Source organism: Ascaphus truei, chromosome 3, assembly GCF_040206685.1.
Source record: "Ascaphus truei isolate aAscTru1 chromosome 3, aAscTru1.hap1, whole genome shotgun sequence".
NCBI lineage: Eukaryota > Metazoa > Chordata > Amphibia > Anura > Ascaphidae > Ascaphus > Ascaphus truei.
The window spans coordinates 193186257-193258345 of NC_134485.1; the positions used below are offsets into that span (position 1 = coordinate 193186257).

The 72089-nt window shown below is 43.6% G+C and overlaps 1 protein-coding gene and 1 long non-coding RNA gene across 2 annotated transcripts; one reads left to right on the forward strand and one right to left on the reverse strand.

The window, feature by feature from the left end:
• Positions 1-1302: 1302 nt before the first annotated feature.
• LOC142489318 (uncharacterized) lies at positions 1303-29364 on the reverse strand. The gene is made up of 4 exons (XR_012799838.1): positions 29341-29364; positions 22486-22577; positions 2488-2727; positions 1303-1392 (listed from the first exon to the last, which is right to left on the reverse strand). It is a non-coding gene; the product is annotated as an uncharacterized LOC142489318 (long non-coding RNA).
• LOC142489317 (uncharacterized) lies at positions 13356-21604 on the forward strand. The gene is made up of 2 exons (XM_075589862.1): positions 13356-13454; positions 13807-21604. The coding sequence occupies exon 2, from the start codon at positions 16193-16195 to the stop codon at positions 17033-17035; it is 843 nt and encodes a 280-aa protein (XP_075445977.1). The 5' UTR covers positions 13356-13454; positions 13807-16192; the 3' UTR covers positions 17036-21604.
• Positions 29365-72089: the final 42725 nt, after the last annotated feature.

Consider the following 72089-nt stretch of genomic DNA (forward strand, 5'->3'; position numbering starts at 1 on the left):
ATCTCGTTGCCATTATTTTAGCTTTTGGGTCCGCGTATTTTGATTGAAATATCCAAAGAAAAGGTACCTCTATCTCCCCTTTTTGCAGAACCTGGAACAAATACTTCCAGCTTACATCAGCAAAGGCCTTTCTTCCGTTTATTGATATTATAATATTATTTTAGTTGTTTTTTTACATTAGATTTGGTCCGGTTTATAGCAGCTGTAACCTTTCTTACATTCTTCACTGGATGTCTCCCTTTTACAAAGCCTGATTGCTCTGGGTGAATCAAGTTTGGAAGAATGGATGATAGCCTATATACAAATATGTTTTAGAGGATCTTGGTATCATGATTTAATAATGATATAGGCCTATATGATTGTGAATTTAGTGGGTGTTTCCCTTCCTTGTGAAAAATCCTTATAATTCCACCTTTCCTGTTTCTAAGTATTCTTCTGTTTTTAATATATCCTTAAATGCTTCCTTAAGTGTGAGCCATATTTCCTCACGTAACATTGTATAGAATGCGACACCAAACCCATTAGGCCCTGGTACTTTGCCATTTTTATGTTTATCAATCGACTCTATTCTTTCCTCTATGGAAATTGGTTAGTTTTAATCTGTGTTGATCTTCCCTTGTTCATTTAGGCAGTTGTAATTTTTCCATGAATTCCTTCTTTATCTTCTTTTTTTCCCTCACTGTTTTCATATAATTTTGGATAATACAGCTGAACCCCGTTATAATACGGTGCTTGGGGTCCACATAATGCGACCGCATTATATCGGAGATCGGGGGGAGGAGGGGGTGGCCGTCGTGATTAGGACTTAGCTGGAGCAGGGTGCTTATCATACTGCCAGTGACCCCATCCCATGTCTTTCCTCCTTTATCTTTGTGTTAAACCAAATCTACACTGTTTATTCTGAGGCGCCCTTTGAATTTCAAGCCCTACCAGAACTCATTAGCCGCCTCCCTACGTCATCGATAGGCGTGACATTATGTTGTTAGTAGAGGTGCTCTGTGATATGCATTGGTTCAGTGCTTGTCATAGCCATGGTAACCGTCTCCATGACACCCTGGAATGCTTTCCCCCTGTGTACGTGTACCGGGTTGTTATTGCTGGACCTGAGCTTCTCCCCTAAAAATGTTCGCAGGTACAGACAGGGGACCTGAGTGTGATGGGAAGGAAGGGGACAGCGGTGTCATGCCAGGGAGGAGGGGTTCTCACACAGACACAGAGGGAACGTTCATCAGACAGAAAGTGTGCGTGTGTGTGTTTAAAAAAAAAAGCAAACATCTTTTCAAAGCTTTATTGGTAATGGACACACACGAAGACAGACACACACAGCTGACGTCATTCACACGGCGCTGCTTGAGGAGCTGGATCACGTCCCCAGCCTGCATGGTGGTGCCGCTGGAGGAAAGAAAGGTAGGAGATGATCGGGAACCACGCTCAGACTGCGTTATAAGCAGATCTGTGTTGTAGTGGATCGCTCTACAACGGGGTTGAGCTGTATTGCTATATCTTGCAAATGTCCTTTTAAAAAAAAATTTTTTTTCTCTTTTGTGGCCATAGATGGTTTTTGTTTAAAGCTCCTGCCACGGGAGACCAGGACTTTTAACAAATTCATATCTGGGATCATTCTCTAGACAGAACAAGATGGTGGAATAAAATGAGGTTTATTCGGGTAAAACCATGTACACACAATGAAATACAAAATACAGACGGAATATAAATTTACTGGGGTCTGGGGGTTGAAAACTAGACTTTCCTAGTTGTAAGGTGCGTGCTTGAGCAAAACGCTTACCCTATTCACTCCACGTCACTGGAATAAACCTGGAACAAGCAACATTATTCCTCAGAACTGGTCCTCGGCTAGGCTAGGGCTCCCTGGCACCTCAATGCCTCTGGGATACCCTACCGGTGCTTCACTGGACCAAGTTCCAAAGTTACCTGTAAGTCTGAAGACTGAGAGAGCTCTGATTCGGGTAGCCCCTTTCATGGACTTCTTTGTCCTATGTTTAACATGGACAGGGATTTTCTACCACTCAGAGCGTGGGAACTTTTACCACCAGCCAATCAGAGCGGGACTCATCTGGCTGGTGATGTCAGAGGAAGGGGCGTGCCAAGCCGCACTCATGGCCACCTGCTGGGCAAGCTCCACAGTGTCTCGGAAAACAAAGATGGCTTTTGGGCCTGTTCCTCTGCCCCTCACTGCTAAACCAAATGGCCCGACACTTCTGGACAATCCTGGTTCTCATTTGAGCTCAGATATCTATGCAGACATTCTGGCACTTATGTAAATGCTCAGGCTGCATAGATATTTATATGTAACGGTTCAACCCCTACCCAATTTCATATGGGCCCCTATGGTCTGAATCTGACCCCAGTTACATCTCAGTGTAGTGTGGTGCACCTGCTGGCTCACACGACTCCTGAGTCTCCCGCTCGGTGGTAGTGGGGATTTCCCCATGACAGGCGTATAAGGTAGTGCTGAGTTCTACTCACAGTTGGTACAGCGCCTCCATCCCTTCCAGATCCCACGATTGCAGGGAGGAGTTTCTGGAAGAGAACTCCTGGGTGCATCTTCTTCTTGATTAACTTCAGTCACAGGCAAGAAGGGTCTTTGAATTAAGGGCATCTTTATTTGCATCTTGCATGGCAGACTGCCCATCATAGCAGCCGGTACTTACAACAGGTAGAGCACCACACCAGCGAGGTAATGCGCCCACTTCCATACACAGGTCCCTAAGTGAGGTTGGGGGGGGACACGTGTTACATTACATAATATATACATATTGTTGATTCAAAAGTATGAGTTAATTATTATTTATTAACCCTACTGCTTTACACATCTATTTTGTGACTGACCCCTGTCGAACCTAATAGGTGTCATCCAGATAGGGGTTCCCCGAAATTTTACGAAATACTTCAAGGGTTCCTCTAAACAAAAAAGGTTTGGAATCACTGCTCTAGGGACTGATTCTTTCTTATTAGAGTCTGCATTTCTAGTTGCAGTGCTGCAGAGTTATTCTCCAGGTCACTCACTCTATTTTCAACCTCCCCTATTCTGATGCTCTAAGAGGTGAGTTCCCCTTTAAGATCCTCCATGGACCTTTGCAGCTTTTCAAAGCTTTTAGTCAGAGTTGGCATGATTTCTCTCCCCACAGCTCTCACCACCACACCATGCTCTCTCTGCTCCCTGTGTCACTCTCCTGTGGGTCACAGACATCCTTCAGATCCCGCTCCACGTGATCGGCCACCATCTTGGATTTCTCCTTTTTTTCTGCCTTCTCAGGACACTGATGCTGCTGCTGCTGCTTTGGTGGCATATTGGCTTTGTTTGGAGAGGTACCTTTCCATCCAGCTTACTTGGGCCCCTTTTCTCTCTCCTTGCCTGTCACTCCGCTGCTTTGGTATGCAGGTTGCTACCTTTCCGGTTGTTTGCTGATGGAGCTCCTGCAGAACTCAGAACTCTGCTGCCTCTTAGCCTGGCGACCCACCTGATCCCCCCTCGATTTTTTTTTTAGAAAGGTTTTTGGGCTTTCAGACAGTTTAGGAGCCTCTCCTGTCACCTTGCCTGCCCTTCCGATGCCTTTGTCTGCAGATCATTGCTGTGTTCGGCTGCTATCTGGCAGGGCCTCTACGTAGCTCAGTCTTCTGCGGCCGCTCTGCCAGGCACCATACCGGTAATCAATGAGTTATTTCTGGGAATAGCTTAAAAGCAATGTACTTAACCCTTTCATTACAAAAAGTTACGTGTCATACAAAGATATATTTTAGGGATCATATAAATGTCTGTAACACATCATAAACTGTAGTATGGTTTTAGTGATATGTTTGTGTGAACGAATATGTTATATAATGTAATAGTGACTGTGTAAAGTATGGATGTAAAATTATAATGATCCGCTGGACCTCGCTCTGTTCTTACAATATATATTCATACATACCTCAACAATATTAATTAATATTTAATTTGTATTGATGTACAATTAAAATAAATGACGGAAGGACACTATAAATAATGGGAAAAGTTAAGGTGTTAAAATTTCTCAATATTATAGTTAGATTTGCATTATGTTTTGGTAAGGTACATGAGTAATTAGTTCATAGTAATAATAATAATGCGCGTTAAAGTTTGACCACTGCGCATGTGCAGTGTATTGGAGAACGCGCCCCTGAGACATGAAAATCCCTGTTAATAGCGCTGATACTTTGACGAACGCACGTTATTTTTCCCAATTTCGGTAACGCATGTTATTAGCTCAAAAATGACTGCCTTCTGTGGATCTACCCGTAGGAAGCATGTGCTAAAATGGCACAGAGATTGTACATGATGAAATGTTTTCACTAAAAGTAGTATATTATCGAGTATATTATGTTCTTGAGGGTTTACATTTATTTTTTATTTTTTTAACGCTGCCTGAAAATGACAGTCTGGCACTATCACAGTTTGATGAATAACCCCCAATCAGTGTACTATTGCAAAGAAACTCCTGTTGAAGAGTGGCTCAGTGAATAAAAACAGTGACACTGAGTTTAAAGCAGGGGAGCCTGGTTCCATTGCTAGTGTCGGCTCCTTGTGACATTGTGACTTTATCTCCATGTGCCTCAGGTACCAAAAGTAGATTGTAAGCTCTACAGGGCAGAGAATCATTGTAATATGGAAAATAGCTGAAGCGCTCAAATGCAGGTATATCTCAAAATGATAATAAGCCAGACCACTGTACCAGGGTACTAACAATTGATATAGTACCTATTGTGTCATATAATGGGTACTATCCTCCTGAAGACAGGTGGTGTGTGGTGCAACCCACTCACCATTTGTCTCATCGGCAGGTTCCCCTGAAAAATATGCAAATACTCACATCCTGGTAGGGCAGGCAGGCAGGCTGTGCAGCTACTCAATGCAATACAGGGAAAAGGGAGACCAAAAAGCGCACCAGCACAAACGGAGCAGGAAGAAACCAGAACAAAAAAATGATTAAAAGGGCACTTTAATGTGGCAAAAGACCCATCCAATGCATTTCGAACGTCGCAGCGTTCTTTTTCAAGGATAAAACACAATGTGATAACATCCATTATATACCCTCTTACCTGTGGGCCATTTCGCGCCAAAAATCAGAACCTGATGACGTCATAACAGAGCGACTCAGTGCCGATCTAAGGGCAAAAGGAAGTACCAAAGGCAGTGTGGCCATTTTGGATGTGGGCAAACATAGGAACACAATAACAAAGCTTTATTGACCATTCCAGCAGAACAAAATACATTGCTGCTAACTGGACAAGCATATTTAAACGAAATAAAGCTATATTAAACTAAACTAATGCTTAATAAAGGGTACTATTATATCAAGGAAAAACATGAACAAGGTGGATTAAAAAACTAGCTGTGTTGCAACTAAGTTATATACAAAAAAAAGTTAAAAATAAAAACCTCTAGACATGATTAAAAAAATGTGCAAGAAAAGTAAATTTAAAGACATATTACACATACATACTGCATAACACAGATTGTGTACCTAAATCATAGGAACCAGGGAAATACAACCATTATAAAATATGAAGTATTATCCACAAGATACATCAAAGAACAATTTAAGCTTACATATTAGCATAATATTTGCATGATAAGGCATAGGTTCAAAGGTTATAATGACAAGAATATAATGTCCAATATAATGACAATTGTCTTATTTAATCTGTATTACCAACTAATTAATACGTCTATCACAAAAATGTTTACAAAAAATGTGTTAGTTGCCAGTCAATGTTCAAGCCCATAGGGAAGCGCGTTTGGAGAGTGAAGATCCAATACGCCTCCCTACGGTCCAGAAGGTTGATATGATCACCTCCTCTAGATTTAGAAATAACTGATTCAATCCCCAAAAAGGAAAAATTATTAATTCCTCCATGACCACATTCAGTGAAGTGTTTTGAGACTGGATGATTAGTGTCTCAAGAAGATCACCAGAGTCCCGTATAAATGAGGGCAATTTCCTAACAAATGGCTGAAGAAAACCATTAACATATCTTGACAGACCATCTCCCAAAGATCCAATACTAGAGACAATGGGACAACACTGGTTGACTCAGGTGTTATTATGGAAGTTCTGTCGAAGGACGAGGTTAAATTCATTATTCCATCTCATCCCATTATTCCTATCTTCCACCATCTCCCAAAGATCCACAAGACATTGGTCGACCCTCCAGGTCGTCCCATTGTCTCTAGTATTGGATGTTTGGGAGATGGTCTGTCAAGATATGTTAATGGATTTTTGGAAAGGGGATACCCCAAATCACATTTAGCAATTGCATTTGAAAATGCATTACATACAGAGAGAGCATCATTGTTGCCCACACATCCAATTGGAGATTCTCGCCTTGCTAACAATGTTAAGACAATTGGTATTAAACAGGACTCACATGGACTGACAGAATTAAAAAACAAATGTCCTCTTTTTATTTCACAATTTAGTAAACAAAGTGGAAAAGTAAACTCTATAATTTCAAAACATTGGAATGTCTTATCCATGGACCCTGTCCTTAAAAAATATGTGGATTCTGGTCCTACTTTTGTATATCGTAGAGCGAGAACAATTGGATCTCATGTTTCACCAAGTGAACTTAAATCTTCTGGTCTCAAAAAAACTTTTATCACTAGGGGTTCCTTCAAATGTGGCTCTTGTAGTGCATGTAAACACATGAAGCCTGCCAAAAGTTTTTTCCAGTTTGCCTTGCCACCGCCACATGGTGTGAATATATTACCAAATAAGGAATTTAAGATTAACAGTTTTATAAATTGTAAAAGTCAATTTGTGATTTATCTAATAACATGTGGTTGTGGCAAGAGGTATGTGGGGAGGACGACTAGAGCCCTTAAGGTCAGGATGTTAGAGCATTTAAGGCTCATAAAATTGAGAGACACTAATCATCCAGTCTCAAAACACTTCACTGAATGTGGTCAGGGAGGAATTAATAATTTTTCCTTTTTGGGGATTGAATCAGTTATTTCTAAATCTAGAGGAGGTGATCATATCAACCTTCTGGACCGTAGGGAGGCGTATTGGATCTTCACTCTCCAAACGCGCTTCCCTATGGGCTTGAACATTGACTGGCAACTAACACATTTTTTGTAAACATTTTTGTGATAGACGTATTAATTAGTTGGTAATACAGATTAAATAAGACAATTGTCATTATATTGGACATTATATTCTTGTCATTATAACCTTTGAACCTATGCCTTATCATGCAAATATTATGCTAATATGTAAGCTTAAATTGTTCTTTGATGTATCTTGTGGATAATACTTCATATTTTATAATGGTTGTATTTCCCTGGTTCCTATGATTTAGGTACACAATCTGTGTTATGCAGTATGTATGTGTAATATGTCTTTAAATTTACTTTTCTTGCACATTTTTTTAATCATGTCTAGAGGTTTTTATTTTTAACTTTTTTTTGTATATAACTTAGTTGCAACACAGCTAGTTTTTTAATCCACCTTGTTCATGTTTTTCCTTGATATAATAGTACCCTTTATTAAGCATTAGTTTAGTTTAATATAGCTTTATTTCGTTTAAATATGCTTGTCCAGTTAGCAGCAATGTATTTTGTTCTGCTGGAATGGTCAATAAAGCTTTGTTATTGTGTTCCTATGTTTGCCCACATCCAAAATGGCCACACTGCCTTTGGTACTTCCTTTTGCCCTTAGATCGGCACTGAGTCGCTCTGTTATGACGTCATCAGGTTCTGATTTTTGGCGCGAAATGGCCCACAGGTAAGAGGGTATATAATGGATGTTATCACATTGTGTTTTATCCTTGAAAAAGAACGCTGCGACGTTCGAAATGCATTGGATGGGTCTTTTGCCACATTAAAGTGCCCTTTTAATCATTTTTTTGTTCTGGTTTCTTCCTGCTCCGTTTGTGCTGGTGCGCTTTTTGGTCTCCCTTTTCCCTGCAGAGAATCATTGTGCCTGCCAAATTCTATGTACAGTGCCACGTACACTGTCAGCGCTATATAAGAAAAGCAAAATACATGTTCTATGTCAGAGGTGCGCAAACTGGGGGACGTGCCTCCCCCTCCCATTCTCTGTGGGGGGGGGGGGAGTGGCGCTTACAGATGCCCCGCACTCTTCCCCAGGGCATTTAAATTAATTGCCAGGGAGCGTTTGTTGCCTCTAAGTTCCCTTACCTTGTCTATGGCGGCTTCTGGCGATGCGGTGTCAAATGACGCCGCGGGGTCACATGATGTCACGTTGCAATGGCAAAACGACTTCGCATGATCTCGTGATGTCAGAAACGCCGGAGACAAGGTAAGAAAGTGGGGGGAGAGCATGCAGGGGGGTGCAGAGGGAAAAGTTAGCCCACCTCTGTTCTATGTTATGTCCAAGTCCAGCAGCAAAACTGGAGCACATACAGTATGCTGTGTTCATTACCAATTAGTCAAAGATGTAGTGTTGCACACAGACACAGATCTCCTATAAATAATCATTAAAGTTATCTGCACTACCCAGGGTGTGTGGTTATTGGACACTTCACTGTACCTTATTTAGCACTACATATTATTTATAGACAAGAAGATCATAAATACTGTACATGAGATTACAAGGTTATTTGACATTATTTATAGGTAGTAAACAAATGAAGCAGCAAATATTCAGAAAGTAAAGCACTACTTACACCAAGAAGTAAAGAGAAGTAAATTCCAAGAGAGTGCGTACCCATAAAAATTGAAAATGTATTGGATCCTCTGAAAAAAGCTACACAATAGGAAACAAATCCCCCACCAACGCTTTTCGAGCGTAAGCTCTTTCTCACGGTGTCTAATGATAACTACTCACCGGGTTGTTTAAGTACCTGCAGTTCGAGCCATCTTCACCATCCTTGTCCATTTCCTGAAAGCGTCTGGAGCGACGAGGGGATGGTGATGTCAGCACGCACTGACGGACCTTCAAATTAATACAACTTTATTACTACAGAGTGAAAACACAAAACAAATTTGAATACATAGACCTGGTGAGTAGAAGATGTTCACATATAACAAAGACATAAAATACCAAATAAAAAGAAACATATTTCACCTAGAATATTTGTCTCTGTTAAAACAAAACACACTTTTATGAGCATATTGTACAGACTGCCACTTACCAATAGTATATAGCATTGGATGGTGAACTAAATTGGTTATAAGTTTAAAGTCCGTAACAATTGCTCATAATTAAAAAAACTGTTTATGAGCTAAATACAGAACATACTGGAATTCGGAGAAATATCTTATAATAATATGATAACACAGGATAAACTATGTGATATGTGGAATAGTATAATTAGGAGTTACCTAGAGAATAGGAATTTCATAATCAATTGAAATATGCATAAGGATATACCAAAACATATGGTTAAGATTTGTTATGTGCACTATCTATAGCTAGAACTAATAATGCTCAATAATATTATATATACGTCTATTGCAGTATATCAGTATACACATTTCCAGGTAGACTCCATAAAAACTCAACATAACCACAATGTAAAATGATAATATGAAATTATTGTAATAAACCCTATACAAATATTGACTAAAACATTTGAACTAGGAAGGTAACAATGTGAATGTGTGCACACACAGACAATGTCCATTCAGAGGTATATTATTAAATAACCCTTATATAGTGTATATATATATATATATATATATATATATATATATATATATATATATATATATATATATATGTGTGTATATATATATATATATATATATATGTATATATATATATATATATATATATATACATATATACAGTCATGTGAAAAAAAAGCTGTGTGTGCTGTGCACGCGCATAGTAAGTGAAACTTCTTTGACTTTTGTCACAGAAATTGTATTTGTATTGGTGATGTTTTAATTAAAAATCAAAATACAATTTCAGTGACAAAACGCAAATAAATTTGACTTATAATGCGCGTGCTCGGCACACATCCCCTGTATTAGCTATTTGCACTAAGTGTGAATTCCTTGTGTGTATGTGTCTCAGTCAGTGTGTGTGTGTGTGTGTGTGTGTGTGTGTCAGTGTGTGTGTATGTGTGTCAGTCAGTGTGTGTGTGTGTGTTTGTGTGTCAGTCAGTGTATGTGTGTCAGTCAGTGTGTGTGTGTGTATGTGTGTCAGTCAGTGTGTGTGTGTGTGTGTCAGTGTGTGTGTGTCAGTGTGTGGGTGTCAGTCAGTGTGTATGTGTATCTGTGTCTGTTAGTGTGTATGTGTATCTGTGTCTGTCAGTGTGTATGTGTATCTGTGTCTGTCAGTGTGTATGTGTATCTGTGTCTGTCAGTGTGTATGTGTATCTGTGTCAGTCAGTGTGTGTGTGTGTGTGTGTGTGTGTGTGTGTGTGTGTGTGTCAGTCAGTGTGTGTGTGTATGTGTGTCAGTCAGTGCGTGTGTGTGTGTGTGTGTGTGTGTGTATGTGTTTCAGTCAGTGTGTGTGTGTATGTATGTGTGTCAGTCAGTGTGGGTGTATGTGTGTCAGTCCGTGACAGGGACTGTGTATGAAAATGGTTGCAATTCCTAAACGTTTCATACGATATTTTTGTTCAACCCCTTGAAGCTGAAAGTCTGCACTTCTATTGCATCTCGGTTGTTTCATTTCAAATCCATTGTGGTGGCATACACTCAAAATGATGAAAATTGTGTCAGTGTTCAATTATTTCCGGACCTAACTGTAAATTATGAGTATACACACTCACATTGACCCATTATATGAATCCATGGAAAATAACTAAACAAGAAATCACATTTCACATATTAGAGATAAGAAAGTGGTATAGTAAACTTTAATATATTAATTTGTATTATATTATGAATATACCAATATAATTAGTGCATATAAGGACCTAAATCCCAATCAGAGTTGTGGCCATAGGGTATTCTGGTTCGCTAAGTGAAAATCCAGTAGAGTTCTCGCTTATCTAATCATTATAACCTATTCCCCCCACTGATGGGATTAGACACATGTTCAATTCCCATATATGAGAAAGTGTCAACACTTCCAGATTTACAATTTGTGAAATGTTGTGCAACTGGATGACATATTATTTTGGGTCCCACTTTCACGTCATTCGTTACAGGATCTAAATTTTCCATTGCATCATTCATCAATTGTAATACCACATTCACAATTTATGTTTTTGGCTGTGGGTATGGTAAACAATTTGTAGGTCGGACCACCTGAGCATTAAAAGTTCGCATTAGGGAACATTTAAGACTCATTAAAAAGGGAGATCTCACTCATCCAGTTACACAACATTTCACAAATTGTAAATCTGGAAATGTTGACACTTTCTCATATATGGGAATTGAACATGTGTCTAATCCCATAAGTGGGGGGAATGGGTTAGAATGATTAGATAAGCGAGAACTCTGGATTTTCACTTAGAGAACCAGAATACCCTATGGCCACAACTCTGATTGGGATTTAGGTCCTTTTCTGCACTAATTATGTTGGTATATTCATGATATAATAAAAATTAATATATTCAAGTTTACTATACCACTTTCTTATCCCTAATATGTGAAATGTGATTTCTTGTTTAGTTATTTTCCATGGATTCATATAATGGGTCAATGTGAGTGTGTACTGTATACTCAATACATGTCTATATATATATACACACACTATATAAGGGTTACCTCTGAATGGACATTGTCTGTGTGTGCACAAATTCCCATTGTTACCTTCCTAGTTCAAATGTTTTAGTCAATATTTGTATAGGGGTTATTACAATAATTTCATATTATCATTTAATTCCAAGAAAAACGAAGCAGTACAACTCCCATGCAGGTATGAAGACAGACCAGGATAAAGACACTCAAGTGTAAGCTTTATTGACACCCGACAGCCCCAAAAACCACTCTGACGCGTTTCGCACGGTACACCGTGCTTTGTCAAAGAGAATTCTACAGCTCATATTATCATTTAACATTGTGGTTATGTTGAGTTTTTATGGAGTCTAACTGGAAATGTGTATACTGATATACCGCAATAGACTTATATATAATATTATTGAGCATTATTAGTTCTAGCTATGGATAGTGCACATAACAAATCTTTACCATATGTGTTGGTATATGCTTATGCATATTTCAATTGATTATGAAATTCCTATTCTCTAGGTAACTCCTAATTATACTATTCCACATATCACATAGTTTATCCTGTGTTATCATATTATTATAAGATATTTCTCCGAATTCCAGTATGTTCTGTATTTAGCTCATAAACAGTTTTTTTCATTATGAGCAATTGTTACGGACTTTAAACTTATAACCAATTTAATTCACCACCCAATGCTATATACTATTGGTAAGTGGCAGTCTGTACAATATGCTCATAAAAGTGTGTTTTGTTTTAACAGAGACAAATATTCTAGGTGAAATATGTTTCTTTTTATTTTGTATTTTATGCCTTTGTAATATGTGAACATCTTCTACTCACCAGGTCTATGTATTCACATTTGTTTTGTGTTTTCACCCTGTAGTAATAAAGTTGTATTAATTTGAAGGTCCGTCTGTGTAGCGCTGACGTCACCATCCCCTCGTCGCTCCAGACGCTTTCAGGAAGTGGACGAGGGTGGTGAAGATGACGCGAACTGCAGGTACTTAAACAACCCGGTGAGTAGTTATCATTAGTCCAAGAGTAAACAACACTGTATGGTGCTCTAGCACAGACCTGACCATTTGCTGGGAAATTTACATATTAGGACATAATTCCATATCCTTGAAGTGTCCCACGTTTAAATGAACCCTCTATTCATGTCACACCATTTCCATTGCATCAATAAGCTGGAAGAGCAACATCTCTTGATTGATGAATACTCACACTTGCTTGTGTCCAGTCTCATACATTGAATAGGATTTCTATGGTGTAAAAGGAGCAAATCACTCACTGTTTGTAGAAGGGTCTTCTGTGGGTCTTTTCTTCCATGGATGTGTGCTGCCTGTTCTCCAGAATATTCACAGGTTCGACAGGGAGAGATGGAGCACTACAGAGATGCACCTTGAGGAAGAGCGGAAGCTCGAAACGCGTTGGTGGGGGCCCTAGGGCTCATTTTTTGTGTACTATGCTCTGATCCAATAAACCTCTTTATTGGGAACACACTCTCTAGCAGTTTTTTCCTGTAGTGCTCCATCTCTCCCTGTCGAACTAGTTATCATTAGTCACCTTGAGAAAGAGCTTACGCTCGAAATGCGTTGTTGGGGGATTTGTTCCCTATTATGTAGCTTTTTTCAGAGGATCCAATACATTTTCAATTTTTATGGGTACGCACTCTCTTGGAATTTACTTCTCTTTACTTCTTGGTGTAAGTAGTGCTTTGCTTTCTGAATATTTTCTGATTCGTATGCTGTGGAAAATGGAGGCACACCCTATCTGAGGATGGATGAAAATATCAAGGAAGATAAATACCAACCAAACGTGAGTTTATTACTCTTTTCATTAACACCACCTACTGCTTATCCACTTCAATGTGTATATGTGTCAGGGTCTCCTAGACATCCTGCCTAGCCATAGTTCCTTTCCTTGTCCATCGAGTGTGCTGCTGCTTCTGTCTGCTCTGGGGTTCCTCTGTCTCTTCTTGTTGCTCCTCTCTCTGTCTTATAGTTCTGCTTCCTGTTAGTACCTTGCCTTTTTTTTTAGTCAGACTCCATGCCTATGCCGCAGCTTCTGTTCCTGTACCTGTTCTGTCCTGTGTTGGAGTTCTGTTCCATTAAAGGCCCTTGCTGGTAATCTGGCTTGTCCCTGTTTGTTCCCTGATCCCTGGTCTCAGTTCCTGCTCCTGTCTTCCTGTTGCCGAAACTCTGCGTGTGCCACGACGATCCTGCTTGCTGCCTGCCACCGACCCCTGCTTGCCCATGACGATTCAACTTGCTGCTTACCACCGACCTCAGCCCGTTACCCCAACAATCTTGCCTGCTCCTGCTGTTCCGGCTACCGAGGTCCTACCCGCCACAGGGGTCTGCCGTGACAGAAAACAAAGGCCACTTCTGGACCTCGCTGGAACAGATCCTTTTTCTGCATGCACCCTTTCCTGCCTGTTGCAGCAGACACCATCCACTTGGTTGAAGATAAGTACTTTTGTTTATGTTTTGGAAATCCTAGTTGGTATCTTGAAGGTTTCTTTTGTTGCGGCAAAGTGTTCTGCAAGATTTATTGCGTTCATAAAGAAAAACGTTTTTGCTGAGACTAGAACTGTTGCTGCAGAGACCACTGCACCTTTCTCTGAGGTTTTTTCTTTTGTTGTAGTGCCTGGGTTAACCCTTGCAGTACCTGTTGCCACCATTTTAGACTCTGACTTTCATTCCCTGGACAAGACTTGTCTCTCTGCACTTTTGGGTGGGCCACTGCAGATTTACAGACTTGTTTTTGATTATTTTTTTTGCTTGGGTATACCACTGTTGGTTCTCAGGTTCCCATTTCAAAAGACAAATGTGCTCCCATTATTTTGTTGCTGCATGCTGTGATTTTTCTGCAATCTGTAGTTCTTCCTATGATTGGTTCTAAGGTTTCAGGTTTCCCTGTAGTTTGTGTCTCTGCAACCTATGATATTTCTATGCCTGATTTCTAAAGATTCAGATTTAACTGCAGGTTTTCTCTGTCTATGATATCCCTATGCCTGATGTCTAAAGATTCAGATATAACTACAGGTTTCTCTGTCTATGATATTCCTATGCTTAATTCTAAGGTTTCAGATATAACTACAGGTTTCTCTGTCTATGTTTTTCTTTGCAATTTATGATATCTCTGTGACTGATGCTAAGGTCTCAAATCTAAAGGTCAGCTCTCCTATCTTTTGTTTCCCTGTTGTGCCTAATATTTCTGTTGTTCATTCTAATGCTTCTGCTTTAAAGACACATTTCCTGTTTACTGTTTTATTTGGAAGTTTGGTTTCCCCATGTCTAGAGCTATGGCTCCCACTTTGAAAACAGTCTTGAGCAATAAATGTGAACACAGAACTTCTCAATGCAAGGAAAAGGAAGAAAAGGAGAGAAGGTATTACTGTGGAAGTTGAAGAAGGAATTAAGGATGAACCTTTAACCTCAGGAGAGTCTGCATTTGATGAAAGAGATGTGCTGCAGCTTAAGGCAACTCACAGACTTATCCCAAGAATAGTGGAAAAAAAGAAAGATGTATTTAATCAAGGAAAAGATGCCCTAACTCAGACACCTCAATCTACACGGAAAGAGATTGATCTTCTCCATGGACGTTAAATAAAGAGCAAGAAGCCAAAGCTGCACTACAAAACTGTCTATCCTCAGCAATTGCTAAGTGTGTTCTCCAGGAGAAAGAAAAAGATCAGTTGGAGAGGGACAGGGTGATCCTTTCAAGTAAACTGGAGAAGGCATATGCCGATTCTGCTCATGACCAGAGTTTAATTGATCAAGCGCTGGAAACCTCTCAGAAGGAACTTCACTGGCTTAATACAGAGCTTAAAGTCTCCTAGGAGATTTGCTACTTTAAAATAGAGATACGTTCTGTGAGAGACACCTCCGAAGAGTTAAATAGTAGGTTTGAAACTATAAAGCAAATGAGTAGGAACTTCTTTGTCCAAGCCAGTGAAGGAGATAAAAGACTCCATGAATTAGAAGAGAAGGGACTATTGATAGAAGAAAAGTCAAGGCTGCAATTAGCACTGGAAAAAGCTGAGGGCGACTTGGAAAAAGAAAAATATCAGTTGGAGAATGACAGGGTGATCTTGTCAAGTAAGCTGGAGAAGGCCTACGCTGATAATGCCCAGTACTAGAGTTTCATGGCTCAAGTTGGCGCAGCGCTGGAAGCATCTCAGAAAGAGGTTCACAGGCTTACTACAGAGCTGGAAGCCTCTAAGGAGAAGAGTTGCCACTTCAACACAGAACTATGTTCAATGAGAGAGATCTTTGAAGGGTTAAATAGCAGTTTTGAAACTGTAACCCAAGAGTGCAAGAATCTCTATGTCCAAGTCAGTGAAGGAGATAAGAGACTCCATGAATTAGGAGAGGAGAAGAAACAGTTGGCCCAGGAAAAGTTAGACGTGCAGGCAGCACTACAGAATCCAGAGAGAGTGCTGCAAGAAGAACATGTCTCCCTGGAGCAGCGCACACAAGCAGAAAATATGCTGCAGAGTCAGCTGCAAGAACTGCTCACACATCTGCAGGTCACAAATGAGAAATGGGTGAATGCTGAGGAGAAGCAGCGAGTTCTGCAGGAAGAAAGTTTCCAGACTGTGCAAAGTAAAAATGCTGCAAGAGTATTTGAGTACCCAGTGTGTCCCCAAAGAACAGCATGAGGAGCTGAAGGCCACACTGAGCATAACCAGAGCCTCGCTGGAGGAGGAGCTTAGAACCCAGGTAACTATGTGTGAGAGGGAGCACAAGGCAGTCCAGAAACTGAAGCAAGAGTTAGAGGAGCAGAAACACTGCTCCATCCCTAACAGCCAGTGCATCCAAGAGAAAGAGACCTGGAAAAGGCAAGCTGCTGAGACCCTAGCAAAGGAATTTGCAGAGCCCCAAGACGTGATGAGGGATGCATGGAAGCAAGCTCAAAATGATCACAGTGAAGAGGTGAAAGCCCTGAGAAGAGAATTGCAGGATGCACTTAACCATGGGCCTCTCGCTGAGGAGTGGAAATTGCAACAACACCTAAAAATGAAAGAGATAAAGCTAACAGCTGAACACACATCCCAGCAACTCACAGCGCTGCAGGCGCAGATCACTGAGCTCAAGACACAGCTTGCCAAAAAGGAGGAGAGGGAGGAGGTGTCCGTCCATCAAGTAGCTGCCATGACACTGCGCTATGAGGTCAAAATGGCCAATGCCTTCAAAGTGTTGGATCACACAGCCTGTGAGAAGGCCCGGCTGCAGCTGGAGCTGGACAAGGTCCGGGAGGAGTACCGGCAGCTACAGGTCAGAAATAAAGAAAAAGAAGCACATTTAAGCGTTGTTCCAAGTCAGCTGGGAGATATGGAGTCGCGACTCAACTCCAAAGAAGCTGAACTGACAGCTGTTTTGAGTGGGAAATAAGTGCTGAAGGACAGCTTCAAGAGCTGAAAACTCAAATAGCTGGTCTTTCATTGGGTGATGCCACGAAACGGCAGTCGCAAGAGGAGACCATGGAGAGCGAACTCTGTGTCCCCACTGACTTGTGGAAAATCTGCACCTGTCCTTGATGCCCACGTTCCTGATGTCTTCTGCCCCTGCATTTGGGTTGGCCGCACCCGTTTGAGGTTCCTTGTGGCGCCCGATGTGCCGGATGCTGGTCCCTGCGCCGTCGTGATGGGGACAGGCGTTGTGCATGTCGACGGACCACCAGAAGTGGGTCACCCGGAGTCCGCCTTTCATCTGGGCCTCCGGTACCAGCCTGGAGGATCATCCAGAGAACGCTCTTGAGAGCGGGGAGTAATGTCAGGGTCTCCTAGACATCCTGCCTAGCCATAGTTCCTTTACTTGTCCACCGGGTGTGCTGCTGCTTCTGTCTGCTCTGGGGTTCCTCTGTCCGTCTTCTTGTTGCTCCTCTCTCTGTCTTATAGTTCTGCTTCCTGTTAGTACCTTGCCTTTGTTTTGAGACACACTCCATGCCTATACCGCAGCTTCTGTTCCTGTACATGTTCTGTCCTGTGTTGGAGTTCTGTTCCATTAAAGGCCCTTGCTGGTAATCTGGCTTGTCCCTGTTTGTTCCCTGATCCCTGGTCTCAGTCCCTGTTCCCCTGCCCAGTTCCTGCTCCTGTCTTCCTGTTGCCGAACCTCTGCGTGGGCCACGACTACCCTGCTTGCCGCCTGCCACCGACCCCTGCTTGCCCACGACAATCCGACTTGCTGCTTACCACCCACCTCAGCCCATTACCCCAACAATCTTGCCTGCTCCCCTAGGTCCTACCCGCCACAGGAATCCCCTATGACAATATGTCTGAACACAAGTGTGTGAGGATTTTTACTACAGTGTTTGTGGAACCTTAGCCAGCTAGTCAAACTATAGTGGAGTAATGGTGTTAACAACGTTTTAAGTGTCGGGATTTAATGAAAATGGATACCTAAAAGTATTACACCAGAGAAGTCTTAATGGACTATAATATGCTTATGTAAGCGATTGAGCCTGCTGTTAGAGCACCACACAGCCTCTTCAAATAGTAAAGAAATGAAGGTCACACTCATTGCTTTCATTAAACTGCGATAGTGCCAATTGGGGAACTATCACATAGCAGTCAATGGAATTTTCCATGCGATCGTGCCCAGTTATTGCAGTTAAATGAGTAACCCCTTAAGAAATTATACTCTAAAGTGCGTTAGTGCCAATGAGGCATAAACACACGGAAACTCCCATTAAAGTAAATGGGAGTTTCATTGCATTGAGATGGGGAGAAAGCGAGTCCTCTTTTAGTAGAATGCCTATTGATTTATATTCCTTCCTCAACACCCTTCTGTACAACACATAGAGAGATATCTGTGAACACAACTGACATACCTGGGAAATAATCTAATTGGAATATGCTAATTATATTCAAATGCTTTAAATTAGCTTATTTACCATGTGTTGTGTAGAGGAGTATTTAGGGAGGTATATGTTAATGGATATTCCACTAAAATTGATTTTTTCTCTCTAAGATACACACACACACACACACACACACACACACACACACACACACACACACACACACACACACACACACACGCTTTGAAATACCACAGCACAAAAAATAGAGGTACTGAGTGGTAGCACTGGAATTTCTTCTTTATTTTCAAAGCAACAATTTCGCTCATTTGAGAAGTGACTAATTTCCAGAACAGTCCCCGTCCATTCTTCCATAAACACTGTGTGAATATGTTCCAAAGAACTTTACACAGGGTGCAACACGTCCTTAAATGTCAACACATGAAAACTTCTTTCAGAGAGATTGTCGAATAACACAAGGTTTTTTTTATCATCTCTTGAAATGCATTTAGATGAGGGAGCTGGTAAAACTATAAAAATGCTATTATAACACATTTTCTATTTCGGTATCAGGTAATCTCCCTGAAAGAGAGACGGCCTGTTCCACACATGCATAGAACCATTATTTTTTCTAAAATGGATAGATTAATGGACAGTGTCCTACATTTTGAAAGTGACAATTTTTGAAGACTACTATACTGTTATTAAATTCAAAGTTCTAGAATTTGTATTGGTCCTTGAGAAGAGTCTGTTCATTGGGATATAATTTAAGAGACCAACATTAGTGTTCTTCATAGATGAAGAAGTAACTCGTGAGGTTCTGAAAGCTCTTCACTCTGTTATTTATTCTACACGAACGCTTACGTTGATCCCCTAAAAGGTGACAGAACTCGCAAAGAATCTACACTGTTATGGACAAAGTTTAATGCACCCTGGAATGTTAACACTAATTAAATTAATGTCACCCTAAAATCCAAAAAGCACCTCACAATTATAAATATTTGAGGGAAACTTGGGAATTCTAGATAGGAATAGACATTCTATGCTAATGTCCTTTACATTATCTTAACCCCTCAGTTTATTTAGACAGTCTTGGTTTTATAACTCTTTTTTCCAATAGCTATTCCTTACAGAAAATCCCTCTGAGATTTATAGAAAAATGAGAGCTGCAGAATTCAACGGGGCCTATGTAATAAGATCACATTTGATTTTTTTTCTGTGCGTCACAATTGTGGTGGTAAGAAGTAGTACAAACCTCCATAAAATATGCAGTGTATGTACGAAGGCTTCATGCATATGATGTAGAGTTTGTTGTGTGAAATGGATTCTGAGGCATTGCGTCATGTTGAATACCCGATGGATACAATTTAAATGAATACAGAATTGTGCATCTTTTTATAACTAGTATTAATAAATATAAATTATTAGTGTAATGTTAATTATTATTATTATTACCATACTTTGAAAATAATAAATTTTGTTAACTTACACAATTAAACATCCGTGCTCCTTCAAATACATTTTTAGTTGACAGATACAGTAGCAACCTAATAATGCTGTAACAATAGGGTTTAAGGTTTATGCCAAGTTGAACATGGCAGGTAATTTTGACGCACTTTTTCTACTTTTTTTTTTGAGCGCAGAAACATCATATTTTAATACATGCCATTTGCATCTGTACACTGAGTGCAGTCCATTTCTCTGTACCAAAGAAACATTTTTTAGACAGTGATGGTGCAGATTGAGAAAGTTCAGGTTAGCACATTGGCACACACAAGTGCAAGTTAAAATACAATTTCTGTGCACTCATTTTGCCCCAAAAGAGCAATATGCGACACTTAGTACGTACTGATAGAGCCTCAACCGCGGCCTCGCAAACTAACACATTAGCGCCTACTAGTGATGTACCGGCTACCGGGTACTACCCGGTATCCGGCGTTACCCGGCGGTTTTTCAGCTACCCGGAAATTACCTGGACCTGGCGCCGGGTATCCGGGTAATGTCAGGGTAGTTGAAAAGTATCTTCTCAGCCGGCTGTCCAATAGGAAAGCTTCTTCTCCTGCTCCGGTCACATGGTCCCAGCTCACAGTGCAGTATGGAGTCCTGCAGCTCCCGCGCGGGCTCCACACTGACCGCTGATGCTGCCCCAACGCCCCCACACCTCTGCTTACCTGTTCAGATGCCCGCGCGGGCTCCACACTGACCGCTGATGCTGCCCCACCTCCCCCCGCACCTCTGCTTACCTGTTCAGATGACGCAGCGGGCTTCCTCAACCCCAGGTAAGTTTCCTCCACCCCCAGGTAAGTGAAAAACCGGGTAGCCCGGATAGCCGGCTGGGTACAAGGCATCAAATCCTCCGGGTACCCGTTACCCGGTTTTAAAAAAATGTAGGACCCGGTCCAACACTAGCGCCTACTATAATTTCTGCAGTAATGCAACTGACGCTGAAACTCAATTCTCCCACCAGCGACGCATTTGCAGGTCAGCCACAAGCAGCCGAAAATGTTCGGGGGTGCAGTACTCCACCCGCAAGACAAAATGCGGCAGTAAATTATGCTATCTATACCTGTCACCGTCAAACTGTTTACTTTTATCCTGATCACACTCTCTCCTGTTTTTATTTATTATGAACCGGGAAACACACTTCAAGTCAATCATTCATACTAACCAGGAGAAGCTCCAATCATTCCTGGGGAGCTGATATCCGACCACACACCAAGTGGTATCTGCTGTGCATACGCTAACGAGAGAGCCCCTTACACCTCGGTCAACTTGTACATGATTGGAGTGAGTCTCAGTCATCAGAAGGTGGCCTCAAATATTCACAACATTAGTGCCTATTGTCACGTACGGCACCCTGCGAGCACGCGACCTGCATACGGGATAAGGGTTAATACTGACGCTCGCAAGCGCTCCCACTTTTTACATTTGCAAAGGTCCCTCAGATGAGTTAATAATGAATAATTTACAGACAGTTCTGCTTGAACTGCCTTACAACAAACAGACTTCCTTTTAATATATTTGTTTTAATATTAAATTCTCACTGGACACAGTTGGGTTAATGATTAATGGGTTAATCATGGGTTAATGATGACTGACAAGGACTGTTGATATCCACTTTGCTGATTTATCTCTGTTTATGTTCTATGTGCCTGGAAGAAAGGATCTCCCCAATCAGATGATACTTAGGACGACATCGCACCTAAGCGAGAAGCGAGAAAACGCATGTGCGCGTCACACTAAGGATTACCATGAGAGCAAAAACAACAAAGGCTTTTGCGTCCACATCGAGGATCATGATGACGTCAGACACACCCCGTGGAAGAAAACTGGGAACCATGACGACCGACTAGCCACGTGAAGGATGCGTGATGACGTCAGACGAAGTGATGACTGCAAATGCCGAGGGGACTACTGTACATGTGACACAGTGATGATGTCAGATGCGTCACATGGAGGAAAGCTGGGAACCATGATGACCAGATAGCCACGTGAAGAATGTGCGATGACGTCAGACTACATGATGACCTCAAACGTCGAGGAAACAACACGTGACGCTGCGAGTACCAATCGCGGAAGTAGAATAACGGAAGTGAACTGTGGTAACATCAGCACCGGTATAGAAGATCGTGGATAATCAACAAAGGGCACTATGGTAAGGTGGGGACTATAAGAAGGATGTTATTGGACATTCACATTATGCCGCTTTTTTTCACTTGAGAAAGACCTCTGGGACTAAACGTTGTGTATTGGCTGTAATAAATTAGATTAAGTAAACCCGAAGTGCCTTGTGTTGCTTCCCCCTACTATGTTCATTGGATTAACTGCAGGCTCTCCTTCAAGCACAGGAGCACCGGTAACTGTATTGCTGTTATTTTTCTATTTATGGTGTGCAGCATCTGTCTTTACTTTTACCCTCAGATGAGTTAACATCTCCCCTATATCCGTCCCAATAAACCACCGCCATGAACAGCACACAAGTGAGCACGTGACTTAGATATGCAACCATGGTTAATACACATGGCTACTCTAGCCAACTCACCTTTCTCCTCTGCAAGGTACTTCCAGTGATTTAATATTAAGCCCTATAAAATTGCAAATCATATCAATCCACTGCCACCACCTGAGGTAGTTCTGCAAAGAAGAGATGTCAAATTAATATTTGTCAGGGCTCCAGGTCCCTGTTTATTATAGGAAAGACTATGCATTTTAACACACCAAAATCAGTTGTAGCCAAATGTGTCCGAACATGTAAATACTCTCTCCAGAGCGTGCAACAGTTAATTCAGAGCACAAAGCATTACTTATTAAATGTTTTAATATCTATATAAAAATACAGTGCTTGGATTACAGAAAAAGTATTACAAGAAACATACAGTTAGAATTAAATACAGAACAGCTTCTTAAAATAAAAAAGATAAACATACTGTAGGCAGAAAATCCTATACATTACCAAATGCCATAGATTTTCCCCAGAGAGCCCACCAGTACTGAAGATGAGGTCTCATGGATTTAGTCCTAAATCCACCTCTGTTGAGATCTAATTTTCATAATCTTTGCTCAGACTTAAATACAGGTCTTTCCCATTGAACACAGCCTAAACCAAACCCTTGTCGTAAATCAACTGTGAGATTGACCGCTTTACTACAGAGTAAAACACCTCCCACCAAATGACGTTTAAACTCCTTTTCAATATCTAAATGTAATCAGAACTTTCCTTAACTAACACTTACACACGTGAGTCACATCAATACATTCAGGCACCCATGGTGGACGCAACGAGATAAAATATGAACATTGTAATCCTAAATTTAAGAGACAAATCAGTATCTGTCTCTTAGTACCTGCTAGACTTGATGTGTCTGTAATCATTATGTGCGACTTGGTGCCACAGATACACACATGTAATTTTTAGCATATTCAGCAGAGGACATCACATGATATTCTCATTTTTAATAAAGTCACTCAATGAGGGCATAACACGTGGTTCACCCCTCTCTGGAGTGTACCAACAATCACTCCCAAACAGTTAGCTTTCTTTGAAGCCAACAGACCAATATCTGCTCAGTCTATGACCCCCCAAACCCCATGTGTCACTTTTAGTGGGCTATCCATGACCGGCCCCCCAATTAAGTTCGGTTTGAAGTGCAGCACCCACCCATGACCAGCTGGGACCTGTTACAAGCCCAATATATATTGTATATTCAAACCCAAGATGTACTTTTTAACCCCTAAAGCACCAGATGGATTAAAATACATAATATCTTATGACATTATACATAGGTGTCATGATAATTTTTGCATCAAGAACATTTAATTTAATGTAATATTATGACATCGATCCCCCAAACCGTAATCATTTGTATTCTTTGACTGTGACAGCTACAGTATGTGTATGAATACAGATGGGGGGAAAAGCATTGCACTACCCATATGTTGGCTTAAAAGAAACATAGAGAGATGCGTTCCCATACAGTAGGTATAAAAAGATTAATTTAATGGATCATAATATGATACAGAGGCTAGTAGCTCACACCTATGCGTTTTACGCTGAGGCGCTTTATCAAGGTAAAAGAAACATGCATACAGTAGTGCATTTAACCCTCAGGGCGCACCGCCACCACCAATCCACTCCAAAGCGGGGGAACCTCCTGATGACGCGGGGTGTGTGATATCAGCGCGCCCAAGTATACAATTTAAATCTGAAAATTTTATTAAACAATACACTCCAGCAATACAAAACACTACAATTGATCCCATAGGAATCTACAAAGACAGACACTATAAAACCATAATTAAAAAAATTGATAATAGCAATGGATATGTTTTGTACATGCCTCCCAGTGTTGGATTGAAATAAGGAAATCCCCATCCAATAACACTGGAGCTTTTTCTCTGTGTGTGTGCGTGTGTGTATATATATATTTACTGTGTGTGTGTGTGTGTGTATATATATATATAATATATATTATATAATATATATAATATATAATATATATTCTGCAGACAGAATAGAGTTGACTATGGAAGCAATTGGTTTGGCGATGGCTGAGGCACCAAGTCAAGTGTGTGTGTGTGTGTATATACACACACACACACACACACACACTTGACTTGGTGCCTCAGCCATCGCCAAACCAATTGCTTCCATAGTCAACTCTATTCTGTCTGCAGGCCATATCCCTAAGACCTGGAAAACTGCCAGAGTTGTCCCAATCTTCAAAAGTGGGGACAAAAACACTGTCTCAAACTACAGGCCAATCTCTCTTCTCTCAATACTATCCAAAGTTATGGAAAAATGTGTTCACTCCCAATTAAGCGATTACTATATCAAGACAAATTTCCCTAGCCAATTCCAATCTGGCTTTCACCCCAAACACTCCACCGTAACTACCCTGTTAAAAGTTTGCGATGAAATTAAAGTGTGCAATGGAACGGGGACAACTCACTGGTGCAATATTCCTAGATTTTGCAAAGGCTTTTGATACTGTTGATCATGTTATCTTGCTTAACAAACTCCAGTGCTCTGGAATAGGGAAGCATGCTTTAAACTGGTTTCATTCCTAACTATCAGGTAGATCCCAACATGTGTCCATCTCAGGCTCTAACTCCAACCCCTTGGATATCACATGTGGTTTCCCGCAAGGCTCTGTTCTGGGGTCCCTACTCTTCTCAGTGTTCATCAATGATCTTCCTATAGCTTGTAATGGAGCTTCAAAACACATGTATGCAGTTGACAAATTCATATATGCATAGGGTTGCCAGTTGTCCGGTTTTGAACCGGACAGACCGGTAATTCCGATGCCTGTCCGGTATAAAATCAGAGGTAATACGTGTTTCTCCGGTATTACCATTTTTTGAGATGGAGGGCTGGCAGGGCAAGCGCGAGGGCGCGACGGCAGAGGGTTGGAAGTGCTGAGACTGGAGGCGGGGGTGGAGGTGGAGGCGGGGGCAGATGGTGGCCGGGCAGGAGCACTGTGTGAGTGTCTGTACCGCCTGTCCCTGATTGGAGGAGCGTAGAGTCAATCAGAGGACAGCGGGGGCGGAGCCCACACCCCAGCGGCCCAGGGAAGTCTGTGTCCTTCCTGGCAATAAGGTAAGGACACAATTTGGTGGGTGATGGGGGAGCCAGGGTGAGGTGAGATTATGGGGGGCCAGGATGAGGTGAGGTGATGGGGGGCCAGGATAAGGTGAGGTGATGGGGGGCCAGGATGAGGTGAGGTGATGGGGGGCCAGGATGAGGTGAGGTGATGGGGGGCCAGGATGAGGTGAGGTGATGGGGGGCCAGGATGAGGTGAGGTGATGGGGGGCCAGGATGAGGTGAGATGGTGGGGGCCCTGGATGAGCTGAGTAGATGATGGGGGGGGACGTGGGGGTATATTTTATATGTATTGGGGAGGTGGGGTATTTTTAAAATGTATTGGGTAGGTGGGGGTATTTTTTAAATGTATTGAGGAGGTGGGGGTATATTTTATATGTATTCGGGGAGGTGGGGGTATTTTTTACATGTATTCGGGGGTGTGTGGGGGTATTTTTTATATGTATTCGAGGGGCGTGGGGGTATTTTTTATATGTATTCGGGGGGTGTGGGGGTCCAGTATTTTGTCCAGTATTTTTTTGGACAAGCCACCTGGCAACCCTATATTTGCACACAGCCATAGCATCTCTGACCTTGAACACATACTTCAATCCGACTTTATGAGACTTGAAAATTGGATTTCCCAAAACAAACTGTTTTTAAACACTGACAAGACTGTAACAATGGTATTTGGGACAAAGGCTAAATTTTTAAAGCTTCCAATGACTGAGCTCCAGATCAGAACCAAAGCTAACACCACCCTAACTCCTGTTACTAGTTTTAAATACTTGGGCATATGGTTTGACCACCATTTAACATTCAGGATGCACATTGATACCCTGACAGCCAACACCTATACTAAACTAGGTGTACTTTACAGGAACAAATCTTTCCTAAGTCTGCTGGTCAGAAAGCGTATCGCACAGCAGATGCTAATGCCAATTATCGACTATGGGGACATAGTATATGGCTCGGCACCCCAAACCCACCTTAGCAAACTGGACACCCTCTACAATTCAATATGCAGTTTTGTTCTCCAATGCAACTACAACACACATCACTGCGAAATGCTCAAAGAACTAGATTGGACATCACTTGAGTTTAGGCGCAAAGTTCATCTCTCCTGTCATGCCTTCGAATACTTTCTGGGCAAGCTACCCCCCCTATCTGAACAAGCTCCTCACCCCTACCACACGCAGCACTTATCATCTGAGATCTGACTCCAGAAGACTGTTCATTGTCCCAAGGTTCAGCAAAGTATCCATCCGCTCCTCCTTCTCTTACCATGCGCCCCACAACTGGAACAACCTATCGGAGACTCTCACAGCCACCACCAGTCGAAGTTCTTTCAAAACTAAAGCTGTCTCACATTTTAATCTGGTCGGTAACTGTTACATACGCCTATAATATATATTATCTCTAACTATGCATGCTATGTCTTGTATATAATGTATACTCTTTTCACTTATGTAACTGTATTTGTAACCATGTTTTATTTGTCATCTTAACTCTATGCCCAGGATATACTTGAAAACGAGAGGTAACTCTTAATGTATTACTTCCTGGTAAAACATTTTATAAATAAAATAAATAAATATATATATCCTACACATTTTAAGTTATGTTGGGTGAAAAAGCCGACAAAAAACCTCCACCATTAGCATATAGCCAATAAAGAATATCACTTGTGAGCACATTCACATGTCTTAGGGCTGGGACCCGCTGCGCCCGTTGCCGCGGGCGGCGGCGTGAGCTCAACTTACCATTCCGGTTTGAACTCACGATCGGGTCCCAGTCCCTCCTCACTTGTAACTTGCGACATACTGTGACGCGGCAGCCAGCAGGAGACACGAGAGAATGGTGTTCTCTTGCGGCAACGCGTCACATGGTACGCGAAGGGGCCAATCATTGACTGGCTCCCTTCAACGAATGGCAAGTGCTGTGAGCCCTGCTTTGTTTTGGTCCCCGCCCCCCCCTCCGTCATGGCCGCGCCCCCTCACGTCATGGCCGCGCCCCCTCACGTCATGGCCGCGCCCCCTCACGTCATGGTCGTGCCCCCCCCGACCCGTTTGGCCACGCCCCCCCCCCCCGCTCCGAGAAAAGTATACTGTAGACCGCAGATCGCGGTACAGCGAGTTGCACGCGCCGCCGGCAAGCAAGCCAGCCGGGCGGACGCGTGCAACGGGACCTTAGCCTTAGACAGGTCTGCAACCCTGCCTTTCAATCATTATCACCTCGCATACAGTGCTCCCACTGCAGCAAGGAATCCAGAATCCCTTGCTGCAGTGGAATCACTGTATGCGAGGTGATAATGGTTGAAAGGCAGGGTTGCAGATCTGTCTAAGATCTGTATGTGCTAACAAGTGATATTCTTTATTGGAGATATATATATATATATATCAAGCAAAAAAGAAAAAAAGCTGCGCCTCTAATAGAAGTGAACCAGTGTGGATATAATGGTTCTAGTAAATCCCAATCAATATGTACTAATATGGGAGTTTCCCTAAATGACATATGCAATTATTATAAACCCTTACAGATATTGAAGTGGGCACATAACAATAATAAAACAACATATGATTGAAATAAAAGAGCAAACAGGAAAGAAAAAACCAGTCCTCAAAATGTTCCAATAGTTGTAATGGATACTGGTATGCAGGGTCTCCGGCAGCTCTCAATGTGAACAACCCATGTCCACAGGGTATCTAGAAGGAAAAGAAGAGGAGAGAGCGCACGCCCATAGCGTAAAATAATATTTAATGAGGGGAAGCGGGGGAGAGGGGGGGTAAAAAATGCACTTACAAAAGTACAATAAAATCAAGCATTTGTGAAAATAATCACCACCATCCGGTTCAAACTGCAAGCTCTTTGGGACAGTCCCAGGCTCCGTTGGTGAAGGATCAGCGTCCCCGCAGGTTTCCAGGGCTGGTGTGCTGTTAAAAGTCCAAGAAATCAGTTCCGTGTGATGAAATCTCTTTAGCACCTGCGCTTGGATAGGTCCGCTCCAGCGCTTCGTATTGACTTCAATGTCAGTGCGTCTGACGTAATGACGCTCCCTGACGCGTTTCGTCAGTCACGGCTAACTTTTTCAAAGGGATAACTTGAGAGAGGGAGGTCCTCTTTTCATGCTGACATTCATATCGTGTTCTTGTCTGTTTGCTGCTTCCTAAGCACACCAGCCCTGGAAACCTGCGGGGACGCTGATCCTTCACCAACGGAGCCTGGGACTGTCCCAAAGAGCTTGCAGTTTGAACCGGATGGTGGTGATTATTTTCACAAATGCTTGATTTTATTGTACTTTTGTAAGTGCATTTTTAACCCCCCCTCTCCCCCCCTTCCCCTCATTAAATACTATTTTACGCTATGGGCGTGCGCTCTCTCCTCTTCTTTTCCATATATATATATATATATATATATATATATATATATATATATATATATATATATATATATATATATATATATATATATATATATATATATATATATATACACACACACTGCAGAAGGAAAAAGTCAGCATTTGTAATAATGATGTACAAATTCATTACAGTTACAACTAGAATCATAGATACACCAGAGAGTGCATATGTCAAATGACACACATAAACTCGAGAATTATATAATCTATAATTATGTATATAACAAAGTCTTGAATTAATTTTAACTAAAAAATAAAACAAATAACAGTAATGGTTATTTTATATTATATACATAAGCCTATAATCGAATTGTGCATTTAGAAAATGTATTAAATGATTAACTTTAAGTAATGGACTATACAGTACGTTTATGCACTACTGAACCCAGCTTGCTTACCGGAGTGGTGTCTCTGGAGCTGCGCCTTTTGGTTTACTAATTAGAACTTGGCCGCACACTCTTATTTCTTCATGCCACCTTTTTTCTGATTACATAATGTGTGGTAAAAGGATTAATTCACTAACTTGTGAAATGTCCCGGTGGCCCTGCCCTGTATTGTTTTGGAGGTGGAAATAAGGGGTTGTTTATGTGTGAGATGATTAGTATACTTGAAAGTTGCCAGACAGGTTTGAATAATGGTTTATGAGCTGAGATCACACAGGTATTCTGGGACAGACTGGACACTTATTTTAGGGTTTCAAAACTCTTGTGCAACACCGTATATGTCCAATAGAAAAGCAGAAATCAATGTACTGTACTTCTTTTTCAAGCCAGCACAATGTTTCTAGTTCTAGCACATCAGATTTGGTTCTGTTTATTTAGTAGTGGAATATCATTTTCATTTTTAGATAGTGTAGACAACTTGTAAAGTATGAACCTGACCCACAAATTTTCACAGCTTTATGAATGTAATAACAACTTAAACATTGGTTGTATTTTTTGACCTATTTACATTTTCAGTGTCTCTAAAGATGCATTAGGTCATATTTATCATTACGTTTATTTTCCCCTCTGATGTGATGAGGTTCTCGAACATCTCCTTACCACCACTGTAATACATCCCTTTATCATTTCCTGACAGATTCACGAAGACTTCCCATTATCTATCCCTGAGATCCTCACTAGAACAGAACTTTTTCTTCCCCAGAGGTCCTCTATAGCCATGCCCGCCATCCTCCTCTTGAGGTTTTTACTAGCACTGTATTCAAGCCTCTACTGACATACTGTACTAGTTCTGCCATCTATCCTACCCTTTAAGTCCTCACAAGCACTGCCCATTATTCTTACTAGCACTGCCCATTATTCTTACTAGCACTGCCCACTATCCGTACTAGCACTGTCCATTATCCTTACTAACACTGCCCATTATCTGTACTAGCACTGTCCATTATCCATACTAGCACTGTCCATTAGCCATACTAGCACTGTCCATTATCCCCACTAACACTGTCCATTATCCTTACTAGCACTGCCCATTATCCTTACCAGCACTGCCCATTATCCTTAATAGCACTGCCCATTATCCTTACTAGCACTGTTCATTATTCTTACTAGCACTGTCCATTATCCTTACTAGCACTGCCCTGTAACCTTACGTAGCACAGTCACCCCCACCCCCACCCCCTCTGGGAGATCCACTCTATTGGTGCTGAGGCATATCTGTAGGTTCAGGAGAGCTGAGCTGATCTGTGGTGTAGTGGAGATCAGGACAGGCTTTATTCTTCTCTATAGTTCTTCTCACTGGTGGGTAGCGCCTCCAGCAGTAGTGGGCTCCAAGGAGTTCGGAGGTCAGCCCCCACTATTGCACTCTTTCTCCCCCTGCCCAAGGACTGATATTCAGACAGAGGTATATTCTGAACAGGATATTTATTGGGGACATCCACTGCAGATCTTCTCACAGCGATGCAAGGTCTCAGAGGTTCCATTTCTCTGGATGGTGCGTTGTCCCTGGTAGTATAGGGCATCTGTGGCTGCATCTGATGGTCCTCCAACCCACAGGTTGAAGGTGAGCACGCTCATCCCACCATGGAAGAGTCTGACAGCTCTACTGCTTCCTCTCTCTTCCAGAGCAGGAACAGGACTAATACTAAATTTGACATCCCCCTAGTTAGGACAGAAGGGGCGGGCTCATGGTCTATACCTATCCCTGATTGGCTTACACAGGCCATGAGTCACCACCTTACTCTTGTCCATCATAGAGGAACATGGGTGGGGGCCCAAACCCATAGAATTAACCATGTACAGACTGCAGCTAGCAGGACTTACATAACAGGGCGGGGAAAGACAGGTAGAATATACATACCGTGCTACACTTACTAGCACAAACCCTTAACCTTATCAGCACTTCCCCCTTATCCTTACTGGCAATGCCTTCAAGGGATCATGGTTGTTATGAACCTTGAGCAAATTATGTCCATTTGTTTATTTAACTCAATCTCCCCTTACGCCATCAGTACAACCACTGTCTATCATTCTATTGAGGTTTGTACTAGTTCTGCCTTCTGTCATACCATTAATGTCCTTTCTGGCACTGCCTTCAGGTCTCCTCTTTTTGTCCTCATAATGAGTTTCAACTTTCTAATTATAGAAAGTGTGTGTGCGCCATTTTTCTGTGAAAAGATTTGCAGAAATTAGCAAGCTTCACCAAGCCATAAAAGTCAATGAGCATTTCAATTTATCTTAATTTTTCATAATAACTTTTTTTTTTTAATACCCTCACCTCTTTAATTACATATTGCTCACTGCAGAGGCACTGGAAATAGATCACATACCACCTGGCTTGTGTAGTTGGTATGGGACTGTGGGAGTCTTAATACAGATACCGTATATGGTGAAAATAAAAATATGTCTAGGTCTATTGGCAAAAGAGTAGGTGGTGTATAACGTATGTGCACACAGTTTACATATATTTTTACTGTTCTGGATGAGGTGGAATAACATGGACTGCAAAATCAGTTCAGTGTATGATGGTTAAATGAAGGTTACGCTAAGTAAGAGCAGCCTATACAAATGTAAGAAGAGCATACTTGTGAACTTTGTTTTAACTATTATAATAAAATACCAGGGATGGATGTTGGGTCTATGTGATGCTCCAAAATACTGCACGCGTCAAATATCACTGATTTTCAATCAATCTCACTGGTTTACAGCCTGTCTCACTGATTTTTAGTATATGCAACTTCTCTGATTGATAAAAATCAGACCTAGTGTAATTTTACAGCCAGAAACCAAATGGCACAAATTACAAGGTTGACATCTTGGTGCAGGCTTCCCGTGTGTGTGGAAAACATCATGCAGTAGCTGTGAAATCTTTTTAATATGACTGGAAGGAGTCACTAATATTTGAAATAGACCTATACTAGCCTGCCAATGGGCCATATTCACTAAGCAGTCGTATTCCACAAGGCTCCTTCTGGTGCTAAAAGGCATCTTATGACTCATTCATTTGAGCAGTCTGTAAGGTGTCTTCTGTCGTCAGAAGATTCCTTATGGAGTAGCACCACTTAGTAAATCTTGACCCATATGGGGCCACATGACAGCCCATTCGCATGAATCGGTGTGTTACGGCAGGGGGGCGCAATCTTTTTCCCCTGCGCCCCCCTGCTGGCTTTCCCCCTCTCCTCGTGCCCCCCCCCCCCCCTTTTACCTTGATTCAGACATCCTGGCGTCATGACGTCACGTTATCCTGGCAACGTGACATCACATGACCACCCGCGGCGTCATTTGATGCTGCGTTGCCATGGCGACGCGTCACCAGGAGCGGCTGAATCAAGGTAAGGTTTACAGAGGAAAACATTAAGTACCTAGAAGTACTGAAAAATAATCCCTATACGGCGCACTATAGGCACAATGTGTTATGAATTATATTTAAAACTTAACTTTTAATAATATACATCTTAAGAGAAACGGCGCCTAAACAAAATGTGCAACGTAGAACCAGTAATAGGTATGGAATATATATAAACCTGTCTGGTAATAAAACCCTGCCTTTTGGGTGTATCCTCTATACTGGGAAAGCCTATTTTAGGTATTTCCTAAAAGTGCAACAAAAATAATTATGCCTTATTGTCTCATATTAGTCACCATCTATTGTGGAGAGTTTTAATCAGACATTGATAATTGCACCAGTGTCTCCCATATGCAGCTTCAATTTCTTTCCACTGCCCGTTAAATGATGTTATACACCTTATTTCTCTTTGGTTTATTTATTTATTTATTTATTTATAAAATATTTTACCAGGAAGTAATACATTGAGAGTTACCTCTCGTTTTCAAGTATGTCCTGGGCACAGAGTGAAACAGTTACAGACCAGATTAAAGTGTGAGACAGCCTTAGATTTGAAAGAACTTAAGCTGGTGGTGGATATGAGAGTCTCTGGTAGGTTGTTCCAGTTTTGGGGTGCACGGTAGAAGAAGGAGGAACGTCCGGATACTTTGTTGAGTCTTGGGACCATGAATAGTCTTTTGGAGTCTGATCTCAGGTGATAGGTGCTGCATGTGGTAGGGGTGAGGAGCTTGTTCAGGTAGCTGGGTAGCTTGCCCAGAAAGTATTTGAGGGTGAGACAGGAAAGGTGAACTTTGCGCCTAGACTTTAGTGATGACCAATCTAGTTCTTTGATTTGACTTTGGTTGTTATACCTAAAGGGAACTAGATAAACTGATATGCCTCAAATGTGGCATTAACAGGGTAAGAATCAATTAATGTATATAAGAAACCTGTCAACGTGTTGCAATTCACTTTAAAGGCATTTTGTGTATTGCTGGTGGTTGCATTAAATTGTGTTATATATTAAAATATACACATCATATGGAGCAAGCTATCATTTTAAATTGTAACCATTTCTCAATAAACCCTGTAATGGGAATATAAGTTCTATGGAAGTGCTATGATAATTACTCCTAATACCTAATATACTTATTTTCCCTATTAGGGGTTTTCTTGGACAAGAGAGTTTCTGATTAGGGATAGGTAAACTGACATGCCTTAGACGTGGAATTTATAGGGCAAGTTTGTCATGTTTAAACTCCAAATTAAACTCTGTTTGGGATGATATTAGGAGCTAATAGCACTACTAAAAAACTAGATGAGGACTAATGACTAACCATTTTTGGGTTCTTGAAGGTTGCAATATAACAACAAAGCTGTCTTGAATGGTGATGTTAAATTTACATCATTATAAGTGTAACCCTGCTTCCTATCACTTGGCAAGCTGTTACTCTGTGCTGTGTTACCTGTTGACTCACAGGGCCCGAGCCTCTGCCACGGAGAGCCCGGGGTGCATACAATATATATATATATATATATATATATATATAGGCTCGGTGCAGCGCCTCCACCTGCGACAGATCCCGCCAAAGGGGGAGTTAGTCTTCGCAGGACCTCTATACAAGAATTTCTCTCACACAACCATGTTATAAAACCAATCTCGTTTACTGATAAATCAACCTTACGATACATTACATGCCATGACATTCCAGCACGCTGGTACACAACATTTAACACGCCACGGAGGACGTCCACATCTATGCGCCTCGGCGGACGCCAATAATAACTTGCGCCTCGGTGGACGCCAACAGTACTTTCTCCCCAATCCCGCCACCGGGTGTTCCCACCCCGTGTCCAAATACGTTAATCAGTTCTCGCGCTCCCAACGGCCGTGTGTATGTGTAGGGCTGACTGCGCAGCCACTAGGTCTTAGGTGATTGAAAGGGTAAAGTTGGTGCACTTGATGAAATACCTGCCGAGCACTCCGGTGCTCGGAACTGCTACGGTTCTTCAAAAAGAGTCTCTGAGGATCCCACGCTACGATAAGGGGGCGCTTCTCCTCGATAGGGTAGTCCCGGACACAGCAATAGTTTAGGGGGTAAAGCTCTTACTAAGGATGTCCCTAGCTCAGCTTGTCTCTACAGTGACTCAGGGCTAACTGGGCCGGGGTCACCTTGCCTGCGCCTGGGGGGGGTATAACCTCCCAGCGCAGTATCTCCATCTCCTCGTCTCTCCACAATCTTCTCTTCACGTGCGCGCCACCACTGCCTATATCTCTGGCAACTCCTCCGCCCATAGGCTAAACGTGCTCACCTGACCCTCCCCGTGGGGGCTGATGGGTCAAGGGACTGCTCCTTTCCCGCCAATATGTATTCTCCTTCGCGGGCTTCTGCAACTACTCCTTGCAAGTGCAACCCCTCATTACTCGGGGTGAATCGGGGGTCACGGCTACATCAGCACAATATATGCAGCGATATTATTATCCTTAAAGCTGCACTTCAGTCAATATCCTGCATGTGTTTTTTTTTTTTATAAATCAGTTCTGTAGTTTCTGTTTTTAAAAAAACAACTTTGAAAGACTAATTTTCTTGTATTATATTTTAACAGCCATTTGCTAAGGCACCGCCCCTTCATGTCCTGTCACAAGCTAGGAAATACCTAAAATATGCTTTCCCAGTGTAGCCCATGTCCCCTCCCTCCCTCCCCCCCCCCCCCCCGGTCGCAGATTGGACCTCTAGGGTGTAGTGAGGGCTGGATACATGTACTATGGTGGTGCATACCTGCTTGGAACAGAAGGGCCTGAGTCTCCCGCGTTGGTATGGGGGATAACAGGGACAGGCTTCTGGGGTATATGCCTCCATCTTCTTTAACACCGGTGCAGCGCCTCCATCTTCTGGCGAGACCTATAGGGATAGGTTAAGATCCTCCCAGAAGAAGCCCTGGTCCCAGGGTGAGTGATCTTAAACTCACACAGTCTTTTGTATAAAATAGCAGCACTCTTTATTGTCCTTGCACAATGATACAGCAACACTTCATGCACAGCGGCACACAGCAGTTCATATACAGCAGTGCACTCCAAATGTGTACAGGCCTTTCCTCCTCTCCTCTCCTCCAGGCTGTACCCTAGCAGGATGGGCTAGTTAGGGGCTTCAATACTCCAACCCCCACCTCCAGGATAGACTCTCTGGGTGAGGGTAGATCTCCCCCCTCACCCCCTCAGCAGGATGAGGGGCATTGGTCCACTATAGCTGTATCAGCTCTACTCAGATTGGGCTCTGAGTTTCTTCTCTCCTGTCTCCTTGAAACTCCCAGGCCATGCTCTCTCTATTCCAGCACTCTCCAGACTCAACAGACTCTCCAGACTGACACTCCTTTCTCTCCACTGCACAGACAGAACTCTCCAACAGACTGCACACAGAACACACACAGGAGCAGCCCACTAAATAGATACAGCCCCGCCCCCTATGATGTCAGCAGGACCTCCCCTCTGTCTCAGGCCTGCCACAGAGTCAGGGGCCTAACTCTATCACTCAAGGCAGGGCTTGGTGGGGGGAAAACCCATGATTACTACTGGCACCTGTCCTTACCAGGGCTTACCCCAGTAGGAGAAGGATAGGTAGCCCACTATTTCTTACAGGGGCTACACTCTCCCTCTGGTGGAATCCAATGGTCCCCACTTGGACCTAACTTTAGCAGCACCATCCTACGGAGAACAAACCTGGGAAACAATCACATTGCAAGGCAGGTTATTTCTTGAGCCAACCACCAGGTGGCGCAACAGTAACAGTCACTCCCAATGGGGAGAACCACTAATGATAATGCTTTGGGTCAGGCTTTCGTACCTTCCTCCCATTATGGTCAGTTATTGTAATGTAGTAGGGCTGTACGACCCAGACTCTGGCCGGTATATCACGCTGTGCATGTATATGCACCGCCCCACACTCCAGGCCTGAACCACCTCACTGATACGGTCTTCATTGTGGTAACCCGCCTTACCAAACCTTGTCCTCAAATATTCTTGTACGGCCGCTCTGAGCCAACTATCTCTGTTCTCCTCTATTTCCCTCATTATGGGTTCAGACACATAAGGGTATTCGTACCCGTGGGACTGCCTAAACCTAGACACTATGGCTCTGTCTGCTCTGCTTAATTTGGGCAGTTTCTTAGGACCCGCCCTGCTAGGCAGTACCCAAAACTCCGGTTCTACAGGAGCAATGTCATCGTACAATATACTAGCCCCCTTAGGCATGATGATCCTTTGCTCTATCTCCTGAAATCGGTGTTCTAACTCATCCACCACCTCCTCGGGAGTATAGACACCTACCGCCCAACAATGATCAACTATGTTGTTGCTGATCAACAGGAACCTGGTGCGGTCCATACCTTTGTGGTACCCAGTGTACAGGGGTGCCCACCACTTGTCATGGTGCTCGTATGCTGACATGGGGCTAGAAGTACCTGTCTCTGACTCAGCTTGTGATGAGACACCGGACGTACCCGCCTCCGTAGAGAGCGAGCAGCTGCGTCTACCCTTGGCATTTATGTAGTTGGTAGGATTCATTTTGGAACCCATCTGGCTTACCGGCCCTGCCTCCGCAGTAGTATGGGACCCTCGGGCCCTCCCTCTAGACACAGGAGAAAAAGGTACATGTTTAGGCTATACGTATCACAGCATCATATGGTACCTCCCCATCAGATCCCTCGTCACTTAGTTCCCAATTCCGCAAATCCTTGGAGTATTTGGGATTCTTACTCAATTTATCCCCACTAGGTCCCGGTGTCATGACTCGTGACAGGGCAGGGGCAGTGGCCGGGGCAAGCGCGCTAGGGACTGGGGCTGGGGCAATGTCAGTTTCAATGTCCAGCAAGTGGGTAATCCCGCGACCAGTGGGCAGTTTCTTGCTTGCTCGCTCCGCTGAGCCCCGTGATCCTCTGGAAGGACCTTGGCTTCGCAGGGTGGCCATGGCAGTGGCCATAGCTACTCTTCGTGGGGAGAACAACGCTCCCGGGCCTCTTTTCCAGTCGGACCCGGAAGTGATGTCATCGCTGCCGCCCGCGGAATCGACATCCGCTCCGTGGTCACGCACCGGAAGTGCGTCGAGGACCGGAAGGGGCGGTGGTGGATCATCGGGTCCGCGGACGGGTAAGTAGGCCGCACGCCTCTCCTTCTCGTCCTCTGCAGGGGCCGTCTTCACCTGGCAGGAGTAAGGGGGTGGTGGAGTCTCCTTACCACTCCGCTGCAGGCTGATGTACTCGGGTCCCTCTGGATCCGCCTCCGACGCCGTCTCCGCCGCACTGGGAGTCACCACGGCCGTGGGACTTCTACGGGCCTCAGGCCGCACCAGCGCTCACCGTCGGAAGGTGTCCAGACTCGTTTGCTCCCTCTCTCCGGTAAGTGGACTGCCATATTTGTTACAGCTGGGTTGGTTCGCCGGTAGGCGCATCGCCACCGATGAGACGCCATCTTCTTCTTCCGAAGACGACTTGGTCGGACCCTCAGCTAGGGAGTCACCGGGGTCTTTTGCAGCCCGCCAGTGGTTAGTGGTACAAAACGGGCCCGCTCCGGTACCTCCACCGCGGTCGCGCTCTTCTCCGCCGGATCTCCGCTCGGCTCTGTAGTTGGCTGGGCCTTGGTTCCCACCTCGGCAGGGGTGCAGGGAACTAGGGCAGCCTCGTCGGTCGTCTCCGCCACCTCCGTTAGTGTTCCCGGAGAGACACCCCTCGGGGTCTTTAGCATAGGCCACGGTTCATTAGGCCATAGGTAGTACGTGCCACATTGAGGGCATCATGCTTTGGTGCTTGCTACCGTCCCGGGTGTCCTGCAGTGGATGCACAGGCGCCGGAGGTACTCTCGGCCCTCGATCTCCACTACCAGGAAGCCTCCTGGGAGTTGGAAGATTGTGGTGCTCAGTTCAGACATTATTAGCTCAGGGGTGGAACAGTTCAATGTTTTAGCTCCTTGCTCCTCGAATGCCAGGCAGAAGTGAAGTTCCTCGCTCTCACTTCCTGTCCCTCCCTTCGCTGGGGAGGACGCTTCTGATTGGCTCTCCTTGTGCCCCCTCCCTCTGGTGGAAACAAGAGGAGGGGCACTCCTTCTCTCAGTGTGACGTGGCCTTGTCTGTTGGCCAGTCACAGCACAGGTGGGTGGGCTTTCGGCTTTCGCGCCGCTCCGGTCCTTTTCCAGGGGATCTGGGTTTGGTGCTGTGGACGGATGTTCACAGAGGTACGCAATTAGGAGGCTTTATAACGTGAAATTATAATAGGCTTTATTGTGCCTGTTCCTTTTCATCAGGAAAATTATCCAAACACAGGGGGGGGAACAAAGCTTCCATTCACTTGGGAGTAATTCTAGTGAAAACACTATGCAACCAATTCACATCTCCCTAGTCAAGCATTTCTCCCCAGCCCCAAACATAGCATGAAAATAAGCAGATACAGTATAAGCAGTCTCTTAATAATGAAAGTCTTATCTGTTTATCAGCTGTAGAGTAAGCTTCTCTGCTCTCCTGGAACCGCACTGAGCGTGCACAGAAAATCAGCATCCAGGTTTAGAAGTCTTATTTGGGCCTTGTGTCTTGAAAGCAGCTCTGCTAACTTTAGCAGAGCTCAAAACAAGTGTGTCTCCAAGTTCAGCTCAGGTGTCAGCTAAAGAGTTCTCACTTCCTGTTTGAACAGACAGGCTTTTGTAAGCCGTCTCAATCAGGCAGGTGGTGTTTAGTAATTAACTACCAGAAGTTAACCACCACACTGCTAGATTAAAGGCACATTACTGAACAGGGATAAGTCCCCTGTTACATACCTCCCCTGTTTGTGGGAAACTCGGGCTTACCACGGCCAAAGCCCATCCTTACACTCTCATTCGAGATCTTTCTGTGACTTGAATGAGAGTGGATGGAGGAAGAGAACCTTCTGTCCCGCTGGGATTGGAGCCCTTTCTCCAGTTTATTTTTGTCTCCTCCTGAAGGTGCTTGAGATCAGCACTCCTCAGTCGCTCGAGGAGGACTTTTTCCACGTAAAGTCTTCTTATTGCTTGCGCGGTCTTGAGATTTCTGTTGCATCGGGCACTCCTCTTTTTGTAGACAAAGTGTATGGCAACAGTTGTAGAGCAGTTAGGACTAGCCCTTGGAGTTTTCTGCTCTTGAAGCAGTCTTTCTGCAGCTTCTCCACACCACGGAGTCACCAGTTCAGCTTCTTCAGCTAAGGATTCTGCACTCCTACCTCTGTTTGTTGCCTGTTGGGCAGCTGTAGGTTTGGCTAGTGCTTTCTTTGGTGGCTCAAACTTCGTATTTTTGTTTTGAAGTTGCGTGGAGTCCCCAACTCTCACTGTACCCTTGTCCTCACGGGCATTAGTTACTGTGGGATACTGGTGCTTGGGCAGTGCCAATACCTTTTTCCTTATTGGAGGAATCTGTATCAGAGTCTCCTTCATATTCTGGAGCTCTGTAATATTTGTCGTCAAGGTTGCCGCTGCGTCTGTTTTCTCCTTGGTGTACTGACTCAAGGGAATGGAACAGTCTCTCTGTCTCTCCAGCTCTTGCTCCAGTTTCTGAGCCGTCTCATGCTCCCTCTCATACAGAGTCACCTGGTATCGAAGCTCCGCCTCCAATGATGCTCTGAAGACCTGCAGCGTGGCCTTTAGCTCCTCATACTGCTCTGTGGGGACGTACTGGGTATTCAGACGTTCCTGCAGCGCTTGTACCTTTTTAGCAGCCTGCAGCTTTTCTTCCTGCAGCGTTTGCTGCTTCTCCTCAGCATACTGGAGGTGTGTACGCAGACCTTGCAGTTGGTTCTGCAATCGGTGCTCTGCTTCAAACATTTCCTCTTTCAAAAGTTTATTTATTTCTTTAAGAACCTGCAGCTCTTCATTCTTTCCCTTCACGTATTCTGTCAACTCAGAATTTTCTTTTTTTAATCTTAAATTTTCTCTTTTTTCAGTCTCTGTACTATTCAGGGCTTCCTTGCAGTACACCTTCCATTTTTGCACATCTGCTTGGAGGCGGGCTGTCTCCTGGCGTGAGACTTCCATCTCCAGGTTTAAGTTCTGAAGCTCCTTCTGAGAGAATTTGAGATCTAAGTTAAGATGTAGGATAGTTTTCCTTGAAATGTCCAGCTCCTCAGTGAGACTGTGTAGTTCCTTTCTGGAAACTTCCAGGTCTGTGCGGCAGCTGTTAGTCTCATGATGTGAGGCATCCAGTGCTCTGTGGAGTGTCTGAACCTCTTTCTGAGCTACATCCACTTCTATCCGGCCACTGTTGACTTCCTGTCGTGAGGCATTCAACTCTATGCGCAGAGTGTGAACCTCTTGCTGGAAGACTGTCATCTGCTTCAGTGCCTCCTCATACTTCCGCTTTAGCGTAGCCACCATTTTGTCAGACTGGCTCTGCTTTACATCCATGGCGGAAATAGTAGCCTTTGCAGTATCTAGCTCAGTCTTGAGATCCTCCAATTCAGTCTTGGCCGCAGAGTAAATTGCGAGCACAGTCTTCTGTAGCTCAGCATTATTATTTTTTCCCTTTCCAATTCTTCACAGAGCAGATCACCGTCATGCCTGGCAATTTTCTGGGCGTCTTCAGGGTTGGTCAAGGGATCGTCACTCACTGGTTCCGGCTCCACTTCCCTGGGATGACTGGTTGAGGGTTCCTCACTGTTGGCACCGGACAGACACTTCTTTGGGGTACATGACTTCTGCCTTGGGCCCTCTGGATATTCAGTTATACGTGGGACGAATTCTCCATTTTCTCTAGCCTGCAGGGCATCTCGGTCCCCCTTTTTCTCCACAGGATCTGCGGACGTGTCTGTTACTTCCACAGTAAGTGAAGAACCGCTTTTCTTTTTCTTCCTTTTTGATTTGGATGACACCGTCCCTTCAGGGATACTGGGGTCTCCATCTTCATTTGAAGTTTTAGCAGCGTCACTGGATCCACCCGGCTTTTCTTGCAACTGTAATAGCTGATGGTAATATTCGGTGATCCACTGCTCCCGCTCTGTCTCCTGCTGATCATATTCGTCATCAAAGGGAGCGGTCTTTTCTGTTCGTGCCGAGTTCAGGCACCCCCACCATTCTTGGGGTGTTTTGTGGGTGTGACTCGGTTCGGGTTCCCCGTAAGAGATGTCTTCCTCTTTATTGGACTGGAAGGGCCACTCTTCAGTGGGGTAGGGTTCATTACAGGAACGCTGCATCTTGTCCTCCATTTTTAGGCTATCAGGTGTCATTTTCTTCCTGACCTCAGGAGGCGCTATTGCAGCTGTTGCCACTGTATTTGCTAGAACCCCCAATTGTGATAGTCCTACAGATGGGCATATTTTGCTTGTAGAGGTCATGGCTCTCACAGGCATCTCTGTAGATTTTTCTTTCTTGGGTAATTTTTTTTTTTTTTCAATATCAGCAGTACTGTGCATGCATTTTCTCTTATCAGGTATACAAGATTGTGCAGTTGCTAGGTAAAAAAGTCTATTTGCTATACACCATTTATTTGCTAGGTGAAATCCCTCCGCTTCAGCAACAGAATTTGTTTTTCTGCCTGAGTTCAGTAATTTTCAGTCTCATCTTTGGGTATTATGGCATTCACACTTCACACTTTGGGTGTCTGTTTTGCTCCCAAGATAATAGGCATACTTTTTTACTTGCAGAAAAAAAAAAAACATTCTTTGCAGTGGACTCAACACTCAGCAATTGGCTTTGAAAAAACTTTTTCTTTATAGGGCAATTTTACACTCAGCATTTGTTTGCTAAAAATACCCCTGCTTCAGCACAGTCTTTGTATCAATTTTCACACTTTTCTGCATATACTCCAGTCACAGTTGGTAGCCCTATGCGGTGTGGCAACCTTTATTTGCAAAAATCAATACCACTCGTGGGTCACCATCTGTTTTCACTGCTTCAGCGAAACTTTTGAAAACAACAAAAACTTATCCCTTTTTAAGGGCTGACTCACTTCTTGAACCCTGACTATGGCTAGAAGGCAAAATCCCTATTTCAATGACCGTATTACACTTTGTGATAGGTAATTAAAGGTTTACCTGCTTCAGCAGTCTCTTGGGATTGGGGAAAAGAGTCCATCTGTGGTTTTGTAAGTTTCAGTGCAGTGTAAGTTTCAGTGGTGTGTGTCCCTTTAAATCTGATCTCTGCTACATGAGGTTTTTTTTTTTTTTCTCCAAGTTGTTTAGACTGTTTGTAGGCAAAAAAAATAACAAAAAATTTCACATAAAAACTCCGGTCCTTTTTAACTACAAGGACACCTCTTGTCCCACTTCTGACGACCATATGTGGACGGACGTTCACAGAGGTACGCAATTAGGAGGCTTTATAACATGAAATTATAATAGGCTTTATTGTGCCTGTTCCTTTTCATCAGGAAAATTATCCAAACACAGGGGGGGAACAAAGCTTCCATTCACTTGGGAGTAATTCTAGTGAAGACACTATGCAACCAATTCACATCTCCCTAGTCAAGCATTTCTCCCCAGCCCCAAACATAGCATGAAAATAAGCAGATACAGTATAAGCAGTCTCTTAATAATGAAAGTCTTATCTGTTTATCAGCTGTAGAGTAAGCTTCTCTGCTCTCCTGGAACCGCACTGAGCGTGCACAGAAAATCAGCATCCAGGTTTAGAAGTCTTATTTGGGCCTTGTGTCTTGAAAGCAGCTCTGCTAACTTTGGCAGAGCTCAAAACAAGTGTGTCTCCAAGTTCAGCTCAGGTGTCAGCTAAAGAGTTCTCACTTCCTGTTTGAACAGACAGGCTTTTGTAAGCCATCTCAATCAGGCAGGTGGTGTTTAGTAATTAACTACCAGAAGTTAACCACCACACTGCTAGATTAAAGGCACATTACTGAATAGGGATAAGTCCCCTGTTACAGGCGCCAAACCCCTGCACATCTCCCTCCACATTTCTCTCACAGTCTCACGTGCGCGCTCCAGGATTGGCGAGAGTCGCCATTTTAACTCGGCTGCTAATTACTGGGCCGTGGATGGCGCTGCTGTCGCCATTTTGGACTCTTTCTTGCTCTGCGGAGCACAGGTAGTGACGGCCGCCATCTTTGATGAGCCCACCAAATATATATCACCGCTATTCTCAGTGTCTAGTACAAAACTCGTTCCTAGACACTGACTATACTCACTGACACTCTCTGATACTCCCTGCATGCTATCTCTCTGCTTTACCCACTAGTGTGATGTGGCATACCCCAGGCTAGGCAGAACTCCTTCTCTGTGCACCACACTCGCTGACGGTTCCTGCAATGTACTCTCTGGTGTGTTTTATGTGGGTGCTGGCTAGTGTACCGGGCATCTCCCTAAGTACGGGCGTCTCCTACTTTTGGCCACTCATAGTGCGGGCCCTGGGCCATGGTCCCTGGACTAGTTAACAGGCTAACCCTCCCAGTTGCCTCACACTACCTGCCTCAAGGGACTAGGACAGCAATAGCCATACACCCATCTTACAACACCCTCTTTGGGCACCCAGGGTGTACTGTGCGGGAATCCACGCTCCCCTGACTACCCCTGGTATTACATGCCCTACTCTCTCCAGTACTTGCACGGAAGGTGCACTTCACTCTTTCCGCTCTGCCTCGAGGAAAGCCTGTCCTGTTCTGGATCTCAGCAGCTCGCCTCCAAATGTAGCCCATGTTCCCCCCCCTACCCCCCGGTCGCAGATTGGACCTCTAGGGTGTAGTGAGGGCTGGATACATGTACTATGGTGGTGCATACCTGCTTGGAACAGGAGGGCCTGTGTCTCCCGCGTTGGTATGGGGGATAACAGGAACAGGCTTCTGGGGTATATGCCTCCATCTTCTTTAACACCGGTTCAGCGCCTCCATCTTCTGGCGAGACCTATAGGGATAGGTTAAGATCCTCCCAGAAGAAGCCCTGGTCCCAGGGTGAGTGATCTTAAACTCACACAGTCTTTTGTATAAAATAGCAGCACTCTTTATTGTCCTTGCACAATGATACAGCAACACTTCATGCACAGCGGCACACAGCAGTTCATATACAGCAGTGCACTCCAAATGTGTACAGGCCTTTCCTCCTCTCCTCTCCTCCAGGCTGTACCCTAGCAGGATGGGCTAGTTAGGGGCTTCAATACCCCAACCCCCACCTCCAGGATAGACTCTCTGGGTGAGGGTAGATCTCCCCCCTCACCCCCTCAGCAGGATGAGGGGCATTGGTCCACTATAGCTGTATCAGCTCTACTCAGATTGGGCTCTGAGTTTCTTCTCTCCTGTCTCCTTGAAACTCCCAGGCCATGCTCTCTCTATTCCAGCACTCTCCAGACTCAACAGACTCTCCAGACTGACACTCCTTTCTCTCCACTGCACAGACAGAACTCTCCAACAGACTGCACACAGAACACACACAGGAGCAGCCCACTAAATAGATACAGCCCTGCCCCCTATGATGTCAGCAGGACCTCCCCTCTGTCTCAGGCCTGCCACAGAGTCAGGGGCCTACCTCTATCACTCAAGGCAGGGCTTGGTGGGGGGAAAAACCATGATTACTACTGGCGCCTGCCCTTACCAGGGCTTACTCCAGTAGGAGAAGGATAGGTAGCCCACTATTTCTTACAGGGGCTACACCAGTATAGAGGATACACCCAAAAGGCAGAGTTTTATTACCAGGCAGGTTTATATATATTCCATACCTAGTACTGGTTCTAAGTTGCACATTTTGTTTAGGCGCCGTTTCTCTTAAGATGTATATTATTAAAAGTTACGGTTTAAATATAATTCATAACACATTGAGTCTATAGTGCGCCGTATAGGGATTCTTTTTCAGTACTTCTAGGTAATTAATGTTTTCTACGTATGCATTTCCCAAGCAGCACATAGTTTAAAAGGAAGGCTTGAGCAGGGCCATCATTTCTTCTGTAAGGATTACAGAGGCTCCGCAGCTCCCCTGGCATTCATTTAAATGCCTTCGGGAAGTGTGCGGGGCCTCTGTAATCCCTGCGCCCCCACAGCGAATCATGGGGGGCACCCTCCACTTTGCGCACCGCTTTGTTACGGTACCGTACGGTCTCAGTGAGTAAAGGACATTGCCTTTGACGCAGGGGAGGCTGGTTCAAATGCAAGTGTCTGCTCCTTCTGATCGCAGTTCATTCTATCGCCATTTGCCTCCCTGTGCCACCAAAATGAGATTACACATTTTACAGAGCATGGTTTTAATTTTTATTACTAGAAAAACATTTTTATACAACACTTACATTTTAAATATTAAATTAATAATCCACATAGAAAGGGTCATTACTGGCCACTAATATCCTGGCTGGGTTAAAGGCCCTCAGCTTCACATTGGCCCTTCAACTGCTCCAGCCAGGGCATTACCGACTAGTAATGTTTGCAGTAATGTACAGAGAAAAGTTGGCAAAGTCCATGAAAAAGGTAAAGTAATTAAATTAAGGAGTCCCTGCCCAACATATCTAAAGCAGCTAATCTTGCATCTTTTGGGGCAATCTCACCAGCCTTGAGGTGGTGAGATGAAATTTGAGAGTATTACTGCCCAGTTTTCCAGATTCATGACAAAGCCTGTTATGACAAGGTCCCCATTTGTCACTTTCTCTTCTGAAAACATTATCACGACTAGCGGACGAGAGCATCCCAGATGCTTTGGAATTATTTAATTTCCAGTTTAATCAAAGAGTATAAGATACTCAATAACTCTCTCCCCGTAATCACCAGACTAATAGTACCCGCATCCTTGCATTCCAAGGAATGTGACGAACACAAAGGTATCACAGGTGACAGTTCCTTTAATACCCTGCAATCATTTATCTGATACTTGTAAAAACTATCTTCCCACATTTTACGTGACCACAATCATGTATATTTGCTGTGTACATATGTATAGCTGACATCACTGAGAATGGCGCCGAACATGAATTATATTAGAAAATATCACAATGTAATGATACAGATGTTTTGTCCTTTCTATCAACCTGGGGTAGGAATGTAAATGATCATCTTTTGAAACTCTTCACTCTAGATAAGCATCTTCCCACCTTCACATTTATGGGTTTCAAAACTCATCAACTGCCCCCTTTGTTATTAGAAACAGTGAGGTATGAACAAACTGATTGCATTTCATTAATTGTTCGATTGCTCCCCAAGCCATGGATCCATAAAGTTTTATGACACAGGTCTGCATTGACAGAACTACAAAGTTCTTTTAGTAAGTACAGTAGGTTAACTTCTTGGTTGCACATACACTTTAACTATTACATGGCTTTATCATAACAGGGACATATTTACTAAGCAATTGTCTTGGTAAATATGGCACTATGAGCCTTTATAAACTGTCTCATCTAAATTGCACACCCTCTAGTCACAAGATGTTGGCCAATTTTCACATGTTTGTGCCGCTGGCGATCACTATTCCCATTACTGTGACTATTCTCAGACGCTGGTACGGTAGCTGGCAGGTTTTAATATTGCTAAGTAAAACAGCAGTTACTGCAAACACATGCTTCGGGAAAAACAAAAATATGAAACATCATCTGAGTGTTGTTTGAAGAAATGTTATGTAAAACCAGATTTAACAACACAACTTCCACACTGTGGAAATGGTACGCTCGGGATGACACCTACTGAAATTCCACAAATGGGGGAGGTGCACCTTAACAGATGTAAGAAATGTATACATAATAAGTGTGGCAGAGAGCCGCAAAGACACCTATTTATAAAGGTGCACACAGGTGGGTTGATAATAACGCAAAGTTGATGTGCTAGGGTGAAATGTATGTGTTAAAACCTAACTTTTAATACACAACTTAAAATAAAGTGACTGAACACAATAGTAACTAAAAACGCATTGTTTTACTTGTACGCTAATTAGTTCGGGGGTGGCGGGCGGGCGAAGGAGGAGCGTATGGCAGTGGGTAAGGTATGTAATCTCTCAAGTATCTGGTGGACATTGTGAGATAAGGAAAAGGTGACAAAATAAAGGCGAAATGGCCCACCTTTGCCTCAAACTGCAAAATAGCTGTTGTATCTGTGAGGTGAGTGGATCAGGTGATGGTAGTCCCCTGGAAATAACTGGAAGGTGATATTTTGTTGTTACAGGAGACTCATTTTGATTCGGTGGATCCCCCAAACACATTAAAAAAAATATATCCCACAGCATTCTACTCCTGCACTCGGAGCAAAAAGAGAGGAGTAGCCATCCTTATCAAAAAAGATATTCCCTTCCAGACCCAAAAAATCGATAAGGACCCAGAGGGGAGATATATAATACTGCAAGGCCTGCTAACAGGTATAGCTTGATAAATATTTAAGCCGAAAATAATAACCAAGATGAATTTCTGAAGGAGACACTGGACCAGATGAAGGGATTTGTCCGAAACCCCCTAATAATTGCAGGAGATTTTAATATGGTCCAAGTCCTAGGAGTGGACAGATTCAACCCGGGGGACCACTCCCACTCTTACACAACTTTCAAAAAGGCAAAACAATTCAGACTACTAATGAAGGAACATTAAACGACCCATGGCGCTCCACAAATCCAGGCCAAAGGGACTATACATTTTTCTCACCACCACCCAACTCGTATTCCAGGATAGACCATATTCTGGTCTGAAAAGATATTCTGCAGGGAGTCTCTCAAACGATGATAAATCCTATCACATGGTCTGACCATGCCCTCACTGATACTTAAAACTCAATTTATACGTCTGGGAAGCGGATACTGGAGACTTAATGATTCCCTTCCGAACTAACCAAATGTTGAGGAGAGGATTAAATAGGCTCTAGATGATTATTTTAATACCAACAAAAACTTGGTGGACTCCCACGCAACCTATGGGAAGCACACATGGCTACTATTAGAGGCACTATTATATTCTTAGCCTCACATAAAAAAAGAAGCAGGAATCAAACTTAGCTGGCTCATACAAATAAGATATCTCAACAAGAACACAAAAATAACCCTAGTAAAACAATATATAAAAGATTTACAGCGGCCAGAACTGAATGAAAGCAGATCCAAATAGAGGAGACAGAAAAGGCTTTAAGATGGACAAAGCAACTATTCTTTGATAAAAGGGAATAAGGAAGATCGTCTATTAGCTAGCAAAGTAAGGGGAGTTCAGGCAAGATCCCAAATCAACGCTATCAAAACAAAAAAGGGGAGATTACACATGACGCCGCCAAAATAGCTGATGAATTTCACGAGTTTTACTCAAAACTATATAATCTCAGGAGGGAAACATCACCCCCCCCCCCAGCTTTCCTATCCAAAATTGACACATACATAGAAAACTGTAACCTACCCAAGATATCTGAACCGTACCTAATAAGACTTAATGCTAAAATTACCAACATAGAATTAAAGTAATTAAAGAATTAAAAAACAAGAAAGCCCCAGGTCCAGGTGGACTCTCAAATTCTTACTATAAAAGATGTATAAAAATGTTGTCTCCATATTTGTTGGAGTTGTTTAACTCATTCCTGGAAAGGAAAACAATCCCAGAGAAAATGTCAAGAGCATCACTAGAGATTCAACATAAAGAAGGCATAGTCTCTCTGAGCTGTGGTAGCTATAGACCTATCTCCATCCTCAACACAGATCTCAAAATATACAGCAAAATTGTAGCCAATAGATTTCAACCGATTGTAACGCCTGTATGCCCGCAGACCTGGCCAGTCCCCAGTACTGAGGTGGGTAAGGGTATAACACGCACCCACAGCAGTGAGGGCATGCCCGGAGTGTGGTAATTTGCGTTGTCGAGCCTGGTGAGAAAAGGGTTAACCATATACTTGCAAAGTCCGGGGTGCCAGAAGTCGGAAGGTTGATGTCCAAGAGCCAAGGGTCAGGGGCAGGAGAGAGTAGCGTAGTGGTGTCCAAAGCAGAGTCTACGAGTAGAGAGGTACACGTAGTAAAGCCAAGCCGAGATCAAACCAGGGAAATCCAAACAGAGGCAGGGTCAGGAACAAGGAGCTGGAACAGAGAGCTAAGCACAAGTAACTGCACACAGGAGCCACAGTGAAACTATGCTGAGTGACGACGGAGAGGGCAGACTGGGGTAATAAAGGAGGGAGGACCAATGATAGCAATGGGAGGAGCGGAGGCCTGTCTGAGTGAACGCAGGGATAGGTCCAGGAGGGAGGCAAGGGAGTGATAGCTAGTAATGGCCTGCAGCCGATGAGGGGTGGCGCCAGCAGCACGGGAGGGCAGGTAAGCGGATCGGGTGCGCGCGCCTTCTGTAAGGCTGCCGTGCGCGCGCCCCGATCGCGTGCATGCAGATGCGGCGTGCGCCTCGGAGGAACGGCTCCGCCTGGAGGAGGTAAGCTGCTGAGGGAACGGAGAAGCAGGGCAGGAGGCTGCCGTGGGGCTAGAGGTGACAGGGACACACTGAGAAGCGCGTGTCCCCTGATCCGTTACACCGATACTACCTAAACACATACATATAGACCAGATGGGCTTTGTTTCAGAGGAAGGCTTCAGACAACACCAGAAAAATAATCAATATAATCAAACATATCAATGCCACCATACCAAAAGCTATACTACTAAGCCTCAACGCTGAAAAGACGTTTGATGGAATAAATGGGCAATTCCTTATTTTATTTATTTATTTTTTTATTTTTTATTTTTTTGCGTGGTATATCCCCTTTTGGGGGATCAACCTAGAGAATGGGCCGGGGTGTAACCCTTCGCTAACACTAAAACTACTTTGGAGAATACATAACTACCTCAATACAATACAATACACTACAACCAAACTTTTGGAGAGAAAGAGAATGAACGGAATGGTCAGTCCGACTTGGATCACTCTCTCTTGCTGGCATCTGAGATGCGGGCTCGGGCCGGCCTCACTGTCACGGTGGACCAGAACATAGCCGCTAAGGTAAGGAATGAGTGTTTATTTATATATGTGTTTTATTTATACTGTACATGTGCAGAGGGTCTCCGGAGCAGAAACGTTTTGGTTTTAGGTCCGGGGACCCCCTGCTTCCCGAGATACAGGCCCCTTTAGGGGGTGCCGGTATCCCTCTGCTTTGTTTACATGCCGCGGTCACGTGATCGGGACTTTTAAATGCAGAGGGATACCGGCACCTCATAAAGGGGGCTGTATCTCGGGGAGCATGGGGTCCCCGGACCTGAAACCAACGCGGTTCAGCTCCGGAGACCCCCTGCACATCTACACTATGAATAAAAATGTATTTTAAATAATTTTTAATGTGCCGATGTTTGCGCAGAGAGAGCAGCGGTTCTCTCTCTGCTGCAAACAAACACATCTCGCCCCCGCCGGCCTATAGTATCATTGATGTGCATACAGTATACAGTACTGTATGTGTACAGTACTGTATGTTAGAGGTTATAGGGGTTGTTGTTATACAGTATATATATATATATATATATATATATATATATAATATATATACTGCATTACAATTCATGAATTTATGTCATCTGGCGGACACGCGAAGCATTGCAGCCTAGTAAATCCTGAACCATTATCAATTAACACATCAACCGCGCGTCAGCCGGGCATGACCCTGGCTGGGAACGCGGCATGCTCCGGGTGAAATGCGTGGCATTCCATGAACCAGCCAGGGACAAACCAGTGATTTGTAAGAATAAAGTGTGCCGCTGCTGTATCTTTATATATACTTTCTGTATGTGTTGGGGACACCAAACAATATGTATGGACTTAGTACATCCTTAGCTAGCTGCACTCCAAAAATTAGAGTGCTAGCCTGCTCCTTGTGTTTGAAATACAATTGGCCCAATTCGCATGCATTGCTATTAATGCAGCTATGGACTGCGCTGCAAAATGGGGACAATAAAGATAATAGAGGGGAAAATATGATATTGGGGTGACAATACACTTTAACCCCTTCCGTCCCAACAGGGATTAGGGTTAATAGCGGTGGTGTAGGGGAAAACACATCAGGGTGATGCACATACATTTAACCCCTTCAGTCCCAATGCGATTTAGGGTTAATCAGCCTGGTATAATGCCTTTATTAATGGCCTGATTAACCCTTCCATCGCCACACTCACCCATCCAGATCCTCCAGGGCTGAGGCCCCAACTCCTGCGATGACTGATCCAGAGGCCCTGAAGAACCTATAAGCCCACCCAGACATCCCGCCCCACCTCCGTGGTGAGAACAATCAATAGTGGGCCAAGACCTCTGGTAGATCACACACGAGGACCAGCCTCCGGCCGCAGGTAGGAACAGGGCTCAGGTATGGGCCTTCCTGGGGTGAAAGGGTGTGGTGGCCAGGGGCAGCAGCACACCATTCTCCATTGCAAGTCTCCAGCACATCGGGTGTCTGGTCCCAGGCAACCACGTTGAGAACCCATGTAACCCCCATCCCCTGATCCAGGACCTCAAGAACTGGCAACCGTCCTCTCTGGATGTTGGGCATGCGGGCCGATGGGGGTACTTCAGTGATTTTAGTTATCGCAGGCAAGTCTTCACCCACCCCCTAGGAAGTCGCAGCCCAAATAATCTCAAGCCACCGGCTCCATGTATATATGCGAGTCCAAGTCCCCAGCCCAAATAGTCAAAGATTTTCGCCACCCTCAAACCTTATCTTCCACCTGACTCAGTTGGGATCCTCGAACTCCTCGTCTGAGCCCTTATTGATCCCGCCACCTTCCAGACGGGATGGGGCCACCTCCCGGCTCCCTCCGGTTTCGCCGAGGTCACCGGAGTAAGTCCTAGACCCTGCAGGAATACAGGGCCCTCCGCCAGCTCTCTCATGAAGTGTCCTTTACCCTCCTACAGCACCAGAAGCTGGAAAGGGAAGCCCCATCGATATCTCACCCCCCGGTTCCTTAGGACCGCCGTAATGGGCTGAAGAGCTCTCCTCTTGGCTAATGTAGTTGGTGAGAGTTCTTGGAAGCCTTGTAGCTGTAAATTTTCAAAGGACAAGTCTGGTTCCCTTCGCCACTGCGTAAAACGCCTCCTTTATTTTAAAATAGTGAAATCTCACTATCACGTCCCTCTGAGAATCTCCCTGGATGGGGACGGAGCACTTTGTGGCACCTGTAAAGATTCAAGGAGGCCTCCTCACGGTCCGTGACCATGACGGTCAGCCATTTTGAAAAAAATGGCTCAGGCTCCAACACTGTTTCAGGTAGGATCTCGCTCTGCAGGAGGGATTTCAAGCTTCCATACAGGTCTTCAATATCCTGTTTAGTGGTGCTCAAGCCAGATGCTTCCTCCATTGAGTCCTGGGGCTCCTGCTCGGAGTCTGAGGCGCCGTGTGACCGAGAGTCCTGGGCCCGTGCAGCACGGGAATCCCCTGCTTCTGAAAGTATGAGATCAGGTCATTTGGATTGTTTTTTTTTTCTGGGATGTTGCTTTGGGGCCATCCTGGCTATTCCTGGAGTGGACCAAGGTAGTTTTTGGCCGGAGATTTTTAGATTAAGTATTTGAAAGCTTCCTTAAATGCCTCTGGGGCAGCGGAGCACTGAATCTAGACGTCCATCAGCCTCTGGTCCCGTGCGTGCGCTCCTTAAACCCTATTCTAAGGAAAGATGTTTATAAAAGAAATGATGAAAATGTAGAGACCTTGTGAGTGGAAATTAGCAGTGGAGGTAAAAGTACAAAGAACATGTTTTGGAAGTTAAAATATGCAAAATGGAGAAGGCATCAAAACTAGGTCATGTTTACATAAGGAGTGATTTTTATTATTCAGGCATAGACTGGGGCAATGAGATTAGCAGAACAACTAAATGAAACAGGTTTTTTGGGGTGCTAAAAAACAATTAGAGGACACAAATTATTGTGGAAAAAACCAGTGGAGGGGCATTACTGGATTTGGGACTATGACAAAGCTTATAGAGTGAAACACGTAGGGCGATCTGAGCGGCACCAATTGTCTGCACCCATAGGAGCACCGGTGAAAACGATCTACTAAATGATCCATTCCCCCGAGTAGCGGCGGATTCTGGAAGTGAGGTCACACCCTCCCGACATGGAAGATTGGTGGTACCGATCGATGCAGAGGACAAACAGAGCAATTCCATTTGAGACCCTAACCCAGGGGTGCGCAAACTATTGTTGCTGCATCCCCCTGCCTTATTTTCCGGCGTCAAATGACGCTGTGTTGCCATGGCAACAGGTCATGTGACGTCACATGGTCCCGCGGTGTTATTTGACGCCGCGTTGCCGTGGCAACGTGTCACCACGCTTCTGAATCCTGGTAACTTAAGATTTGCAGAGGCCTCACGCGATCCCCCGTTATTAAATTTAATGCCTTGGGGAAGAGCGCAGGGCCTCTGCAACCACCCACGCTCCCTCAGGAAAATCTTGCTTTGCATTTGGTAAAATTGTGAGTTTGTTTTTACCATTTGTTCATTCATTTTTTACTCATAAACCATATTATACTATGCTCTCTATGTTTTTCTTCTATGTATGAGAATCAGACCCTTCTAACATCTGAGACCCATGCATGTCGACAAACAGCTGATATACCTACTGATCCTAGGAACTATTACATGCTTGAACCAAACTTGCACCGCGTGATGGGGTTTAGTGTAGCTATTTTATTATTGATTTTATAGTAGACAACTGTATTGCACTTGTAACGGGTTTTGTGCACCGGTCTGACCCCCCCAATCTCATATTGGCCCCTGTGGTCTAACCAGTCCCCATTACGGTGTAGTGTCTGGCGGTGCACCTGTTGGCAACAGGACTCCTGAGCCTCCCGCATGATGTTGTGTGGGGATTGCCAACCCAGACAGGCAGCTGAGGTAGTGTGCTTGAGTCCTACCTAGATCCAGTGCAGCGCCTCCACCTCATCAGGGTCCCTTCGGTCACTCGGGGATGGTCCTGGTGAGGAACTCCTCTGTGGTGCCCCTCTCTGCGCAATAACTCCACACTTGCACACGAGAGTGTTGTTAATCAGGGACATCTTTATTTGTACGGTGGGCCAACTGCCCTCCACAATGGGGTGTATTCAGCCCTCCATTGTTCACCGTACTTCCCTTTGAAAGGTATGTCCTCCTAATGTAGGGATTCCCTATCCCCGCAGGGATACTGCACCTGTGCCAGGTCCCTGGTCACAGTCTCATTAGTCCTTTTAATACCTAACTCTGATCTTCCTCTGATAACTGACAACTTCTATACTAGGCGGAACTAACTTTTTGCTCAGTGCTGTGCCTTATGTATCCTCTGGGGGCTGACACAACTCTGACATCACCAACCAGGGAGTCAGAGCCTGTGACCACTCCCATCCATACATAGGGCACCTCACCAGGGTGTGAGGGCAAACCTCCATGATTACTGCTGGCATGCCCATAACTTACCAGGCCTTGCTGTCAGCAGGAGAGATGACTGCAACCATTTTACAGCATGGTTACACACTATATTTTCTTTGTTTTATATTTGTCATATTTCCTCTGACCATTTTGCACGCTAGCGTTTTTTGGCTTCTGTTGGAGGGAATTCTGTAAATCTCTTTGCAGGAGCTACAATGTATTTTACATTGTATTTTCACACACACATTTTGGATAGCACTTCTGTGACTGTATGGCACACAGGAGCAGATGGATGCAACTTCAGCAAAATGGAAGCAACCCTCAACCCTCCTCTGATAACACACAAGGCAGTAGCAAACTGCATCCAGGGACCATGGTGGAAATTTGCAAAGAATACCCAGAGAAAGGGATCCAGGAGAGCGAAAGAGTTCAGTTGCAAGCAGGGGTGAAGACATGCACAGTTTAAGGCAGGCAGGTCACATAGGCATGTGTCATACATGGGAGATCAGCAGTAGAGCAAGGTTCCAAGTAGCAAGGAAGAAAGAGCCCCAGAAAGGCAGCAAAACACAACAGGAAATAAACCCGTTGCAGGAGCAATGTAATAATACAATAATAATAATAATAATATTATTATTATTATTATTAATGTATAGTAAGGTAGCACTTCCTGGGCCTTTAGAATCCAAACCAGGAAGTGCTTTGCAGATCAACAGGAACAAAGCCTGGAAAAGCAGAGCGGGTCAAGAGTATTCATCCTGAGAAAGATGGTCCGCGGTAAATAGCAGGAGAAACGGAATTGCCAAGAGAAGTTTTATTCGAGAAGCAATTTGATACAGTATAATATCACTTCATTTTATAAATTGGGATTCTTCTCAACAATTTATATACAGAGCTCTCAGAGTTTTCTTGTGAGCGTTCACTACTGTTGCTTGTTACATTAACACCCTCTAGTCACAACACACAGAAGCTGATTTGGCACTTGCTAGGTTTTAATATTGCTAAGTAATACAGCAGTTACTACAAACAAATGCTTTGGGAAAAACAAATACTCGGCTGTGTGGTGTTTGAAGAAATGTAATGTTAACCCGGATTGAACCCCTATTATTAGGGAAGATGTTTATGAAGGAATTTATGAAAATGTAAAGAGTGTGTGAATAGAAATTAGAAGTGGAGGTAAAAGTACAAAGAAAATGTTTGTAGGGGTATGCTATAAACCACCAAATACCTGTATATGTTGGATTGAGGAAGCCAAAATACTTTTGCAAATGAAGAAGGCATCAAAACTAGGTCATGTTTGCACTATGGGGGTGTAACAGGGACTTATCCCTGTTTAAATAAAGCAGCCTCAGAGCTCTGAGAATCCAGCAGAGAGAGAGTTAATTTCAGTCACTTAATTAACAAGTCTCCACCTGGACTAATGAGAGCTCTGTAAAAAAGCCTGATGTGAGAAACAGGAGAGAGATTCCTTAGCTCACATTTGGGCTGACCGAAGGAAAGCAGAGAAGTCTACACACAGACATTGTCTTGTACTCCAGCTAAGTTACAAAGCTGAGATGTTTTGGTAAAATAACAGGTCAGGTTTTTACAGAGTGTTAGGGATAAGGCTAGTGAGTATAAAGTAACATTTCTCATTCGATCCCTTGCACCAGATAAGACCTAGTTATTTTAGCCCAGTAGAGTGTAAAAGCATATTTTATTAAAGTGTACATTTAATAAAGGTATATATGTTTGATGCACTGTATATGAGCTGAAGGGTTTCCAAGTCACTAACCCCAGAGACCAGATAGCTACCAAATTGGTGCCACTCTGTCTGCTCAGAGGTCGGGTCTTGAAAGGCACAGCTGGGCCAGAAGTGTAAGGAGCATTTGGGTGGGAGGGCACCCACATCCTCAGATTAAAGGGTCCATGTGGCCTACCCCAGACAGGCAGGATTCAATCACCGTGGGGGTGCATAGGTGGGAGCAGAGGCAGAGAGGAATATTGCACCTGCCCCTGGGGACACTCAGGTGTTTAAGAAACCCCGTTTAGTTGTCTCAGATTGGTTGCTAGGGAAATTTCTCAGGCTTCTTGATTGGGCAATAGTAATTTGGGAATGAAAGCGAGAGGTTGTTCTAAGGTTCTCCAAGATTCACTCAAGATTTTAGATTCTCAGGATTCTAGGGGTTTTCAGTCTGCAGCCAGGAAGTAAAGGGGCTTCAGCAGAAAGCTGCCTGGATATTTGCTGTCCTGTTTTTGCAACTGTTATCAGGGGAAAATCTTTAAGCAAGGATTCCCTGCTCCTAGGAAAGTTAGGTGGTTATCCCAGTCCCAAGTAAGTGTGCTTTTTCCTGTATTTTGTGTAACATTGTGTTTGCCTATTTTAAGTGAATAAATTAAAATGTATTTCATTACGCGTTTTGCTCAGTGAAATGATCCTGGTATAAAAGGTGTAATTGCCTGGTCTCCCGTGACAGTGATGGGGTCCAGGGAGCCCCTGCTCCCTCTCACACTGACCCCCACTCTACCGTACGGTTTCCCGGTGGTGTCGGTGTGTGGGGCCGGTGGGGATGTAGCTGGGGAAGTATTGAGAGGGAGAGAGGAGTGTGGAGATGCAATACCCCTTACAGAGAAATGGGTACCAGTTATTTGTTACCATAAAAAGTTATGTTTTAACTTCTTAAAGTTAGCTACGTTCAGTTAAAAGGTTTATTAGAAAAGAGTAATAGAATAAAATTAAAAAATTGTTAAAGTATAGTGTCAGGATGATTATTAAATTAGCCTCCTGATCAGCAGTTGGTATTTTTGGCCATTAACACAATTGCCACAGCTAGGAACGCATCCTATAAGGGCATAATATACAAAGCTAAATGGAAGATAGTGGATCTGTGGAGGGGTGTGGGGAAGCAGTCCACCCTAGAGCAAAGGCCTACATGCCCCCCTGTAGGGCTCAATGCTCGACACGCCAGATTCAAAATACGGTATGGCTAATAAGTGCAGGTACTAGAGATTCCCTTGTTTTATCTAATTATATGTTTGTGTTTTTCTTTTTCATGTTCCCAAATTTACCGGTTGTCACAATCATGTAGATTAAGCCACAGCCTATCTAGGACAAGAGACTTTTCACCAAAAGGGTAATAAATGGCAGTAAACACTAAAATTAAAATTCTCTCAATAAATTTAAAAGGCTTGGACTCAGACGCTAAAAGAAAACTAGCCCTAATAGAGTTCAAGAGACAAAACGCAGATATAGTAATGCTGCAGGAAACATACTTTTGCACACTGGACCCTCCCAACACATTAAAAAAATATACCCTAGAGCTTACTACGCCTCGGGCAATACTAGAAAGAGGAGTGTAGCGATTTGCATTACAAAGAGTGTTCCTTTCTTAGAGAAAGTAGTGAGGAAAGACAAATAGGGAAGGTTCCTGGGGGTACAGGGCATCCTGGCGGGGGTAGAAACCACTCTAGTCAATATTTATGCATCAAATGATCACCAGGTAGAGTTTTTGGACACAACCCTGAAGAAACTGAAAAACTGGGTGGGAGACAGTCATTATTTGGGGAGACTTTAAGATGACAATGACCAACAAATTAGATAGATCTAAAGCTACACTAGAACAAAGCACTCATAACACAGCTAACAGTGATACAAAAAAAATGATCTATGATAGAAGGTTTTCAGCTAATAGACACTTGGAGATCTTGAAACAATAACCAGGAAGATTATACGTTCTACTCGGCCCCACACAAATCCTATTCAAGGCCAGACTATTTTTCCATAAGCCCATAACTGAACCAGACAAAACTGAAAACAGACATAGGCCCCATTACATGGTCAGATCATGCCCCTGTAGAGATCCAAATTAAAACCTCTGTCGCCCTAAAAATACTTAACTTGGAAATTCAATGACTCCCTACTCAATCATCTAGAGATAGAGAACAAAGTCGCAAACTCCTTGAAAGACTATTTCTCCAATAATGAGGGAAATGTGGAGTCCGAGGCTTTGTTGTCGGTAGCATATAAAGCTCACATATAAAACTCCCAATGTTATCCAAATAAAAAATGCCACAAGACAGGTATGTCCTCTGTCGCCGCTTCTGTTCGCTTTGACAATTGAACCTCAAGCATGTGAAATTAGGAAGAACCCAGACATCAAGGGGGTAATGTTAGAGGGAAAAGAACATAACATTACGCTGTTTGCCGATGATACTGTATAATTCTGACAGTCACCGAGCCCTTGACAACCCTTCCTAATTTACACTCGATGCTGACAGAATTTGACTCTCATCAGGATACAATATAAATTCAGACAAATCAGGGGCTCTAAACTTGATGCTCCCTAGTAACTTGAACGTATAAAACTTAATTTCAAATATAGATGGAAGGAAACTCAGTTAAAATACCTGGGCATATATTTTACGAGCTCCTCCAGAACGCTATTCAAACATAATTTTCCAGATCTAATATCACAAATCAAAAGAGACCTTGCCTCATGGGACAATTTCCAGATATCAGCCGAACCCTCCCGATTCCAATCCCCTATAAGAAATAAATGTTTTGAATTTATATGGCAGAACATTGCCATTGTTCATATGTTTAGTTCCCCCCATGTGTGAATAATTTTCTATGTATCATTCTTCAAGAATATAATGTTGTGATAATATGATTTCCCCTTATCACTCTTTATTCTGTACCCCAAGGTTGAAAATTTCAATAAAAAAATTGTGATAAAACAAACAGGTAGGTCGAGAAAAGGAGTAAAGAAAGAGGCAGGCACTTAGGGGTAGGTCCACAGAAGTGAGTTCCATTTTTAGCGTTACTGTCAGGATCCGTGATCCGCGACGCGTTCGTCACTTACCCTAACCCATGATCGCCCCCCCCCCTTCCGTCTTCAATGACGCTTCTCTCCCTTCTCCTGGGACCAGCCGCCATGCTAGGCGCGCGAATCCCACATGGATGTTAATACCACTCTCTACGGTCCCGCCTCCAGACTCCACCCACACAGCAACATCATCGGTGGTCAGCGCGCACATGGCCGCGTCACGTTTCCGCTTCTGGGATCCTCCCCACGCCTGTCTCTTGCACCTTATCCTCCTATCATGGTCAGTCTTACTGACGCGCCTCCTCCAGTCTGTTACCTCATTGGTTCCTGTGTCGAGCACAATCGGCTGAGCATAAACTTTCCTATGTGCGAAGTATTCACTGCTACCCTTGCCTCCACAGTCTTGTCTTGTACTCATGTTCCTAGTTCCTCTGTTTCTGACCTCGGCTGTTCTTCTGGACTCCGCTCTTCTAAACTCCTGACCCGGCTACCAACGACGATCCGCACCTCTCCAACCCCGACCTCGGCAAAGTACCACGACGATCCGCATCTCTCCAATCCTGACCAAGGCTATGTACCTTCAACAATCCGCACCTCTCCAACCTTGACCTCGGCAAGTATCTCTGACCATCCATACCTCTCCAAACCCGACCCGGCTACCTCGACCTATCTACACTAACGCACCCTCTCGGCTGTGGGTTGGTGATCAATCCCCACCTCGGCCTCGCGGTCACACCTTGTTTGTGGTGAGCACATCGTTACAGTTACGTTATCACCATTTTATATATTGATATCTGTAATGCATATACCTAAAAGTGCTTAGTGTTACAATGTTGTATTCGCCTGAAAAATAGCGAATTGATATATTTGAATGGATGTTAGGCGTACTCATATGCAAATTATATGGTTATGAGTAGTTAACTAACATCGAAGATACTCAAACCTCTGTTCATTTGAGCACATCGGAATAACGCTACAAAACCTGGCATTGCCAACATCCAGACCCTGATTGTCAGTGTCTTATTTCTACAAATAGCCTACAAGGAAAAAGGGCAGCTAATAAGTGAAATCCACATGAATGTATTGAGTGTAGGAATTAATCCTTTCATTACATGTGTATTCATAAGATATATATGGTGGAACATATTAATGGCTGAAACACATAATCAAATGCATGTGAATGTGAAAAAAGTACAGCGCCGCCTAGCAGACCCTACTAGTTTTGCTTATTCATCAAGCTTCATCATTCAACCCCTGATGAAGATTGATGAATTAGCGAAACTAGTAGGGTCTGCTAGGTGGCGTTGTACATTTTTTACCTCAGAGGTTTCCAGAGACTGTAAGCTGTTTCTTGCTGGCATACAGCCAGAGATGATGCTGTAGACATCAGTCGCAAGTTGGCAGTGTTGGGATCAAAAACCCAGAAGGAATTAGAGGATCACGGCGCGGGGAACCCTGCTATTGCAGGCGACAGCAGTGTTCCTAAGACGCAGATCCTAGACCGGTAACCCCTGACAAGTGACTAACCAGGAAGGATGACTGGACATAACGTGACCCCTACGAGAATGGTATCCACATGTTGTGTCACGGATTTGTGAATTGATGAAACAGTGTCCTTACCGTGGTGCTTACTTACCTGTTTATTCCTCTCATGCTGCACTTCAATTACCTTACTTGTAAGTAAGAATAGTGGCTTGTGGTCTAATACATTTACCTTTCAAACCTACTTAAAGAAGTCTGTGTTTGTCTTCTTTTCGTTTGTACACATATTTGGAAGTTCTCTGGCAGAACCTTGAAGGGCTGAGGAACCAAGCCCTTTGAAGACTACAGCACTAGACCCTCTTCATCTTGAATTATTAAGGACTATTGGTTGAGCACTGGTAATCTGTTTTGTTTTGAGTCTTCAATAGATGTTTATCTGAGTTCCTAGAGTGGATAAGTTCCAGTTAGTTGAGATTGAATCCTGATAAGACTGAAGTGCTCGTGGTGGATGCTCAATGTTGGAAGACAACGAGACTGCAGCTAGCTCAACACGCCTTAAGCTTGGGGGCTCCCAGCTGCTAAACTCTGTCCATGTGTGGAATCTTGGTTTTGTCCTTGACTGTGACTTGACCTCTAAATATCAGGTGGTAGTCGTGATTAAATCTTAATTGTTCTACCTAAAAAACATAGCCAGGATTAAGCACTTGTTCCATCCAGAGGACCTTACTATGCTTGTCCATGCAATTGTGTTCTCACGCCTGGACTACTGCAATGCACTCAACCTTGGTCTTCCGGAATAAAAGCTGCATCGCCTGCAGCTGGTGCAGAATGCTGCGGCCAGGTTGTTAACTAACCAGACCCATTCTTGCCAGATGACACCTGTTCTCCATTCTCTGCACTGGCTGTCTGTAAGATTGGCTTGTTGACATTTAAAGCCCTACATGACCAGGGTAACAGCTATCTGAAAGAGCTTCTAGTTCCCTACACTCCCATTCGCTCACTTCGATCTGCAGATGATGGTCTCCTAACAGTTCCCAGAATATCCTTAACTTCCTTTGGGGCCCGAGCTTTTAGTCACATTGCTACCACTCTGGAACGGTCTGCCTCATACAGTTTCAGAGGCCCCCTCTTTGGAAATCTATAAAAACAGGCTCAAGACCTTCCTGATTAACCAGGCATTTAATGAATGAATCACAACCTGTCCGACATTTAATAGCTACAGTACCGTCCCATCCTGTATTGTACCATTCCTTGTGCTTGGTCTTGTTTATAACCATAAATATTTTCTTCTTTTTCCCTTTTTGTAACTCTGAGGTGCATTGAGTCCCATTGGGAGAAAAGTGCTGTATAAATAAATGTAGTATTATTATTAAATATCTAAAAGTTATTCTTCAGAATAGATGTAATCCCATGATATCCTATATTTAATATAGCCCTCAGACTAAATGGTGACCTGTTTGTCACCTCTCTCCGTTACGCACAGGGGAGAATGTAAGGATTTCTTTGAGGCTGACACCCCAGGATCTGGCTATCGTCCACAGCCTTCTAAACTGTACATATTTCACTTTTAGTGGGCATCAGTGATATCTCCCAATGAAAGCCCTCTTTGTAGATCAGCACAGACACAGGAAGGGTCTTGACCTGTCATGATAACAATTATTGTCTTTCTAACAGAATGTCTAACCAATGTTAAGCACTGAAGTACCAAATTGATTAAAATACTTCATATTATCCACAATTTTTATTACTCCTGCCTCCTTAAAATGAGAAAAAGGGCTGGCTTACATGCCAGTCTCTGAGCTCACACGAATACCGCCTTCACTTTGGCATGATGAACCATTTATATCGTCCCAGTCAGGGGTACACGTCCCTACTGGCTGTCTCTTAGACTCTCTATCTTTCTCTGAGAGCCTAGTTTTCTTTCCTACAGTCTCTCTGGCTGTCTCTTGGGCCTGTTTTTTTGTTCTGGAAGTCCCTCTTTCTCTCTAATGTCTCTCCCTCTCAGCCTTTCTCTCTCTCTCTTTGGCTGGCTGTCTTTGCCTCTCACCCTCTTACTGTCTCTATCTCTCTCTTTCCCAGTCTCTCTCTTCCTCATCCCTCTGCTGGCTGTCTCTGCTTCACTAGCAGTCTCTCTTTCCCTGCCTTTCTTGCTCACTTATTATATGCAAAAACAACTTTATTATATGCAAAACAACGTCCATCACCCAAAGCAGGATCATAGCGATAAATGCATTAATGGTTACATTAGAGATGCTTTAAGCAACACAATGCACGAGCGCATTGGGGAAAATGAAACGTGCATTAGAATTAACGCACATGTATTCCAACCGTGTAACGCGTGTTAACTAAACATAACGACCATGTGATCGTTAAAATACATATAAATACGCAATACTTAGGGAAGATTGTAAGCCATTTTAGCCTGACCTTACAGGTCTGAAGGTGGATTAGGTTTCCATCTGCTGCTGGATTAATCAGGAGCATATTTTGCTCATAATACATATAATATTTGGCAGACGTTTATAGAACTTTTATTCCAGAAATTTTTATAAAAACTTTGTTCTGGTCACTAGAATACAATTATACGATTATATATTTATTGTTAAAGGTATTGAGGAAAAGTTATTACAGCTGTGGAGGAAATCTTTAACGCTTTCTCCTATGTGTATTGTTTCTATTGCCATATAATGATAATAGGAATAGATAGAAAACTATTGTTTGGGAGTAAAGTAAGAAAGACCATATAGATGAGATTTGAAAATACATATGCAAACATCTCATGCATTGTAGGGTTGTGAAATACAATAGTGTCATGAAAGAATCAGCAAACAATCAGCAGGTGTTTGAGGATTCCACCTGCTGCACACAGAGAGATTCAATACATAGTCCTCTGATCACTGCCATACAATGTGTTGTTTTTTTCAGAGCATCATTTTCAGAGGGGGAGACGCAGCAGATAACAGAGTTCCAGGAGTGTGGGATGTAAGAAGCTCTGTGTTTGCAGTGAAGGGACCACACTGCGTTCAGAACAGGAGGGATCCAGAAGGAGGTCTGCCCCTGTGGCCACGGCACATACTCATCTAAGAAAAAAAAAAGGTATAGGCTAAAGAAAATTAAACTCTTTTTTTTCTCAGATCCACAAAAGGTTGCAAAGCTTTAGCACAGAGGTGGGCAAAGTGCAGCCCGTTGGCCACATCCAGCCTGCAGGATGGTGGACTGTGGCCCGCTCGTGTAGGGAACTGTTCCCCCGTCCCTACCTGTGGTGCGGGCAATGGAGGTAGCTCAGCAGCTGAGGAGGCAGGAGTAGCTCAGCGCCCCACACTGCCATAGAGCTGCTGTCTCCTCTGCTGCCTCCTCCGACTCCACGCTGCCTCAGAAGCTGCCTCCATCGCTCGCACCACAGGTAGGGACCGGGTGGAGGGAGTTGGGGGTAGGGGAGGAAGAGAAGGGGAGTAAGTGAGAGGAAGGGGAGTGAGTGAGGAGAAGGCGAGGGAGGGAGAAGGCGAGTGGGAGAGAAGGGGAGAATTAAAAGAGAAGGGGGGAGAATACACAGGGATCGGTACTGGGACCCCTGCTTTTTATCTTGTTTATTAATGACCTTGAGGTTGACATCGAGAGCAAAGTCTCCATCTTTGCTGATGACATTAAATTGTGTAAGGTAGTAGAATCAGAGTAGGATGTAATTTCTCTTCAGAAGGACTTAGAGAGACTGGAAACGTGGGCAGGTAAATGGCAGATGAGGTTTAATACAGATAAATATAAGGTTATGCATTTGGGATGCAAAAATAAAAAGGCGACTTAAAATTAAATGGAGATATATTGGGGGAATCCTTGATGGAGAAGGATTTAGGAGTGCTTGTAGACTGCAGGCTTAGCAATAGTGCCCAAAGTCATGCTGTAGCTGCAAAAGCAAACAGGATCTTATCTTGCATTAAATGGGCAATGGATGGAAGGGAAGTAAACATAATTATGCCCCTTTACAAAGCATTAGTAAGACCACACCTTGAATATGGAGTACAATTTTTGGGCACCAATCCTAAGAAAAGACATTATGGAACTAGAGAGAGTGCAGAGAAAAGCCACCAAATTAATAAAGGGGATGGACAATCTATCATGAGGAGAGGCTAGCTAAATGAGATTTATTTACTTTTGTAAAGAAGTGTCTAAGAGGGGATATGATAACTATATACAAATATATTCGGGGAGAAAACAAGGAGCCCTCAAAAGAACTATTCATCCCACGGGCAGTACATAGGACTCAGGGCCATCCCTTATGGTTGGAGGAAAGGAGATTTCACCAGCAACAAAGGAAAGGGTTCTTACAGTAAGGGCAGTTAAAATGTGGAATTCATTACCCATGGAGACTGTGATGGCAGATGCAGTAGATTTGTTGGACATCTTTTTAGAAAGGAAAGGTATACAGGGATATACCTAATAAGTAAACATGGGAAGGATGTTGATCCAGGGATTAATCCGATTGCCAATTCTTGGAATCAGGAAGGAATTTAATTTTCCCCTTATGAGATATCATTGGATGATATGACTCTGGGTTTTCTGTTTGCCTTCCTCTGGATCAATAAGTAAGTATGGATATAGGATAAAGTATCTGTTGTCTAAATTTAGCATAGGTTGAACTTGATGGGCGTACGTCTTTTTTCAACCTCATCTTCTATGTAACTATGTAACTATGAATGAGTGAGAAAGGGAGGCAGAGTGAGGGGGTAGGGGAGATGCAGGTAGGAAGAAGCTGGTGATGGGGGGAGCTTTGGTAAGCTTTGCGGGCCACAGACAATGTTGATTGTGCATTAAGCGTGTGGGCTGTGAAGCTTACCAAAGCATTTCAAGTGGCCCTCCAGCTAAAATAATGGCCCAGCCTTGCTTTCGCACATATATTAGAAACTCGGCACACTCACGCAATCTCTTCATAGGAACTTACCTGTGGTCCAATTTCTAGCTGCCAGTGCTGGATCCACTTAAAGCGGCATCCTGAAGCTTGCCGCTCATATTTAGTCATCTGCAAGAAAGTAGCAGCACAGCAGGTTTGGTGTCCAAAGATGTCAAAAGATACGCAAGTTGCATTATTTATTTCACATCTTCCAGAGACCAGAGAAAGAGCAGCACAACGTTTTGGGGCGGATAAATCCCCCCTCGTCAGGTGCATCTGGGAAGATGTGACATAAATAACACAACTTGCGTACCTTTGGGTACCAATACTGCTGTGCTGCTTCTTTGTTGCAAACGACTGAAAATGTAGCCTTTACTCCCATTCATATGAGTGGGAGCTGAGGTGTGCTAAAGATTAGCACTGTTTTGTGCCTAAGGCTGCGCTTATAGTGACAGCGACGTCACAGCAAAACAAATGCATTGCCGCTGTCACGTGAGCTTATAGTAGGCGCGACACGATGGCGCGATGGGGCGACGGATTGGTCGCGATCGCTGGAAGTCATCTCTATTTGATTTTCCAGCGACTGTCGCGTCGCCGTTGCTGGCACTATAAGCATAGCCTAAGAGCGCCACTCTTTCCTGCTCCCATGGGGGTTTCTGGGACACATACCGGTCACCCATTGAAGACTAGAGATGGGCAAATCCACCCAAGTCCGTCTCCCGGATCTGGATCCGTTTCCTGGATTTTCTGGCATTTCACCCCCCCCCCCCCCCCTCCCCAAATCCATTTCACAGTGTAAAATCTGCAAACGGATTTGGTCGGTTTTAATCCGCGTGGATTCATCAAAAACCGCCACTGGATACAATCCGTTGACGGATTTGTAGTATCCAATCCGCGGATTCCAAAACTCGTTGGCGGATTCTTCAAAATCCATCACCGGATTGCTGAATCTGCGAATTGGATTCTACAAATCCGTCCACGGGTTGCAGAATCCGCAGAGTCGCGAATCGCCCTCTTTGAGATTGATCCGCTGAAATCCGCGGACCAAAGGAACTGACTGATCCGCTGCGGATCCAAATCTGCCGAAAAAATTAGCCGATCTCTATTGGAAACTTCAGTTACACATACCACTCATCTGCTCCCAATGAGGCACCAGGAGCACATACCTAGGGTCACATACCCTGGCACGTACCCAGGGTCACATACCTCTTTCCTGCACTCACAGAAATGAGTGACATTTTTCTCATCTGCTGTCAAGGAGGTATTAAGAACCATACCTGTCACTTGCTCCTATAGAAATATAGCTGATACATAGCTCTCACTCCCCCCCCCCCAAGTAACACTAGGGACACATATCTTGTCACAGAGTTGTCATGGAATAACTTAATCTCTCACAGATATCAGGGACATATTTATCCACCCCCACCCCAACCTTTCCACAAAGCATACCCTCTTCTTATAAAAACATCAGAGATAAATACTAGAAGCTTCACGGACACTTAGCATTCACACCTACAATGAACACATACACCTCACCACCAGTTTCAGATAATGATATATGCCTACTTATACATCCACTTGCATTTTATAAATGAGGCATCTGGGAGGATTGTATGGGACTGCTAAATCAAGACTGTTAGTTCAACAAATACTGTAAGTACGGATATGGGATAAAGTATCTGTCATCTAAATTTAGCATAGGTGAACTTGATGGACATATGTCTTTTTTCAACATCATCTACTATGTAACAGCAATACTCAGGATGAGATTGACAGCTCTGATCTTTGCACTATATAATCCCATGAAAGACCCACTGTTTATAAATTTAAAATAAAGGTGGCTATTCATTTGTCAATGTGCATTAAAAGAAACAGTGAGTTTTTTTTTTTAAGCAAAGTCCCCCAACTGCAAAACAGCAGCATATTTATCATACAGAAAGAACCCCTATCAAATGGAATAAGATGCGTTCTTTGATAAAATGGATGCAGCATGTTTACCAAAGTTTTGCAGCTGGGACACGTCATACTGTTCTATGGCTTCCTGTGGGATCTGGAATACGGTACTATATTCTGCAATGCCAATAGATATAGTGGTTCCCAGCACTCAGTATGAAAAAAATCAGATAAAGGCATCAATAAGAAAATAACAATGACATATTCAAGTGTAACCCTCAGACCCCCCCTCCCCCGTTCACGGATCGGACACCCTAGGGTGTACTAAGGTCTGGCTACATGTGTCTAGGTGGTGCATACCTGCTGGCACAGGAGGGCCTGAGTCTCCCGCGATGGTGTGGGGGAGTACAGGACCAGGTTTCTGGGTTACTGGTCTTCGTCTGTTCTTAGTGGTACAGCGCCTCCATCTCTGGCAAGCCCTAACAGGGTAGGGTGAAATCCTTCCAGAGAACCCCACTTGGGGCGAGAGATTTCAGTCTCAGTCAAGTCTTTGTTAAAAGCAGCAGCAGCTTTCTTTATTGTTCACAACAGCACACAGCACACATCAATAGCAGCAATCCCAGCCACACTCTGGTATCAGGTACGGGCTCTTCTCTCCCCAGACTGCACACCTTCAGGATGGTCTGTGGGAGTTCACTGTATCCCTGCCACCACCCCAAGCCGCGGGCGCTCAGGGTGGGGCTAGCTCTTCCCTCACCCCCTATGCAAGGTGAGAGGCATCTACTCAGGGCTGACCTGATCTCCTCCAACTGTATTCCTTAACAGCAACTAACACCCAACTCCACTGCAACTCCACTACATCTCCTGTCACTGACAGGAACTGGCAACTAAATAGGGACAGCCCTGTCTATCATGATGTCAGCAGACCCCTCCCCTGTGTCTCTTGCCTTAGACACAGAGTCAGGTGGCCTACCTTCACCACTCAAGGCAGGGCTTGAGGTGGAGGAAACCCACGATAACTACTGGCAGCCTGCCCTTAGCAGGGCTTATACCAGTAGGAGGAAAGACATATAGCCCTATTTCTTACCAGGGCTACACAAGAAATACAGGAACCCTTGAGGAGAGCACAGCAATCTATACTGACCAGCAGCACAAACTGGAGGATTTGTATTGCCTTTCCTTCTCTCCCAGACTCATTTCAGTACAGGTTTTTCTGTATTTGTGCAGAATTGTGCACTACAATTAGAGAGAATAATCTCTCAGCTAATAGAACATTAGTGTCAGTGTATTTTAGGTTTTACCAGTTGATTGATACACTCTCCTGAGATTTATGGTTAACCTGATGTGCATTTTTTTGCTCTAATAAGAGAATAGTCCTGTCAGCTGATATAAGACTGGTGTCAGTTTAGTTGCACTTAGGGACTTGAAATATGTAATTTGATTTTCAGCTAAATGTTGACTGTGTGAGGTGTGTTTGGGTGAGGGTATATTATAAAGGGAAGTACCCCAGACTATTTTAGTCTGTGGGAACGGGCCTGAAGGGGAATTTTGGTCCCCGAAATGTTCATTGCCCCCCTATATTTTATCACCTTGACCTGAGCGTTTGTTATACGTTGTTCTTTTCCCTCCCCTCCCCTTTATCTTTCTCTTTTCCCCAACGGTTGTTTTATTTCCTCCATCTTTCTCCCTCTCCAGACTTGTTACTTATTGTTTAGCCCTTGTTTCCATGTAAACGTTTTTTCCTAGCCCCTAATAGGGTTGGCTTATGGAATGCAAATTTCTTGAATACATCATTGTTGTTTTCTTATTGATGCCTTTATCTGATTTTTTTCATACTGAGTGCTGGGAAACACTATATCTATTGGCTATTGTTCTGAGGGGGCTATGGGTCCCTCTCTGTTTCCGTGAACCATATCAGAACTTTATTTACTTTAATTACCCACTGTGGTGGAGTGCTGCTTAACTCACATAGTTTTTATATTCTGCAATGCATTGCAAGCACTTCTGGAAACAAAGGGATTAAAAGACATTTCATGATAAGCAAGCAACCCTTTCATTAAGTGTGTAGGGATGCAAAGAGGCAAAGCGTAGCAGCACTTCATGTGCAGTACTTTTCATGCTACTTAATATTACGTGTCCCACCCTGGATTGCATAATTTGTTCTTTTAGCTCAGAATGGAATGGAGAACCATCCCAGCGTAACTGGGAAATGTTCAACGTGGCAGTAGGCGTACTTTGAATCTCATATGAAGAAAATTGAATGTATATATATATGTGTATATATATATATATATATATATATATATATATACAGTATATATATATATATATATGTATGTTCTAGGAGGTACGTAGGGTTTAACATATAACTACAGCCTTGTTTAAAATACATAACATTAAAGACTGAACTAGAAATCTCAAAATGTTTTGAAAAGATTGGATGGCCGTTTAAATCCCTTAAAAAAAAAAAACAGGAAGTATTATCGGGTAAGTCACCTCTGCTAAGTATCTCAGTTCCCATGATGGAAAAAGAAAAAAATGGGGTCTTTGGGGCAATAAGTGGGATTGTTGCTTTACAACACTTCTATCACTATTATAATTATTATTTTGTATCACTTCCCTTCAAGATGGACCTGAAGTGTAATCAAGAATCAAGGTTATGATAAAAAAAAAAAAAAAAAAAAATGTGTGTTGCGATGTTCTTTATTTCTTTAGGCCCTGTGCATTTGCTGATCCTTACGTGCTGATGCCTGGAAGCGCTGCTGCTGCTGTCTCAGTGTTACTGCTCTGAGTACAGGCAGTCCTCGTTTTACAACGCTTCGCTTTACAACGAATGGCTTATCCAACGCTGTGCAATACATACCTATATTCATTTTTACAACGCCAAAATGGCGTATCCAACGCTCTTACGACGCTTTGCAATGTTGTGTATGTGTGTATATATATATATATACACATTCACATAAACAACGTTGCAAAGCGTCGTAAGAGCGTATATATATAATATTATACTATATAATATTATACTATATAATATATTATTTATTATGTTATATTATATATATAATACAGTATATACACTATATAATTTATGTGTGTGCTGCATATCTTATTGCCTTCTTAAAATATTTGGTGTATTTTAGTGTTAAAAATGCCTTCAGGAACGGAACCATTCATTTAAACAGTGTTCCTATGGGAAAACGTGTTTCGCTTTACAACGTTTCGCTATCCAACGCCATTTTGAGTAACGCATTGTGTCGGATAACCGAGGACTGTCTGTACTTGTTCTGCATTCCATTCAATAAGTCTCTGCCTCAGACCTTGTGTGACTTCCCTCTGCATTTGGAACCATTCCGACCCCTCCCAGCACAGACAGTTCTCCAAGCAAATTATCTGAGAGTTGTGTAATAGTTGGAAAGGCAAAAAACATCACTGTTATACAACTGGTTGTGTGCAAGGGACTAAATGTGCAGTTTGAAATAACACTTTGACTGCTAGGTTGACCCTCATTAAATGCTGATTAATGCTCTGTACATCTGGCAGCAGCGAAGGGGTTACCCTAATGCAAGAAAGTATATTAAAGTAAAAGACAAAGGAAGAACACTTGTATGGAAAGCTGAAGCCTGCTTGGATAGTTCCCAAAAACAACTTATGTATAAGCTTTCACAAACTCCAAATGACCTTAAAACAGATTATCCCGACAATTTTAATATAGATCTTTTATAGTATGTAACCAGGGGCTCCTCTGGAGCTGAAAACTTTCATGTTAACGGCTTTTTATTGACACACAGGACAGAAGCTAATTTGGCAGCCATTTTTAATTCCTGAATCATTCCAAAATGGCTGCTACAGGGCCGACAGCTTTTGCAGGGCCCAGGACTAGACTTTCCATTTGGGTTGCCACCAGTGTGTCGGCGGGCTTGCAAGCACCCCCCTTACATTTCCTTGGTTTTACCACCCTCTATTCAACTCCCTCTCTATCTATTTTCCCCCCTTTATCACTCTTCCTCACTTCCCCTCTCCCCTCTCACTCTCCCCTACTCCGCTATCACACAATGACCCCATTCACACTCAATTCCACTCCCTCAACCTCCCTCTTCCCATACTC

Bases quoted from the DNA above. Each gene is read 5' to 3' on its own strand.
- LOC142489317 (XM_075589862.1), top strand. From the start codon at position 16,193: ATGCTGAGGAGAAGCAGCGAGTTCTGCAGGAAGAAAGTTTCCAGACTG.